We start from the raw sequence: 71079 nt of genomic DNA on the forward strand, positions 1-71079 counted from the left end.
GCAGAGGAAATAAAGTGATTCTCCCTCTCAGTGGACTTTGCCCTTGGTGGCTGAAGATATTTTTCCCAAAACATCCCCTGCAAAACCGGAGGGCTTTGTAAATTCATTATGTCACTGAGGAATCTGTTTAATCAGCTGCCTTTCCCTGGAGGCACTTTACACTTAATGAGAGACATGATGGAAGGAATCAAAACTGGTTTACAAGAGTTTAGCCTCAAACCCCTCAGATGATGTTACTGACTGTGCTGTAATTCAGAGGAGCAAATGAAGGCACTGAGTATCTCTCACCCTGTCTGAGAGGGATGGTGGCAGAGGCAAGGCATGAAAGCCTCGAGCTCTGTATTGCATCATTCCTCTCCTAGGTGTCATCACAATGAATAGCCAAGGTCTCCCTGTTGCCAGGAGCCTGATCTATGCTCCTGGTACTACTTGGCAAGCATGCTTATTCCCCAGTTCACTGTGCCAGTTACATGATAAGGCATATCCTAATTTAGCTTATTTATATATGAAGATACTAATTAAAAATGCAGCCAAATGAGAAACATTGCAAATATGTGAGAGGAGCTTTGTAAACTAGACTAACAGTGGGACCAACAGAGATGGAATATGGAAGAGTTTTTAACTTCAGGTTCAAAACTCATTTTGCATGTAATCTTAACACGAAAACAAAAGGCACTTATTCATTTTCTCTGTCTGCTTGCTTTCCCCAGATGCACGTGCTGTGTCTAGTCCTTTCAATTTACTTTTACCCTGCCTTCTTACTGTGATGGGACTTGATGATGGACCAGCATCTTTCCCATAACTATGAAGTTATGTGAACACATACAAGGTCCTCAGGAAATCCTGCTGTGAAGGACTCTCTCAGGACCTGTGTACTATGTTGTGCCCTTAGACACATGCCAAGTATTTTATTCCTGTAAAATAATTCCCATACTGGTATTTCATTAGCCTTTACTTTCTAGCTTTTTAGTTTTTTCTTCCGAGTAAATAAAGACTAAATTAGTTGGAACAGGATTTTCCTGCAGTGTAATTGTGCTGGCAGCAGCTGAGGATATTCCATAGATGAAGGGAGCAACACTCTCTGCCAGGAGGGAACGGTGATTTCGTACAATCATAGAATGGTTTGGGTTGCAGGGGACCTTTAAAGATCATCTAGTTCTAACCTCCTGCCATGGGCAGGGACACGTTTCACTAGACCAGGTTGCTCAGACCCCCATCCAGCCTGGGATGGGGCATCCACAATTTCTCTGGACAGCATGTTCCAGTACTTCACCACCCTCATAGTAAAGAATTTCTTCCTAATAGCTGATCTAAACCTACCCTAAGCCATTCTCTACTGTCCTGTCACTACATGCCCTTGTAAAAAGTCCCTCTCCAGCTGTTGTGTAGCTCCCTTTAGATACTGGAAAGCTGCTCTAAGGTCTTCCCAGAGCATTCTCTTTCTTCTCTAGGCTGAACAATCTCAGCTTTCTCACCTTGCTTTCACAGGAGACATGCCTGGCTCTCTGATGCCCTCCTCTTTGTGACCCTCCTCTGGACTTGCTCCAACAGGTCTCATGTCCTTCTTATGCTGAGGGCCCAGGTGATGCCTCACCAGAGCAGAGGGGCAGAATCCCCTCCCTCACCCTGCTGGCCATGCTGGTTTTGATGCAGCCCAGGTCAAGGTTGGCTTTCTGGGCTGCAAGTGCACATTGCTGGTCATGTTGAACATCTCCACCAAGTCCTTCTCCTCAGGGCTGCTCTCAATCCATTCTCTGCCCAGTCTGTATCTGTTGGGATTGCCCTGATCCAGGTGCTGACCTTCTACTTGGCCTTACTGAACTTCATGAGGCTCACACAGTCCCACCTCTGAAGCCTGCCCAGGTCCCTCTGGATGCCATCCCTTCCCTCTGTGTGTCAGCTGCACTGCACAGCTTTGTGTCATCGGCAAACTCGCTGGGGGTGCACTTGATGCCACTGTCTGTGTGACCCACAAGATGTTACATGGACATTTGCTGGGTTCTGTCAAGCAGGGGCTGCCAGAGCCAGTGCTGGCTGCAGGGATGGGCTCCTCGTGATTCCACCCTGGGAGCTGGGAAGGACCAGCACCCTTTGGCCCTCATGCACTTATTGAAAAGAGAGCCACAGGTGTGAACCTTTGAACTGTCTGATTGGTTTTTTACCTCTCTGGGTTCGAGTGGTCTTAATGTTGAGCTGCCCTAGATTATAAACATACCATACAAAATCACACCCCAGAGACTCATCTTCATTGAAAGAAGTGCAATTTAATGTGGATGAATCTATTAATTTACCTGCCAAAACACGATAAATAGAATTACACTGAGAAAAGGCCTAAAACCAATGGGTTTTATTAATTTATATATCGTTAATAATACACTTTTTTGTAATTGTGCATGTTTTAGATGTAGGTATTTAGATTTTGATACTGCTGATCAGTATCAGCAGTGTACAGTTTGTTTGTGATAACTTTATGAGGTATATAGCTTAGAAAAACATTATCATTTTCTCAAGATGAGATGTAATGCGTAGTAGATGCACAGTCATAACATTTATTTTACTTTCAGCTGTTATAATTGATGATCTATATAATGTACACATATGAGGTTTTTTAATATAAGTATGGGTTTGTGAGAGTGCCACTTACCATCAGTCTGTAACAAATTATTTAGAGATTGTCTATGGGCTGTTGGTACCTTTCCCATTTTTTAAAATTAGTTTAAAAGGATCAAAGAGGAAAACACAATTTAGCATGGAATTGATTTTTGCATCAGCTGGTTTTACATTAAATAATAACACAGTATTAAGAAATTGCATTGTCATCTCCTCCTGTGAAGTTGCATTATGTTCTGTAGCCTTGGCTCACTTATTAATCCTTCAGTAGCACCCGCTTAATTGTTCAGCAAATGACACGTGAAGAAATAATACCAACACTGTGATTTATATCTCTCCAGGCAAAACCACTGAGGACTGGATCATCTGCCTTTGCTTATTATACTGCAACACAGGAACAGCCTGATATGAAAACTGTGGCCAGGTAGGACAGACTGAAGACATGTACCCTGGAAACAAAAGGTATGTCTGCTAGATGAGTCAAGCACAAGTCTGAATTGCTCTTAAAACTAAACACATGCATGGTGGTCAGAACCTTTGAGGCTCTGGGCTGGTCTGTGCAGAGCAGAACAAGCACAGCAGGACCAAAGTCCAGCCCGGCTGCCAGACACTCACTGGAGGGAGCTGGGGATGCAACCAAAGAAATATGTCTGACTCCAGTGGGATGTAGATACATTGATCCTGCAGGACTTCTAGGGGGAGAGAGAAGGGAAAGGGGGCGAGAGAGAAGGCATTATTATAGCTGGTGGGGCTTCCCACTATGAGTCCACCTGGAGTAGCCAAGCCACTTTGCCAACACAGGCACCAACTCACCAGTTTCTAGACAGTGGCTAGAAATGGTGGAGAGCAGAGCCTGCTGGACACAGTTTTCAACAACTAGCTCTGCCACAGCAGAAAGATTGCCTCCACTCCAACCCCAAGCTTTGGCATGCCAGGTTTCAAGTCTTCCAAAAGCAGCATGTTTTAAAGATGAAGTAAAAAACCTGGCGTGTGTAGATTGTGTGACTCATTACGTTTACATCTCCTTGTGTCTTGCTTTGTACTTTGGAGGCTAAAGGGTGCAGATCCTCTGGTGCAACCAGCTATGAAGGGAAGAATCAGTTCAGCCCATTTGTTCTCCTTCAGCCTACAGAAATATCTGAAGAGCAAAAACCTGGTGTCCACCATATTCTGTAGACACACATTTCATTTTTTCCAATTGGAATTTATTTTTCCTCCAAATCCACTGCTCCCATTTCTCTTGCCTTTTCCCAATGTAATTAATTAAAAAAATACGTTTTTAGCAAAAGGAAGTGAGAAAATCAATGTATTGAAAATAAGACTGTTTTCTTTTCTTGTGAGTAAAGCAGGCTCCCATGTATGTCCTACACACGTCACAGGATCAAGGCTTCAGAGATGCTGCATATTGGCATTTTGCATTGTGCCACTCTGACTTGCCCTATCTTTTGCATTTATTTGGATTTTTCTATTCTGTCATTTTTTCCAATTCACTTCTATTTCTGATCTTTTTGTTTTGTCAGACAGAAGACAAACACACTCTACAGGCCAAAAAGAAGCATCACAGGTACTTCGTGGGTTGCGTGCAGTGCTATCCCTGGAGAGCAGTAACTGAGAAGAGTGAAGGCAATGGTAGCCCAGTTCAGCCATGCTGCTGAGGGGCAGAGTCCTCACACACAGGTGTCCGTAGGGGGGTCTGGAGCTGATTCCCGTTCAAACTTCCTGTGCCACCTGCCCAGCTCAGGGCACCGGCGCTGCACAGCTGCAGGCTGCGCCCTGCAGATCTCTGAAGGGACAAGCCCAGGCACACTTGCAGCTCAGCGTGTGTCCCAGATGATCTGGATCAGCCAGGCATGGTCAGAACACCAGGAGGGGCAGCAAGGCCTGCTCTTCATCTGTAGAGTGTGGATGGCCCAAAGCACCCAGAAGCTGCACAGTGGAGCTGGAAGATGGTGGCATAGAAGGAAGGTAGGAGGCATGCATCACAGAACATGCTCTGCCTTTCACCTCATGGTGCTTTTGGACTTAATAGCGCTTGAAACCCTTTCCAGGCTTCTTGCTTCAGTTTGGGAGAGCCTCTGAACCCCACTGAGAATCCCTTATACTGCTGATTTTGTTGTTTAATCTGCTCAGGTTCTAAATGTTTCTGTTTTAAGTTTTCAAGCTGTGTGGTTATGCAGAAGCAATAGAGTGAGGGTCTCTTGCTTATTGGGGCTCAGATCATAATTCCAATTCTATAGGAATTAAAAGTGGAGAATCCTTTGCTTAGAAAATAGTGGGAAAAAAGAAAATAAGAGCCATGAGGAAAGGTCTGTGAACTGCTGGCCATACAGCTCAGGAAGGAAAGCAAGCACAGGGTGTTATATGATTGCTGTGGGGGTCATCTGTTGTACAAGCTACAAACACTGTGAACCTTAAAGACATCTCTCTTGAATTCTAAAATCCCTTAACTACTCTGAATGATTTGTACAGCTGAACACACTCAAGGTCTCTGAAGTAAATTGGAAATACCTGTAATTCTGCAGAAAATTAAGAAAGGGTTATGTAGTCCCAAAGCAGAGGAAGAAATAAAAAGGAGTCATAAAACCTCTGGTCTCTGGGAAAGCTCTGGGTGAAGATGACTTTCTAATAGAATTTTCTAAATTCTCTCAGTCTCACTTGGCTTCTGACATATGGAAAAATTTTTGAAAGGCCAAAGCAAAAGGGTTCCATTTCAGCATTAATTGCAGAGCTGGGTTTTCTTAACTCTCTCTCCTAGGAAATAACTCACCAATGCACCATTCTCAATAATTAAATTACAGACCAATTCTTCTGACTAATGTGACTCAGAAGACACAGGTTGAAACAGCATCTAGAAAATGTCTGAGCAGAGTACCTTATGGACAAGAACTCAGCATACAGCTTGGGGTTGACATTAATCAGAAAGCTGCTAGAGAGTCTTATAGGCCTGTTATTATAATTTGCTATTTTTAAAATTCTCTGAAGTAATCAGAAAATCAACCAGCTCAACATCCCTAAAGAGAGCTGCTTCCCACCCACCAGCAGTGGCTGACTTCACTGTTGACATAAAAACCATGAAGATCTCAGTCTAGTATTCTGCCATGTAATTGTATCCTTAATTTTGGCCTTGTTGAAAGTCTGCTGGAAAACTGATCTTGTGTGTCCTCATTAGAAGCAATTCATATGTAAATCATTTAGGATTTTTTTTAACTTAAAGAAAGAAAACATTCCTGTGACTCAAACATTCTGCAGGCTCTTGCTCCTCTTGTGGCTCCTGTGTGGCTGTGACTCCTAGGAAATCTGTGCCTCCTGGCACATCAGAGTGGGAAGGTTGCTGGCTAGGCTCTCACCTTCTCTTGCCTTAGCTGCTGGAGAAAGCACCTGTCAAGAGACTTTATCTTTTCCCAGCCTTGGGTCAGTCATTGAAGGGATGTGAGGTGAAGATTTGTTCTCTTCTACACTCTTCTGCCTGGCATACACCCATGGAAGGTGTTTCACTTCCTTCAGCCAATACTAGCCATGTAATTACCAGCTTTTCTGCATATTGGAAGACTTAATTTTTGCTCTTTTATGTGCAAAAATAAGTTGAAGTGGTATCAGTGGGATGACATCCTGATGTCAAAATGGAATGACATTGAGAAAACATTAAATAAACACAGCAAATGACTTCTCTGGGCCTTTACTGATACAACTGATGAAGCAGCATATGAGGTAACAGCCAAGTTCTTGTCTAAAAGTACAACTTTGATAAAGTTTGGGCACCTATTTCTCCTGAGTATTTCTGGAGCTGGAAATGGAAGTCATCATGAAAGTGTTGACAGCAATATGAAGGTGTAAAGGAATACTGCATCTTTACCATGATTTCTATGTTTTTGAATTGGATGAGCTGAGCCCTTCACACTCTTAATGTTCCTAAAATACAATGTCTGAGGTATTTGTCTCTAAGAAAGCTGAGTTTTTGTTGGTTAAGAATAAATTTTGAACTATTGCTGAAGGGGTTTGGATCTTCTCTTTGGCACCTTGTTATTATAGGCACATAAAAACGTAGACGAGTGGGACTAGGTAGCAGATGATGAAATTTAAGTTGATTAAAATCTGTTTGTCAAAACCCTGTTTTTCCCTTGTAGAAGGAATTCTACGTGAAAAGGTAGGAAGAGAAAAATAAAGGTAGATCTTGAGGTAATTTGGGGTATCTTGCTCATGAATTGTCCAGTTCAATACAAAAGAAAATCTTACAGCTGCTAGGAATCTGACCTGGTGCCCAGAAATGTGTAAAAGCACAGCTGGCCCTGTCTGGGCTGCAAATCAGCTTTAACACTAATGGCAACGACTTTATTTCAAGAGAGTATTTAGCTTCAAAAAATGAATAGGGGCTGCATGCTCCAAATGTCATCTGTCAATTTAACAAATGGCAACTATATACACATCTTAATGCCAGATTGCTGTTTCATTAGGCTCCTTGTGAGTTATTCCTTCTTGGTAGCTGGCATTATTCTAGCTGCAGCAGCAGAAGGGCAGGAGGGAAGAAGCTCCTCTCCACTGCGATGCAGAGCAGCTCCTGGCTGCTTTTCAGGGGGCAGCAGGAGAGAGACGAGGGCGCAAAATGAAAATATGCCAGGGCAGAACAGGGGGGCGTGTTCCAGGGTACAGTCGAGGTAAGCTCGTCACAGGACCGGACACGGAGATACCCTGGAGTTCGGTGTGCGGCTGCAGCCCCGGCAGGTGCTGATGGCTGGGAGCAGCCCTGCCCGAGGGTGCTCTGAAAGCTGCCGGGAGCAGGCAGTGGCTCTAAACGGGAGCACTCTGTAGCGCTGTCGCAGGGTGTAAAGGCAGATCAAATGCTGGCAGGAACGAGCAGATAAACTCCCAGGACAATATGCCGAAGTGAGTGAGTGCTGAGGGAACAGCCATGGCACAGGGTGAAGGTAAAGATGGGCAGGAGCCTGAGCTGTCCCCCTTTGCCCAGCTCCAACCCACTGCAGTGCCATTTCCAAACTGTCCTCTGGGGCACCGCAGCACTGCACGGACTCTGCATCTGTAGGTCAATCCATAGGTCGTCTCTCCCTGAGCTGCAGTTGCCCACACCAAAGCCGTCAGATTTCCCATGCAGTGGAAATGCTTCTGAAGTGTCCTACCTTGTAATTTTGTGGCTGCCACGGCTGAGAGCCTTCAGCCCTCCCCCTTATCACAGGTAGTTGAAGCATCCTTATGGAGCACCCTGACAGGATAAACACACTGAAATATTTAAAAGTGCAATAAACAGGTATCGTTTTGAATGACTCATTCAGGCTGCTGCCAGTGCAAGCGCTGCACAGCATGACTGGGAAGAGGTGGCAGAGGGCAAGAAAGGACATATTCTGTGTCTCCAGGGCCAGGTAATAACAGGCTGGTGAATACAGAAACAGCAGGCTCCCTTGCCAAGCAGCTCTGACTGCACAGGTGAGGCAGAGCACAGAAGGGCAGCCAGGTAACTTCGTTCACAGGATAAACTGACTTTGTTTGCTTGTACCTCAGCATCCAGGGCAGTTCATGCTGGGATTCATAAACCAGGGGTAATGTGAACCACTCTCCCCCTGCCCCACAGCATTCCCTCTAGGAACCTGCTTGTCCTCAGAAGAGTCTTGCTTGCTCAAGGGTGAGGGGCTCAGTGAATGAACTGCTGCATTCAGCACCTTGCTGGGAAGCTTTGGAGAAGGGAAAATTGTGTTGGATCCTCACAGAGTGCTGGCACAAGTGCTGACACATCTGTGTAGGCAGTGGAGGGTTCTGCTGGAGAGTTAGAAAACTGACTGTGAGTCCACCCTCCAACCAAACCTCTCCTGCTCAAACTAGCTAATAATCAAATTGCCCTTTTTTTTTTTTTCAATAAAAGCAGGCTTTGCAGGGAGATGGAACACTTGTTACTTTTCTTCCTTTCACTTTAAATGTGTAGAAAAAGTTGGCAAGCTTTTGAACTCGGTGTTCCTATGGCTGGATGTTGAAAATCTTGCCTGTTTTTTTCTGACTATCATTTGGCTTAATAGAAGACGTTGCCCCTCCCTACGAACCTTGTTTCTCTTTCGCAATGTGACTGCACAGATAATGGCTGTTGTTTATATCCTCCCAAACTAATGTGGCTGTGATGGCTACCTATAAGCTTGAAAGGAGAGAGTAGGAATTGAGTCATGGGAAGCATTAATTTTTACTGCACTGCCTCTTTGCATGCAGAGAAAGCTCTCAGGGTTAAAGTGCCATGGCAAACCTTGCTCCACAGGTAAATGTGAAATGCTGGCACGAGAAAAATCAGTGCCCCTCCAAGAACACTACAATCTGAGTCATAATTTCAGAAGCTGTTCCTGCTTTATCCAGCAAGACAGCACACACAGGCACCACAGCAGCTGAGGACACTGCATCACTGCTCAGGCAGAAATCAGAGATGAGCCCAAGTTTCTGCCCCTGGCAGAGCCCTTCATTTTATTTCACCCCGCATCCCTCATCTACCCCCACACCCCCTATTTCTTTTTTTAAACCACTTAGATTTTTAAAAGACAAAAGGAAGGCACCATGTGAAAACATCACTATGGAAACATCACAGGCTCACTTGCACTTGCCTGCCAAGCAACTACCTAACTGAAGTTTTACATCCTATTGGATCACTGTTGGCCATCTGCTCTCCTTCAAACTTCTCTGAATTCCTTATTTTCCTGAAAAGTTCATTTTTAGAAAGGAGGGAGGAGGAGGCAAAGGGAGAATCCAGTATTCTTGGCTAGTGCAGAGCTATTGTGAAAAAGGAAGATAAACTCACTTTGGAGCAGCCTCTTAAAAAGACAAAGATCCATGTTTGGTGAAGTAATTTCATAGAAAATACCTTGTTTCTAGATGCACTTTAATGATAAGAGTACATATTGGCAGCCACAAGGTAAAACACACAAACAGCTGCTTCTAGTACTCTTGCACTAATTGTTGTCCTCTCCCTTTCTCTCATTTAGCCTCAAATGAATTTTCTTCTAAAATGTAACAGTTACTGCCTACACTGGAGTTGTTGGCTGCAGGCTCCACAGCTTTGCTCCAAATAAAACACAGAAACAGATTTCCTGCCAAGCACTGAGGAAGTTTGAAGACTTTAGTTTTTAAAAATATAATCTTTTTATCAGTGCCCTAAGCTTGCCAAAGGTAATTATGGGCCATGGCGCATTTACATTAATGCATAGGACCTACAGACATTTCAAAAGCCTAATGGAGAAACTCCATAAATGTACCTATCGAAAAACAAATTAATTAAATTAAACTGTCATGTAAAGATATCACTTAATTTTGCAGAGCGGAAGGCACTCTTAATGGGAATGGAATGGATCAGTGAGCATTTCAAAACCCAAAGCTATAATTTAAATTCAGGCTCTCCTCTAGTGTGCAAGTCACAAGACATATTTATTATAGCCTTGGATTGTCAATTGTAATCGGTTTAGCAGAGACAAAGCTGTATTGTTTTGCTTCCTGCCCTCCTAGCTGGTTCAATATATTTTGATGTCAGACTATTGACAAGCAAACCAAAGGCTGAAATAAAATCATGTTTACCTGTAATGAACTGGCAAAAATGCAGTCCAAGGTAAATGTAACCCTGAAGCACAAACGCTTATTTATCAAGCAGCAAGGGGAAAATGGTGAAGCATTTAAACTTCTTTAAATAAACCAGATGAATATATTTACTGCTGCTCTTGAATCCTGCTATGTAGCAACCTAGAAACAAATAGATAAAAATAAATAAAAGCACTGTGAAAATGAATAGCACCATTTATATGCTGCTGTTCTTGAGTTTTCCAGGTGTCAGTAACAATTAAAGTTGTTGCTCTCAACACTCCTCTAAAGCTAGAGCCAAAGCCTGACACCAGGCTCCCAGCAAACAGACAGCAATACTTCTTCCAGGATGTGCAACCCATTCTGCTGCAGGATTTCACCTGGTAGCAGCAGTTCCAAATCCAGCCTATGCTTCTGCAGCCATGAGCAAGCATCTTCTCATTGAATAAGCCTCCAAGAATGGTTTGATTCTTTTCCTAGCATTCTTTCTGTGTTCTCTAATTCTCTTGTTAAGTTCACTTTCTGATGTAGAGTACTGAAACCAGTCAGCTCACCAGGTTATAATTGTCATGTCTTCCTCTTGCCTTTCTTCCAGCCCCTGCATTGAGTTTAGTCACGGAGAGGTTTCTCTGAGCCTGAACTTAGAAACTTCTGCCCAGGATCTCTGTAATTTCTTGTGGATCTCTCAAGTTTGCAAATCTGACTGTAAAACATGCTGACAAGCTCAAAAGTTAGGAAGAGCTGTGGCACAGCAGGCTGGGACACCTGCTTGAGGCACTCTGAGGGCAGTGGCACAGGACCAGCCTCCTGGGCTCCTGCAGTGCGGTGGCAGAGCCATTTGCAGGGAGGGAGGAGAGCACTGCCTGGGGGAGCAAGGAGGAGCCAGCTGCACGGCTCTGAGGAGGGGCCAGTGTTCACACAGGAGCTGATATGTTTATTTTATAAAAATACCTACCTATCTGCATTTGTTCTTACTTGGCTAAGTAGCAGGATTTTCAGGTGAATAGGTTCCATCTTTGCTTTCAGTGTAATCTTTCAGCAGTTTGTTCCCCAAGCTAATTTTTATGCTTAAAAAACTCAACCCAATCAACCAACAAAAAGAGCGAAAACAAATCTCTCCCCCCATCCAAATTTACCTCAATACTAGACCATTTTTCTTTTGATTACATTACATTAAACTGAAGTATCTTTTATAACCTTTCTGAAAAATGACAGCTTTTATTGTGCTACACTATTTTTCTTCCATGTATCTGTTCCAAGATGCACATTATTAGCCTTGATTGCTCTCAAAAGAAATTTTTATTTTTCTCATCCTCTTCAACCTCTTTTGGCTTTGCACAAGACTTGAACTGTTTATTAAGTGACAGGTTACTACTGACAAAAAAATTCTGTTCCAACTTAAGGGCTGAAAAATTGGACAAAGCTTTTAAAACGTATTTTGTCCTACTACCAGTAATCTTTCTACTTATTTACATGGCTCCTACTGTTCCACATGTTCCAATAACAACATCCTTCTTTGAAAGAAGGCAATGGGAAAGGAAAGTGTTCATAGCCCCTCTGAAAAAGAAACTATGTTGAGAGATTTAGGTCGCGGTTCAAAACAGTATGAAGGCTCTGATTCCTACTGTCACTGATGTCAGCAGCGAGCCAGATGTCTGATGTCTTTAATTTGGACTTTCGTGATTTCTTCAAGGTATAAGAAAATTATGGTCCAGCTGAGATGTGAATATATCTAGAGTGATAAACTGCCATCTTCTATCACCAGCCAAATACCATAAACACAGGCATGCCTGTTTCTTTCCAATAAAGCCATCCCAGTCATTAAAAATGGTCTTTTCCTAAATAGCTTTTCCAGCTTAGCTGTCTGGTTCACAAGCCCTTTGAGCTCTGAGGCAGATTAAATCTACAAACACAGTCATAACTTTTGTTTATGGAATGGGAAAGACTCAAAGAGAGCTCTAAGTAATGGTCAGGAGAAAAGGATAGGCTACTGACATCAGTTAAAGGGCTTAAGGCAAAGAAATATTATTTCTAAACTCTGAAAATAGCTATTATGGTAAAAATGTTTCTTTCCCATGTCATTTTGTAAACATTAAGTAAAAACATAAAATACAAGTTATTAAGAACAGTGGTGACAAAGTAATGCTTTTAATATTCTTCTTAAAAACACTTTTGAAAGCATTTCTTTGAAATATTGAAAAAATTTAACTGTATTCAGTTTTTATAGTTATAAAATTTTGAACACTCTTCTGCATAAAATAAAAAAAGCTACAGCATTTCTCAAATTTCTGAGTAACAACCAAATAAAAATTTCATTCTTCATGTAGGTATCCACTAAGAGGCATACAATCAAGATTGAACCGTACTCATATTCTTAATTCATTAGTGGAACTTGAAGGCCCTCTTCTGGATTAAAAATTACTGCATGGCCAAGCAAAGTACACAGAAATGACAAAGCCAACCAACATTATGAAAAGATAAGTATCTTAAATATATTTTATTCATGTTATTACCAACTTCGTTTCCAGGATGTCACTTGTACTTGCTCATTTTGGTTACTATAATTTAGTATATAATTATTATACATGTATGTAATATATGTATTTTATAATTTTTATAATTTAGGAGCTGAGAACAACCTCTTAGTGGATTCTTAAAAATGAAGTATTTCCTATACTGATATTCACAACAGGAGTGGACAGTCTAAAGAGAGTTGTGGACAGTTTCTCCACAACTCTGTATGAAGGTGTTGTGCAGCCAAGTGATATTTGCTTATCCTTATTAAGCAACAGCAGACACAAACAGACATGTGATTGTGTGTACGTCCCTGTCTACAGAGGTATGTGACTTTCAGAAATTACCTCTGAAATTCTGGCTTGTGCTAGGGTAGAAAAAAATGAGGAAAAATTTGAAATGGTCCTAAGTCTTCAAGGACTGTACAATTCCTTTATATGCCTTTTGAATAAATATACACACACAGAGGACTTACAAATGTAACCTTCTAAGAGAGTTGCTTGCTTAAGCAAACATTTGCTATTGAAAAGCAAGATGCTTCTCCACACACAGAAGGAAAAAATATTCTAGAATGTGCTGTACAGAAGCACCATTTTAATGGATCTGTCTGTAAACAAGTGGACTTGAACCACCAATTTTCCTCTTTCTAAAAACAGCCATTTACTCTTTTGTTTTGTCATGATAACAAGAAATCATAAATATAAAAATGCAGGAACAGGTACTAAGTATCCTATTAGTAAAAACTCTGTAGAGAAAATTAAACATAGTTTGATTGAACTGCACATTTTCAAAAAGCAGCATGCTGAAGAAACCTTCACATATCATTTTTTGGTAAGTTTCTGTGTCCCACCAGTGTAGGGCTACTGACGACGATCCTTTTTCCGTACTTTGGATTTTGGTGCTGCCAAGAAACAGGAAAGGAGAAGAATTATCAGAAGTGAATTACAGTAATTCCAGTGCCAACATTCTTTTAAATTAGGTTGGGATCAAAATGGATGCATTAATGTAAAACCTACCATTGGGATTTTCTTGTCTGTAAAAAGCTTTTAACAATTCCACTGCTTCTTCAGCACGATAGCCAGAAGAGCACTGCTCAAATTAGAATGATGTTAGTGAGCACATCTGAGAATAACGTATTCCATGCTTCACAATAATGCCTTGAGTACAGAATAATTTTAAACAACTGTACTATCAACTTAGGGGTCAAAAAAAATCTCCTTTTCAAGTTTAATACCTAATACATTTTAAAAACACTGTGTTGAGGTTTAATAGAATAAGTAATTTCCCTAATAACTTAATATTAGGTAAAAAAACCTTTTTTTGTAAATTATGTAAAATTTTTAGGCAATCTACAATTTCTTTCTTATTAATGTGTTTCCAGCCTCCCATAATCCTCAAGCACTTGGAAACATAAGAACCTAGGAATTTGCAGATAACATTCCTGACAGAAAACACTCATCCACATAACCATTCTTTATTCCTAACAGTGACCTTTCAGATCTTTTTGATCCTTCTAAAATACTTTTCTATGCCATGAACTCTAATGACAAAACATTTAAATGTCACTCATACTAAATAGATCTCCACCCATGCTAAAAAATAAGTATTTACTCCTATACATTCCACTGCAGTTGGCTACAGAAACAAAGGATTCATAGCATCAAGAACCTTCTCCTTTCTGTCTTCTGAATGTATAAAAAACTGAAATACCACATGCCAATGTTAGCAAATGAACACTCTTCCAGTACCAACTACACCAATTAATTCAGATGTTAGTCTCACGGACACACTGACAGAAAGATGCCTAATATGTTTACACTGGAGTGCCAAACAGTATTGTTTTCCTGACTGAAATTCTTTGACACTTGAGCCTTTAGTGCTTATTCACAAAGCTGAAATACACTACTTCTTTTTTACATTCATTAAATCATTAATGTGAAACGTGGAAAAGAACTCCAGGAATCAGTATCACTGTATAAGGCAAGATCATGTACAACTGTGAATAATGTAATAACTAAAATGCTATAAATAGTCTCTACATCTATGTATGGGTACATAGGTACTATCATGCTGTAAAGCACTTAGATTTATTTATACTCTACCTCCACTGAACGCTTGTCCAGCCTTTCTCACATGACAAAGATGCCTAAATTGTCCCAGACACTGTTCAGTCTTTCAGTATCCCTTACTATTCAGAAAGTTTCTTGATAGCTAAACTGAATTTCCTCAGCCACTGTTGCAGTTCAGATTTATTTTGGGATTTGAACTACATGAAGTAAGTCTAAGCTAATACATTTTACCTCATAAACACACAGACTGAAAACCAAAAATACAATAATTTCCAGTGGCTCAGCTAAAACCCAGTAATTTTATAAGTTGCTGTTACTTGATATTTATTGATTAATGTTTGTACATTCTGCAGCTTAAAATAATTTTCCGCCATCTCTTCCTGTAGCATATACTTACTGTTCTAAGTATTACACGTATTTTAGATATATTTAATTCTTACCTTGTCCCACAAGCATAATTCTTTTCCTTACCCTTTGACACATCCTTTTAAATAATTTAAGACTGTCATCAGGGTTTCTTCAGCTTTCTTTTAGGACCTAATTTTTTTTAACATTATTTTCTGATTAGGCCAAGTTTACTTGACTTTGATCATCTTCCATTTGTGTCCTCTTAAAGTGATGCATAAGATTCTAAAAACCTGGTAGCAAAGCCAGGCACAGTGCCCTAGCTGGAAAACAAAGGGAAACATTCTACAGCCTACTTCAAATGGGTCTCCTGAGTCCACCATATCATCAGATGAGATGCTCAAAACGGAGCCACAGCCTCCAAATCGCTCATTTCGACAGCCATACACGACCCGTGGAATTTATGGGAGTGAGTCAAGGTATTAAGCAAAAAACAAGCAGGAAGTACAGAAGCCTGATCTAGGCAGTCATCACATTTCCTAAAATGTGCTAGTACTCTTCCAACTAAATTAGCTTGAGCTACAATTCCTCCCTCATAAAATCAGAACTTACTTTTGAATGATGTAAGATGTACTGCTGAAGATGCACATCCAGCCTTTCTCAGGGAAGCATGAGTCCCCAAAGGAGGGGCATACAAAGACGTGGTTTACTGATTGATACAACATTCAAAGCTGAACACTGAACTGCATTGGACTCATTTTACATCCTAACAAACATCTCTAAAATGTATTTTTAATCTCTAACAATTGTTTGCCATAACTGCACCATCTCTCTTTCAGCCTCGCTGTTCATCATGGAGGTGGGTGCAGACCCTCAAGCCACCCCTCGTGGCTTTCCCTGACACTGTCCAGCCTTTCTTTGTGGGCTCACTGTGGAAGGAGTAATGGTTTGAGACAGTTCCCCAGTGTGAGTCAGCAGGAAAGGATACTCATCAAGCGCAGAGCAGCTGCACACATGATACAGGGCTCCACAGTTACGTACAGCACCAGCTGCGGGAACACCTCCCGATAGTCTCTCTTGTGCTGCTTGCACCACTCAAGGACCTGGTCAATTGCCACCATTTCTGCATGTCGAGTAGCCTAGAAGATAAAAATAAGTATTTTCTTTAAAGTTTGCATTTATTCACTTTTGTTACAGAAGTAATGTAATGCTCTTTGCTGGTTCAAGTTGCAAAAGACATTTTATACCACCCAGACTGCAGAAGAAATAATCCAAGAAAGAAAATACTCAACCCCAACCTCTTGTGTGTAGCACACAAAATCTACAAGTGACAGTTTTTTCTTCTACTTTTTCCAAGGCAGAGGAGCATGCTCAGAAGTTCTCCTCTCTCAGCCATGCCAGCACAGTGAGGCAAGACATGAAAGCTCTGCTTGAGGCTTAAGGGACATACAAAGCTCACTGGCACAACTGACATAGCCCATAGCCTGCCCTACTTCCAAAAGCAAGAATACAGGCTGGATTACTTTCTCTGGAAATATTAACAAAGTGCTCCTCGCTGGTACCTTTTCCTCCCTCTGACAATATCCCTGTGCTCACAAGGAATGAATACACTACGAACATGCAACAATTTCAGCATATTTCTACAACTGCCTGGTGTGCTCTGTACACATAAACCTGCCTCAGGTTTAATGCTGCCTGGTGATACATGTACAGTAAGTCCCTCAAGTAATAGGCAGGGATTTCAGCATATGACTGATTACAAAAAGACAAAGGAATATTAATTTCTCTTTTTTTTATCCAAGATAACTGAATGATTAGTATCTCAGTATCTATGGCACAAAAACTTGAACAGAAGTGTTGAGTTTATTAGCAGAGAGACCAAAACAATCAGTAATGTCCCAGTAGCACTCTGAAATGTCTGCAGCACTCTGTTACACCAATGAAATGTGACAAAACAAAAGCAAAAATTTCAGGAAGTACTGATTTTGAAAGGACTCTTCAGTTAGAGCTTGATGGTTATTTGAATTTCCTTTTATATCTATTCTGAAAAAATGGATGTTTTTGACACAAGCATTAGAGTAAGACTTAATCAATCCAGATTGTATCTGTACCTCTGTTTCATACGTCCTTATATGACCCTCGATAGCTTCCTCTCAAAATATGAACTTGGGTTAATGTTTTAGCACTGTGAAAATCTGTGGTGATAACACTGGGATGCTCTGCAATACATGGCCAAGGACTCATAACTTACTGCTATGTTTAATACTGTTCAAATACATTTAAAAACTCCTAGAAAGGCCATGCAGCTGCTGCAGGTCCTACCAGCTTCTGCAGTAATAGAAGACAGCTACACAAATGAGATTACACTAATATAGCACACTACTACACACCAGTGTACCCATATCTTAAGTAAAACACACTGTTTTAGTCATGTCATGTCTTAAAGACACAGGAACATCAGGGCAAATTCACCTCAGGGTGAGAAAGGATTATCCAAGTTACAGAACAGTCTCCATTTAGAGACTAATTAGACTGTGGCCCTTAACAGATACAGTCAATAGTTTTCCAAGTTAAGAGGACTACAGTAGAGGTTTCTAAAATAATCAAGAAAAATGTGGAAAAATCACAGTTATAACTGTGATTTATTATTTCTCATAACAAGTGAGCACCCAATGAAATTATCAGACAGCAGATATAAAACAAACAAAAGGAAGTACTCTTTCACAAATTACATAATTATATTGTGAAACTCATTGCCACAGGATGCTATGGGAACCAAAAACATAAATGAGTTCAAAAAAGGTTTAGACAAATTCATGGAGGATATGTGCATGGAGGATAGCTATCAGAAACAATGATCCAGATATAGTCTTGGACTCTGGAAGTCCCCAAGCTATTCACTTTCAGAAGTGGAAAGGATGTGCAAGGGGAAGGTTTACACTTGCTTCTTAAGCTCCCTCCTTACACAACCTGTTAAAGGTCCATCTTAAAGACAAGACATAAGGGAAAGCTGACCTTCCAGGTCTGTCGTAAGATTTTATTTTATTATTTTCTATTAAGCTATGACTAGATAGCCTTTTTTTCACTTGCTGTGTATAAAGTAACATACAAGAGGGATTATTTTAATTTTGAATCACTGACTCAACGCATAAGCTTAACTTGCCAAATATTACACGCTATTTTAAAGCCAAGAAAGCAAAAGCAGGTTAAGAGTAACAAGGGAAAATGAGAATTGTTACAGAGTCGCAAATGGTGTACCAAGGGAAAAAAGCTGACTCAGTGGGGTAAAAGCCTTGACAGTGCCCCAAACTGTGGCAAACGTTTCACAGACAATAAAGGTGTCACCACTGCCCTAAGAAGCTTACTTTCTAAATTTTAGACCGTAATTAACAAGTGAAAGTAAAGGGGTCCAAAGCTCAAATTGCTGTGTTATTTTGTGGCTTCATTACACAAACAATACTTCATTTTCAATTATCCCCTACTGTGCCTGCAAGACACTTGCTAAAATGACCCAAGAGAACAGAACAAAGAGGAGATGTCTGTGTGTATCAACAAAGGACCTAGGACAGAGAGCATTTTACTGCAAAGTGAATGATTTGATCATATGTTGGAATAAAGATGCCAAAAAAAAGCCATTTCTAGATGGGCAGGGTCACATATGCTGTAAGGGAGAAAATTCTCATGTTGGTCTGAGGCAAGATTGTGAACAAGCAAGTGTGGGAGCTGCCAGAGGGAACACAGCACTGGCACAAGCTTGTGAATGAATCGCCAGGCTGTCTAAACCCAATGTCTTAGACATTTGCTGCACTGTTGCCCAAGGAAGACAAGTAGTGTCATGTCTATTTTGAAATGCTGATGCCACAGCCATGCTCCTAAAAAATAAAATAAACCAAACACAGCTGTATCCAAACTTCCTCCTCCCAAAAGCAACTTCTCCCAGAAGAATGTAATGATCAGAAAGTTTGCAAATAACTTCCACAGAGTAAGCAGCAGTATTTCTGACATGAATGTGTTCTGCTGTGAACATGGCAGGCAAAAGAAAAAAAATAGGATGCAGGGTGACAAGAGATAGCCTGAAAACACTGAAGTCTTTGGAAACTAATTTTTTTGCCAAAATGAGCAGTTCAGGAACATAATGAAAGAGGGCATAAAGAAGACACTACCTGCTCCTACCTTCAGCCCATTACATCAGAGGATGTAGGGACCTGCTTAAGGAGAAGACAGAATTTATCTGATAGAAGGCTCAGAGGCAAGCTGAGTCCTGACCAAAGGCAGAATTGCAGGGAAGGACTGAAGATCTAATTGGGTAAGTGACCACTTCTTCAAAGCAGGAACAAAGTTTTCATGGAGTTAAAAAAAGTCAGAATGCTATAAAGCTGCATTTTGGAGGCCAGAAAGCTGCCAGTCTCATAGCAATGCTTTAATGCATCAAGACAGTATTACATGAGTGAAACCTTCAGAGCAGAGTCACTGTAATAAAAACCAGGAAGGATAAGTGTCAGAATTGTATGACACCTATCCAGGAGGGTCTCAATAGTAAAGCAGGCAAGATAACAAACCTTTAAAAGTAGTGTTATAAGGGCTAGTCCTTATAAAAGGTAAATTAAACAAAAAGCCATTAAGATAGCTGAGACTAAATTAACTTAGTAACTTTCTTTGACAAATGTTTTTTCTAGGCAAGAGAAACATCAGTCTCTCTGGACATCTCCAGTGCATCTGGCACAGCACAACCTGTGAAATTACTGTGAGTGAGGAAAACAGCCTAATGCAAGGAATGTAAGATGAGCAAGAAGAGACATTGCATTGACAGGGAAAACATTTGTCCAGAGGGATCTCATTACCATAGACATTCAAAGATCATTTGGCTTAAATGTTTTCAGTTGTGTCACTGGCATTAACTGGAAAAACCCCTACAGAAAACAGCTGATGATGTGATGTCTTTTGTATGATGAAAGACATAATGAAAAGTGACAGGGTGAGAGTGTCATTCAGGAGGTGGATGGCCTTCAAGACAGGAGTAAAAAAATTACAAAAAAATAAAATAAAAAAATAACAAATGAAGAATAGCAAAACAGCATAAAATACCAAGGAAGCTCCAGAAACCATGGGTGGACTTTCTTCCAGGGAGAATGTGAAGCACTATTGTTACCAAACGAAGCAAAGTCCATCTGGAATAAAATTCCAGTTAAGTGTTCTTAAGAGTTCTGGTTAAGTGAATTCAAGAAAAAATGAATCAAAGCTGGAATAGCTATGTAAAAGTATTATTCTAATGAACACAGAAAGCCAGCCTGTCTTCTGAGAGGAAATTAAACAGCTGGCTTGAGGAAAACAAAAGCTGAAAAGGAATAAGACTTTAAATACATCCAAGCTATGTAAAATAATGGATGGTGCTGGCACAAGAACAGGGAGATATAAACAGAACATAAAAAGTTTGAAACTGGAAATTAGACATTTTTTAGCCATCTGAGGAATGATGTTCTGGAGGAATCCTTCAGTATAAGGTGGGACAATAAATTAGTTTTAAAACAGACCTTGACATTTATGATGTCTGCTGGAACTGCCTCAATGGTTCAAGAGGATTGTTTTTTTTTTCTCCGGGATGGTCCCTAAATAATGCCAGAAATCGTTAGGAGAAAACTGAAAACAATTTCCTACGTTCACATTTCATAACAACTACTGCTTTCAAGCTTAGATTTTTTTCAGACTACATGGAGCAATTACGTATCTGATAAAAAATTTAGAAGCACTAAGTACCCAGCATTTCCAATCACTATAATATAAACATTCATGAAAATTGAGCCACAAAAGGACTGAAACTTGAGCTGAGCAGCAATTCAAAAAAAGCTTGGCTTTCAGAGATATTAACAAATTACTGTCTCCAAAATCCAGCTGATTGCTTTTAAATCAGGGTCCTTACATTTTAGTATGTACCTTCAGACAGCCCTGACACCAGCTTCCCTGATGTTTTTAAGTTGATTTTGTTATCAGTCTTGTCAGTTATGTTCTGTCTCTTTATTAACATGTGATTTCTACACAATATTACTATCTCTGGCATGATTTTCCCAGGAAGTGTCTGCTTCCCCACAGTACTTACAAGTACTTTTCCCCACAGTAAGTACTTTTGTACTTAGGTAAGTACAAAAGTACTTACCTAACTTCTCTCTTACCCGGCTTTCTTAAAGTTGTATTAGAATCCTCTTAATACATTACAGATTTTCCTGCAGGACAAATTACTATAATGATTCATCTTTACAGTTACATTTTTCAGCTTAGAAGATCCATTTTAACTTTTTATTATGTTTTCAGATTTGAGACATCTAATATAAATTACAGCCAGATCCTGCAGTCAGATTAATTTATACACAACTTCCAGTTGTACAAAATCCCTGTTGGCACTAATGGGTGTCTCAGCACCAGATCTTATAGCTGACTTGATGGTTAAGGTTGCAACAGGTCTAATATGTACAGGAAATAGCTCTTTGTTCTGGCCTGTGGACAGGACTTCATCAGGAGAGGCTGCACAGTCATTTCTCACTCTAAACCCCCAGGTGACTCTAGGAGAGCACGTCTGAGACCCAGCCCCGGGACAAGCGCAGGGCAGGGGCGGCAAAGCCACCGTGTCCCCGGGCCGTGGCACTCACGTTCTTCGTCTCGTTGACCTCGTTCCTGCCCCTGCCTATGACCTCGCCGTTGTAGACCAGCAGGCAGCCCACGGGAACCTCCCCTTTCTCCAGCGCCTCCTTAGCCTGCGGGACGGACAGACAGACAGACAGACTGGCGAGAGGCACAGGACGGCGTTACAGCAGCGGGAGGAGCTTCCGCCGGCCCCATCTCCCGCCCCCTCCCCGCTGCCCTGAGGGGCCCGGGGCTCCCCGAGGTTTCCCCGCGGCACAGCGGGAGCCCTGGCCCGCACTGACCACGTCGAGCGCCTGGTCCATCCAGGCCAGCACAGCCGCCTCCCCCGCCTCCGCCATCCCTGGCCCGGGCGCTGCTTCCGGGGCACCGCGGGCGGTGCCGCCGCCGCCTCCGCCCCTTCCGCCGCCGCGGGGACCCGAGGGGCGGCCGGGCCGGGGCGGGCCAGGCTCGCAGGATGCTCCGGTCGCTCTGGAGTTTCCTTAAGCGGCACAAGAAGAAATGCCTGGTCCTTGGCACCTTCCTTGGCGGTGAGTGCCCGGTCGGGGGGCGGGGGCGATGATCCGGGGGAAAGGCGGTGCCGGCCCTGGGGCCTCCCCGCGGGGCTCCCGCCGGAGCTGCCCCTCGGAGCTGGCGCTGGGCCCCGCGAGACCCGCGGCCAGGCGGGCCCCACACCCGCTGGAGGGGCTCTGTGCCCGCCTGGGGACACCGAAGTGCTCCCGTCCGCCGCCCGCAGAGCCCGGGTGCCCGCAGGACTTTCCTCCGAGGCTGGGAGGAAACCTGCACTCCGTCCCTTAAGCCCTAAAAGACAGGAGGGAACTCGGGTTGCCCAGGTGCTCCTACGGCGGGTGATGGCGTTACTTTGAAGCAACATTGAAGTGCGCAAAGCGTGGGTGATACTGGTGTTGTTTTTGGGATGGCGGCTGAAAACCTCCACTTTTTATATGTGACTTGTGTGTTGAGGTGAATTGTCAAATATCACAGAATGAATTAGGTTGGAAAAAAGACCAAGGAATCCAACCTTTGACTGAACACCACCTTGTCAGTTAGACCATGGCACTCAGTGCCACATCCAGTCTTCCCTTAAACACCTCCAGGGGTGGTGACTCCATCACCTCCCTGGGCAGCCCATTCCAATGTCTAATCCCTAATGGCATACCTGAACCTCCCCTGGCACACTGTGTGCTCTTGTTCTGTCACTTGTTACTTGGGAGAAGAGACTGACCCCACCTGGCTACAATTTCCTTTCAGGTATTTGTAGAGAGTGATGAGGTTCCCTCCTACTTTTCTCCAGGCTAAACACCCCCAACCAGCCGCACTTTACAGGACACGTGCTCCAGACCCTTCACCAGCTTTGTTGCCCTTCTCTGGACAAATATAGATCAGTTGCAGACACAAAACTTTCACAGAGAGGATTTGCATTAATTATTCAAGCAGTTTCTCCCTTAAGGCTCTTGTTGAACCTGTAGGGTGGTTATGGTCTAGTAAGCTCCACCTTCCGTTGAAGTTATTTTTGGTTTGTTTTTAGTTGGAAGTAGATTTAAAAGAGCACATTGGATCTATCTCTCTGTTTAAAGTGAAGTGCATAGCTGTGCAGCTGGAGATTAGATGTTCCTCAAAAGGCACAGCCATGTCTTTGTGCACTCAGTGTTCAGATGTTCTTGTATCCAGTGTAAACGACACAGAACTGGAACTTGCCTGAACAGTTGAATGCTGTGAGGGCTGCAGGGCTTTTGTAGTATATTTTGTCATATATTCAGGTGAAGTCCCCTGTGAAGGTGAATTGTATTTGCTTCTGGCTTGCCGTGGTTCTTGTGTCATCTGCATTCTTTCACCCTTCTGGGGTTTTCCAAAGAGTGCCAATTAATCCATGATGACAGGCTGGGTGATGGTTACTGCTGTACTGGTCAGACTGCTCCTCCAGTTCGCCCTCTCACCTGCAGGTTTTGTGGCTCTGTGAGTGTAGAGTTGTCATGTTTACCCCCACACTTGCAGCCCACCACGCTCAGTAAACAGATTTGCATTCACACACCAGGCTGTCACCTGGAAGATGTTCTCCCTCCCCTTCAACTGTCTGTGTGAGAGTTAGTAGGAGGAGTAGTAAAAAGTGAGTAAATAGTGAGGAATAGTAAAAAGTCAATTCTCCCAGTTTCAACGAGTAAACATGAATTAGTTCCCAAGTGGTAAAGCAGGTATCTGGGAACTTGGGGCTCTCATAGCCTGAAATCTTAAATTACTCATGCATGAACAGCCTTCTGCCAGCCTGCAAACCAACCTAGCATAACTGAGTTTGCAGTTTTTTCCTTATCATTGGTGTTGTTTATATACAGATCAGTGTCCCTTTCACTAAAATGCTACTGACTAGATGAAGTGCACTTAAAGTAATAATTATAGACTAAAATAATGTCATTTAAAGAATTACCAAACAAAACAAAGAAACAAACAAAAAACCAAAAAACCAAAAACCAAACAAAAAAAACCAAACAAAAAACCCCAAACCAAAAAAACCCCAAACAAACAAAAAAGGCAACTCAAGATGGTCTTCCTCTAATAAGCATGTCAACTTCTGACTGAAAATATTAAGCTATGCTATCATCTTCTGCAGCATGGATCAATTATTTCTTCAAGCCATGTAGTATTTGAGAACTGTAGAGAATTGCTTTTTATGCATTTGAGATTGAGGTAAATCTGGGCTTCCACAAGCAGGTGAACACCATTAGCTGCCACCAGCAGCAGCTTTGCACCGTGGTATTCTAAGGGAGGCAGGGAGATGGAATGAATTACTGCAGAGTGCTGCTTTATAGCTGTTCAGCAACTGAATCTTGAGTGCTTTGGTCATCTTCACAGGTATGGATCAGATCTTAAAAAAGCCCCACGAGCTACAATAATGCCACCACCAGTGAATCAGAACTCTGAGATCCGTGGTGGACTCTCAAAAAAATACTGCCGAATCTTGAAAGATGGAATGCAACCTCACACACTGCTTTTAAATGAAGACAGAACATTTGGAAGTGGCTGAATGATGTAAGGAAATCTAAATCTGCTGACTTAATAGCAGAGCCTGGAATCTACATTTCTGTGGTGTTTTTTAAGAGCCACAGGTGCATATTCCAGGAAGGAGGGTATAACAAGGAAAATGGGATGTCACAAAATTTAGTGATTTTAAGTCCTTAACTGGCACATGGTCAGAGATTAATGTGAATATTTAATGATTCATTAGACAGTACAGAAGAGTTTCTACATTATTACTGATACAGTATTGTATCAGTGTTGTGTTACTGAATTACTGCACCAAAATCAGAGTTGGTTGGTAGCTTTTCCTCTCTACTGAAGTGGATTCCATGTGTGTTATCATTGGCTGTAATTCTTCACGCAATTTCTTTCAATCCCAACACTACAACAGGTTTTACTGCTTATGAAGATACAAATCTCATAAGAGCTCAAATTGTGGGAAAAAGCAACTGAAAAATGTGTAACTCCCCCTTAACCACAGAGTGTGGTTGAGAAGGCCTCACCTTACCAAAGACCCTATACAAACCATTTCTTTAGAATTTTTTTCTTTGACAATATATAAAATACATTGCATACTGAAAAGACTTAGATTTCTTCTAGCAAGCAAAATGTAGTGGTCTGGGATCTAACCCACTAGAAATATGGAAAGTAGAGAGAGAGAGAGCATGATGGAGCTGCAAGGACACATTAGGTTGAGGTGCTTATTGGATAGTTTGATTTAAGTAGTTTTTATCTCGGTGCTCAGCATTCAAGGTAGATTTCAGTAGATATTGCGAAATGATTCACCATTGCTACAGTGGAAGAACAAGCTCAGGGTGTGTCTGGAATGTATGGTTCTGATTTCAGTGGTTCATTAATTATTGCTGAATTTAATCTGTTGCAACCATTGGCCTGCAGAAAAAGCATTTCAGTTCAAAAATCTCTGCTTAGCAGGGAAAGTTGGCTTGATTTGTGAGTAAGCACAGGGACATTAAATATGTTCTGGTGAGACTCAGTGTTACCAAGAGAATAAGGCTTTAGTGCCTGCATGTTTTAAAGATGGCTTTCAACCATAACAGGACAATTGTGTGTCCCTTGATGCATAGCTTGCTTGAACATAAGGACAAACCACAACTTATGGGGCTGTTTGTGTCCTGGAAAGATGCAGGCTTCTGTGTGTCAGCACAATTTCTGCATGATAAAATCCTTAAAACTGAGATTTTCCCTTTTTTTTCTTTTCCTGAGGTAAGTATGGCAATAAGGGCAAAATTAGGGTTGTAAAAGAGGTTTCCTGAAAACTTGATGCCTCCTAATTACCTATCCCATTCTTCTGCTCAGCCCTCCATTCCACCTGTGAAGAAGGGAAAGGGCTGAGGGAGAGGGAAGCCATAACTTCTGTGATGTGAGAAATCCCCTACCTCTTGGAGGCCACTAGAGTGAGCATGTAAGAGCCTGCAGAGTTTGTAAACTTCTTGCATTGCTTACATTTAGGTGGGAAGAGACTATGCAGTGCTACAGCCAAAGAGGGATATGGAGACAAATGAGACAAATAAAAGTGTTGCTTCCAGAGGATATAGGTGCTGTAGACCCCAGGGTGCTTCCCAGCTGGCAGCTAAAGCACCACAGAGCCACTCACACACACACAAACACGCACCCCTTCTCCAGCAGAATGAAAAGAGAATCAGGCCTGACCAGTGCTCAGCTGTCCCTGAAATGCTCCCCCCTCCCCCTGTATTCCCCCTAATTTTACTGCTCAGATGACATCCTATGATGTGACATGTCCCGTTGACCTTCTGGGATCAGCTGTTCTGGCTGTGTCTGCCCCCAACTCCTTCTGACCCCCAGCCTCCTTGCTGGTGGGGTGGTGTGATAGGCAGCAAAGGCCTTGGCTTTGTGTAAGCCCTGTTCAGCAACTACAAGATATCTACTACCAACACTGTTCTCAGCTGTTGTGAAGAAAATTAACTCCCTCCCAGCCAAATCTAGCACAGACAGCCAGTGCACATGTAAATATGTTTCACTTTTTAGATCAGTTGTGAAACAGTATCAATTGTAGTTTGAGATCTTTACTGAGATTCCTGTTCTTGAAGGATCTGACATCAGGTGATGGGTTTTTTAAATCACTCATCTGTTTCTGAACATTCCAAATCAGATGTGTTGGGACTATAGTATTTTCTGTAGTTCATATTTTGATGAAGACAGAAAAAAGTTTCCATAGGAATTATCTCCTGCACAGCCTCACTATTTCTGAATTTTCTTAATTCCTGGTTTTGTGTGAAACATGGGAAGATTCAGCATGAAGTTCCATCTATACAACAGTTTAGCTCATTAGACATGAGTAAATCTTGCTGCTGCAGCTTTTTGCAGACCTCCTATCCTATACTGAGCAGTAAAACTAAGTTATATTAGTTATTATAAAAAGCTTATATTGGCTTTGCATGTTTATAACAAGAGACTTTCAGAATGTCAGCTTAGTTTTTACAGGTTTGTTAGCTGACTTCATGGCAGTTTTTGGGTATGGCTTTCTGTGGCCCTGCTTCCAACTCCACATGATGATTTTATGTGATGCATTCATTCTCGACTTAGAGTCTGTATTATTGTCAAGTCCTCTGGGTTAATGCAACATATTAATATAGATATACATGGTTGTGCTGAAGAAAAATGCAAATGCCCCTGTCTGGCAGCTCCTTGGAATGTCTCGTAAGCCAGAGACTTGCAGAGGCTCCACTGCTGTTCTCAGGAATGAGTGCAGTTGGCAGAAGTTCACTGTCACAGCTGAGACTTGAGTTTCTTAAGCAGCTGTTGTGTCCTCCAGGCCACTTGGAGGTGCTTACAAGCCCTGCAGCTGTAACAGAGAGAGTCTGCTGCTGGCAGCCACACCTCAAGCTTACTCCTGTTTGCTGGGTTTGCTTAAGGTGGGCAGGTGGGTGGTGCCCAGCAGCTTTTCCTTTGGTTAACTTCTAATGCATCTCTTTCCAAAGAGGATAATCCTGGATCAAGCAATATCTGTTAATAGTGGGTCAAAGTTAATACTTTAGTACAGGGAAGGGAGAGAGAAACGATGTTGTATTGTATTGTTGTGTTGCATTGTGTAAAGGATGTGTTGCATTGTTTTGGACAAGTGTTTTTATCTGGAGACTCCTTGTTAAACCTGGGTGACAGCTGCTGCAGCTTTGTACCCTCCCAGGCCACAGAGGCTCTGAGTAAGAGCGGGCACACAGCCCTGACAAGCCGGTGTTAAGCAATTTGCTGCTGTCTCAATCTCAAAGCTGCTGCTCCTGTGCATCCCTCCAGGGCACACACATGATTCTTCTTGAACTGATTGCATGTCTGCTATGACAGTCATGTCTGTCTACATTCAGGAAATCTTGTGTTTGTGTGTGTGTGAGTGGCTCTGTGGTGCTTTAGTTGCCATCTGGGAAGAACCCTGGGGTCTATAGCACCTATATCCTCTGGAAGCAACACTTGGATTTGAAATAAATATGCTCTACTTATGACTTTTCTGCTACAAAACCTGAAGTTAAAAGGATTTCTTTTGGGGTGTAGGGAAAGTAAACAAAAGTAGTAATTTGGACCAATGACTATATGTTAATGTAATGTGAAAAATGTAGTGGGGTAAAGTGATTGGGAAAATCTTGTGTTCAAGAATTGATCAGTAATACTAAAAAAATTGTTTCTATTTCAGTATGTTAGCTGAAAAAAAATCAGTAACCTAGCAGTTGTATTAAAAATAGATATCCTTGGCAGGAATTGGTAACATTTTAGATGAAAATAATCTTGATTGTGAAGTCTCATTTTTGATTAACAATTAATTGGTGAAATTGCATTTTTTGTATATGGACTCATAATATTAAAGTTTGCATCTAGTGAAGTGAATATTTCATATGGCATATGGGCAGTCTGCCTAAAGGCTGAAGTGAGGGAGAGACTTACCCATTTCTATTTTATGAGGCTTTTGGGAAATGGAAGTGACTGTGCTTGTTCCAGACTGGTCTGGCTTGTAGTTGCCTGTGAGCAAACATAATGCCAGTGTAAATAGCTAGATTTTCTTACAGCTATGGAGCACAAAGTTGACAAGGCTTTTCAAACACTGATTATAGTTTTTGGGAATATTTTGGAATATTTTGGAAGGTTTTAATAACGTACAAAATGTAGCTGAATTCAAAACCTCGGGAAGTTTGGGTTTGTGTATGGGATTTGTGTGTTTGGTTTTGGTTGGGTTTTTTTGTGGGGGAAGAGGGTTTTTTTTTTTTTTTTTTCATTTTTGTAGATTTGGTTTATAAAGTTAGTTTTGAAACTTTCAGCTTTCAGCAACTGTTAGATGCCTCATTTGTTCCAAAATTGACTTCTAAATTGCACTTTGAAGAAAACTGTTTGTTTTTACAACTTTAGAAAGTACTTTGAGGGAAAAAAATTAAAATACTTGATTTGTTACTTGCATTTCTTCTGTGTGCTCTTACTGACCTGGCAGATTTGGAGCTGGGTCTCTGTAAAGGAGCTTCATTAATTAAAGTATTAGTCCACACAGACAGCAGATGATTAACTTGCACTGTAGTCTTCTTTTGCATGGGTTTGTTCCTCCCTTATCTCTGTCCCCCCTCCAAATCTTTCATGAGAGAACACGGGAAGTGCTGGTTACACACGTGAGTAGGCACCTGCTGCTGCCAGTGCATACAGGAGGCAGCAGATGAGCCTGACACATGGTAGGTGCTGTAAGAAGGCCTGAGCAATTAATGGAAAGCAGCTTACAGTGGGCAAAGGTGCTGAGGACAAGCTTAGAAGGTGTAGTGGCATCTTGAGGAATGGTTTAGGAAAGGGGGCAGAGATGAGGAAAATGGAAAGAGGGCTTTGGGCAGCCTGGATAGGTATCTGAACCCCTGGTGGTGTGGGACAAGCAGTTGAAGAAAACTTCAGAGGGATGGATGTTGGAAGAGATGAAAATGCAAAACAAAGATTTTTGATGTATCTTAATGGAAATGAAGATTCATAGTGAGAATGATGAGGGATGGTCAGACCCTCAAGAGAGGAGTGTGGCTGGAATGTAGGAACCAGGTGTGAACAGGCACAGTCAAGCCCCATTGAAACGAAGGTTCTTCCTACAGAAGTCTCAGGACCAGATGAAGTGTTGATCTGTAACATTTTTCTCATATGTGATCTTTAATACTTGAATTTTATTTCTAACTTCTACTAATTTTAGAAATATATATTTTTAAAAATTTTAATTTTGGTCCATCTCTAGACTTACACCTTTCTGTTTGTTTTCTCTTTTTTTTTTTTCTTACCCTTCATTGCTTCTCTTTTTTGTTTCAGTCTCTTCAGTACTAGTTGTTCACATTGCAGTAGTACCAAAAATGTCATCAATGAATGTCAAGATACCTCTTCTCAGGAAAGTTTATTCTCCTGATTCAAGTCATAGTCCTTGACATTTTAATTAATTTTGAAAACATTCTTTCTGAGTATTGCTTTGCCAATAATTATTAAAACACTCAAGACCCCCATATCAAAAAAAAACCCAAACCACTATGCACCCTTATGCTTTAAAAACAAATACTCTCACTTTTTAAAAGCATCTTCTAATATGGCTATTTCTCTGTAGGAGTCTATTTACTGGGAAAATATGGGCAGAAGAAAATCAGAGAAATCCAGGAACGAGAGGCAGCTGAGTACATTGCCCAGGCACGAAGGCAGTACCATTTTGAGAGTAATCAGAGGACGTGCAATATGACAGGTAAGAGAAAAGGAAATAGCTACTGGTTTAGATAAGGGGGAGGTATTTGGGGATTTATGCTACATATTGTCAGGATGCAAGAGGAATAAAAAATGTAGGTAAATTCAAAATCTTAATTAAATACTGGTACATAAATAGAGTTATTTTGCAAATAAAGAGAATCTGAAGACTAGATGACTAAAGGGAATTTAGGGGGCATCTGAACCCTTACCATCAATAAATCTACAAGTATACATGCAGGACCCTTTTGCCTTAAACTGCATGTAGTACTGAGGTGTGAAACAGCAGGGTTCAAACAATACTGAATTTACAGCGGGATTATTTTATTCATTATATCACGTTGTTAGTAAGCTGCATGGAGAACTTGGTGGGCATTTTTTAATAAGAAGCACATCAGCCATCACAGTGTGAAGGTTCCTGACTAGCTGGAGAGCAAAAAGAAAAAGTACTTTTTCTTACTGCGCCAGTCTTAGGATTTTTGGAAAAGCAATGACAGAGAAGAATTTTAACAAATTCCTCATCACTGTAAATACAGGCCATTCAAAACTATTTTTATTAAACAAATTAGGAAGTATTTTCTTATTCTGTCTAAATTTGTAATGACTTCTTGGGTGGCTGTAAGTCCAACCTGTTTACCCTGACCAATTGGTATTGTATTTTCATCTTTTCCATTTTGTACTGCTGAGAGTGATCTTACTGCAAGGATTATGTTTTTCTTTGCCCTTCTTTGTGCAAAATATCTTATGTTTGGCAGCATGCATTCCTGACAAGATTTTTCATACTTTGTTCTTAGTATTTATCATGTTTTCCATCTCCTGTTCCTGTCAAGTAACAGCAGATCAGACATTGTTCTGAAAGTAAAGGATTTTTTCCCACTAGCTTTCTCTCATTTATAACATACCTTTCTCCAGTTCTCTTGCTAGACAAAACAAACCTCAGATCTTTTTCTTCTCATTGGGAGAAATGCAGCAGTGTAGGCTTTTGCCAGATTTTCTTCTGGGGAGTTGGAGGCATGTATGTGCAGGATGTGAATACACATCTGCAGTTGGAGCCAGTAAAACCACGTGGTCATGCAAGGGCAGCATTGTGCCCCAGCTCCTGAGAGGCACACAGGTTATTGCCCTTCTGAGTTCTTCCTGAGTTTCCTATTTTGCATGTCCTCCCAGCTTTCCCTGTTGAGCAATGGGATGTACATCATGAGTGTGAGCTGAGGATGGGTTTATAATGTTTTGGGTTTTTTTGTAGATGTTAACAGGTTTTGTTGTTCGGTTTTTTCCTTTTAATAATAGTACTGTCAATGCTTCCAACATTGAGGGATGCCTTAATGCATCAGTTAAACTCTGAGAGTCTCACATCTCTTCTTAAAAATAGGTAAGACTGTCTTAAATGATGTTTTGATGACAAGTTTTTTCAAATTATATAATGTAGAGAGTATGCAGAATTTTGGTTTAGTGTCCCATTGAATCATTAGTCTTAAGGTATTTTGAAATCACTATGTAAATATTTTATCATGTTACATGTATTTTGATAGGTATGGCATTTTCCAAAAATTACAGGAAATAATGCTTCATTTAAGGTGCTGCAGTGAGAGCCATGTTTTTTGTTGAAATGGTTTTAAAATAGGTAGATAAAAGTACTTGGAGGATCTAGTTCTCTCTTAAACAGAACAGAATATTATGATTGAGTATGACTGAGTTGTTGATGTTGTGTTTGTAAAAATGTTTATGTAATCTTACCAAGTTCAGACACGAGCAGTAGTGGAAAGTATCCAAGATGAGATTGCAAATGCATGTAAGTGATGAGAAGTAATTTTTTTAAATTTTATTTTTGAAGTTGAACAAATAGGGACATGTCATACATTAAGAGAAATGCTTACCTGTCAGAAAACACCTTGGAATTCCTTACAACTTCAGGGACAAATAGCCTAAAAAAAGCGCATAATAGCATATCTTAAACCTAAATTACTTGGCATATGGCACAGAGTAAGAGTGTTATGTAGGCAATTAACCACAGGATTTCTGACTCACTCTAGACTGTCTTTCTAGTTTACCTCCAGCTAGTTTATTTATACAGCTATAACTTCAGCTGTCCAGCATTTAATAGGTTACCTATTCAGTCACTGCTTTTTTCAGTCCAAAAACTTCCACAACAGAGCAGCCTGATTTAAAGGGGGAATTGCAGCCTGAATGATGTTTTTATAGTAAACTCTGGGTATTTGCAACTGTTTTTGAATATTATTTACCCCAAACAACAAGAAATTGGGAAAAGTTAATTTTAATGGAATAAATGTATTTATCATAATAGAAATCTTATTCAATGAAAAAATTAAACTGAGTGAACAAAAGAGCTTGTGGATATGTCATCTGAACTGTGCAGAAAATATTCTGCAACAGCTTGTTCAGTGGTGAAGACAAATAATACCTTAGTTTGTTCTCTGTAGCAAGCATTCTTTTATCAAGATACACCAGCTGTCTCTAAATTGTTTGACCAGTTGAAACAGTGTAGGGGTACATTGATGCACCTCAGTGTTCCAACAATCCTAGTGAAAATAGAGGTAGGCTTTTTTGTTGTTTGTGGTATGCACTTATGAAAACAAATTTTTTTAATGCTTGCTACATGCAACATTCTATAAGCATGGATGGCCTTTTAGAGTGGAATTTGTGTCTTAATACTTCTTATTTTACTAACACTGAGGAAGTTTTAACTGGATGCTTGAAAGTTTTGAACTGAAATGTAGGGTAGGGGTTGTGAAGGCACAGATGATGGAATCAGCCATCAAAGCTCACTCCACTTTAAAGTGATTCTTTGAAGAAGCTCTGCTATGCATGAAGGTATCGATTTCTTTGCTTTCCACTTGCATTTGAGAAGATCAACCAAACAGCTCCAGACCCTTGAGTGCTGTTGTTGACTATACGAAAGAGCAGATGTGGAGATTTACCTTTCTTTCATGTCCCTGAAGATGTATTAGTTTTCTCACATAATCTGTGTTGTGGCTTGACACGCTATGGATCTATGTTATATGTTACACATCATATCATGCCTTAGGTAAACTCCTTTAACTTAAAATCCACTCACTTCCTTAAGTTTGAGGTGGCCTGTGGTACACTGGGGGTGTAAGGAGGCTGAAGCCTTCAGACCTCTAGAGAAATTTTTGAAGAGGGAACAGCACCCAAGACCACAGATGTTCTTGCTTGATCTGTCCTCCTCTTTTTAAAGCCTAGTGATTGGATGAGATAAGGCTGCTTCTGCAGCCTTGCAGATGTTGCACGTCTCCAACCTCTTCAACACTTAGTTTTATTCCAAACCGCTGGTTTGTGTTTGCATTGGCCTTTGCTTCCATAGCAAGAACGGCCTTGCAAATAAATAATTATGAAGTAAAAGTTGAGTTTTGAGTAGCAGCTGAGTCTTAGTAAATTTCAGGAGATGAATTGCAGGAGATGAAAAATTAGTTTCCACTGTTAGGCTTAATACTTGCAGACTTTAACTGTTATCTAGCTGCTGCCTTATGCTGTAAGGAGAAGCTCTGTAAGCTCTAGAAAATGTTTTAATGTAGTATGTGCAAGTGTAATTGGCTGATGATGTATTGGCTTCTCTGCATCTGTTCATTCTGCATGAAGAACTTAGCCCTGATAAGTAGCTTTGAGTCCCATTATATGTTTTATGTATAGAAATATTACAGTATTTTTTACAAAGTCCTTCCTTTGTTTTGTTTTAGCAAAGCTTTAAGAACTTGCATAGAGTAGCTTGCAAAAAGTACGTGAATTGGTTGTTTGCCATGGATCCATGTATCTCTTTCAACTACTGTTTATTTAATGTCTCTTTAGTTTTCCGAGTCATAGTCTTAACACTTTATTGTATCAGTTTATTTGCATTATTTGATAGTGGTGAACATAAAAATTCTTATTTATGTAAGTGATGGAATGTTCAGACTAATGCCAAAGTGCACATGTTGTGCCTGTAAAGAGAAATTATTTCTGGTGAGAAGTGCTGGGATTTGGGTGGTTTTTTGTAAATAAACTGGGTTACTGTAAAATATAGGTTAATTTGAACTCTTGGCTCTAAATATTTAAGTGTTAATTCTGATCCTAAGAAATTACCAAATGTTTCTCTAAGTGACTTTTACAATATCTGTCTTCCACAATAGACATACAGTAGCCATTCTTTAATTCTCAGTGCTTAACAGGTGAGAATGGCTGGTGAAAACTTTGGATGGTTAGCTTGCTCTTATTCCTGCTACTGCTGCTGTATTGCTAAGATTACCTCTGAATAGTAGTTATAAATATGCAGTGTACTTCAGGCAGTTCAGGTGTACCTATGCAATCTACAGTCTTGCTTTGTTGATGGCAGAATATAAACTTCTAGGAACTGGTCAGGTCAAAAAAGTGAACATGCCTTAACGAAAGAAAAGAGATCAACATGTGTTGGTGTGGATGGTGAAAGACTTCTTTTCCATGGATGGTTGTGATCTCTTTGGTTTTGATGATCAAATATGAACTTTAAACACATCAGGCAATGGTAAATCTTGCAAGAGAGTAGGACAATGAAATTCTGATCCTGCATTTATTACCCACAGAAAGTTCTGCTGAACTGAGTCAGCACTAAATATAGAGAGTCAAGGCCCCAGAAAAGACCACTCATTTTGTACCATCAGTGGCTTTTTCTGACTGCATACTGTAGTAACTCAAAACTGATTATGTAAGCATGTAATTGACATCACTAAATGCTACATTTATACATTAATGTTTGATTATCTTTTCTATGCCTTTATAGTGTGTTGTTTATATACTGCTTTCTTGAACAAGGCCTTTCTTGAATGAGATATAGACCTGGGTATGATTTGAGTAATCATGGCAGCTAAATAAGTTTGCCTTAGAGCACTACTATGTCATTTTACATACTTGTTAATTTCCAAGTAAAATACAATTCTTAATATTTCCATTTATTTTTCCCACAGGCCAGCCAACAAGTTAGAAATCTGGGAGGATTTAAAAATAATAAGTAAGTGGAAATGAAAGATTACATCTGCATAATTATTTAGTGTAGATTTATAATGTCTTTCACACCATTTAAAACAAACTTTACACTGGGTTGTTTCAGTAGATATGAAGACAGTGTAACACACACAGCAAACCTCCTCCCTGTCCCTGCACCCCCAAAGGCTTTTCATGAAGGAACTTTTCTTAGCTCTATGGGAAGTCAGAAGTTCAGAGACCAAGATGAAGAATTCTATTGGCCTTCCTGCTATTCTACGCAGTAAAATTTTGTGAGACCTTTCTGTGTCATTGCAATAAAATGAAACTAGTTTCAAAAATTGTATGCTGGATGTAATGGAAATTCAATCAGAAATGTAGGTTAGCCTTTACATGGCCAGCAGTTCCCTTTTTTTGAGCCTGTTGGAGAGCACCACTATAGCAGTGGTCATGAAGCCTTATTTATTGGCTGATGGAAGCAGTGGAAGGGAAAAAAAAGTAAACTCAGATAATTATGCAGTGAAATTCTATCATTACTTCTTTGCTTCCTTTTGTTTTCTTCTCCTTTTCGTAACACCTTTACAGATCCTACTTTTGATCTGACTCCTTTCTTCCCTTCTGTGTCTATTAACGATGCTTTTTCTATACACCCTCATTGCCTACTGGCTGGTAGCTGATGCTCATTTTAATTTCCCTTCTTCAGATCTTAGCTCCTCCTGTCTTAGGTACCTCTTTTGACAAGCTGCAGTTGCAGTCTGAATTGCATGATGAGGGCTAATATATAAACTGTGTATTTCCTGGCCTAATGAAGAAAGATGATTTGATACTAAACATTTTGCTTCTGGAACAACTTGTATGATTTTCATTTTCTCAGAAATAACTTTGTTAATGTTTTGTGTAACTTTGTGTAATGGGTAAAGTGATATTAATATAGGACTTTAAATGGGACACTTTAGCTGTAGATCCAGCACATTAGACTCATGACCATCTTGGGTATGTGTTGCGAAAACATTTTATGACAGCGAGTGAGAGAAATGTGACTGCGTATTTAAAAGTAATCAGCACTTCTGAGTCTTGGAGAGCACTCTGCCCTTGGCTCACCCTTATTTCCCAGCCCTGGCAGTCCCTCTGTTGTGTGTTCCCAAGGTTTCACCCGCAGCATCGTGGCTGTGTACAGCACCTGCATGCTGGTGGTTCTCCTGCGAGTGCAGCTGAACATCATCGGCGGTTACATCTACCTGGATAACGCCACACTTGGCAAGAACGGCACCGTAAGTGTCTTGCTTGGTTTCACAGGTAGGACTTGCAAAGGATTATTTGGTGAGATGAGCAGGGCATAGCTTAGGACTACTGGAATGAAACCAAGGGTCCTCACAAGAGTGAGGTATGTGGGAGCATTACTGGCAGTGCAATATATTGATGTCCTTTAACAGCATCTAAATTTGGATGATGTGGTGATACTGTTGCTTACCTGAATACCAGCAATATTGGAGAATGCCTTTTGTCTGCATTTGTCTTGCCTAAAGAAGGCTGCTTTCTATCTAAACGCCAATATGAAATTATCTTTGCTTTTTTTTTGGTGAAATGGTAATACTATGTGAATGATTCAAGATACATAAGCAAATGTATATATAATATTAGGTCTTCGTAGTAACATACATTAATTTCTCCACTTAAATTTTTCTGAGATTAAAGAAGAAAAATGTTGTCTTTGAAATTTTCACTGTTTGGTTTCACTCCAAAAGATCATCTACCTAAATGTCTATTGGTGGGGTCAAGCAAGGTAGAAGAGCTGGTTTTTGTTGATATAGTGTATCACTGCTCAGTAAACATAGATCACTCCCACATATTGTAGAGAGTGGGACCTGCAAATTGCTGGGTGGCTCATCTAAAAATAATGGATACAAGCTGATTAGTTCTCATCTGCCCCCCTGTGATAGCTCCTGCTGAGAGTCAAGGAACAGCATGTCAATGCAGGATGGAGAAGAGCTTTCAATAGGAAGGCCAGAGTTGACTGAGGTAGTGCTTCATTTTGTAAAACCTGAAAAAGCTGTTTTAGAAGGGCAGAATGAGTTTGAGCTAGAAACGTTTCCTCTCTGTTAGTTTCTCATAGAGAAGTGGGTTGACAGGACCAACTCTGAGGCATTCCATTGGGACTGACTGGAATCCTGTCTTGGTTTCTGAAAGCTTCTTTTTGTCAGATAAGCTTTTAATAGATTTCAGCATAAATAACTTACTCCACCAGATTTAATTTCTGGGGTGGTGGAGAGTCTAGTTTCGCCTGCAATGCAGGTTTTTAAGAGAGTTTCCTTTAGGTGAATGAAAAGTGAAAGATTTTTCTGTGCCACTGAAGATGGAAGAGAAATCTGTATAGGTTTGAAGAAAAGAATGCCAGAAGACTTATGACACGTACAGGGGTTGATGGGCAGGAAGAGTCAGTACAAAGTTGAAGAGAGTGGGGCAATCTGTTTGCTGAAGAGTATTACAAATATTAAGGAAATTATTTTTGAAATTATTTTTGCATTGTTCTCTACTGTTGGCATGTTACAGAACTGTTGGATTTTTTTCCCCCACAGACACCACTAGCACCCCCTGAAGTCCAGCAGCAATATTTATCAAGCATTCAGCACCTTTTAGGAGATGGTATGCTGCTTATTAAGAGCTAACTACACTTACAAAGTTCTGCTTTTTTTTGGGACTTGAACAAATCATAAGATTAATTTTTACTTTCTTCCTTTTAGGACTGACTGAGTTAATAACTATTGTTAAACAAGCTGTGCATAAAGTTTTTGGAAGGTAAGAGCCTGTATTACTTTGTGGTTAGCTTTTAAGTTTTATTGTGATGACTGTTCCCAAAATAAAGAGTTTTATAAGAATTAGGGGGAAACAAAAGCAGGCATATTGACTTCTTCAAAACAATGTTTTTATTATAGTAGGCTCTGTCTGCCAGTGCAAACCCACGTAGCTGATTGGAAATTTGTTACTTGTAAACATGTTATTGGTAGAAAGAGAAAGCAGCATTACTCATTTTTCAATCAAAACTGTAGTCTTTTTCCTTTCCAGTATTTCCCTTAAGCAGACCCTGTCTCTTCTGGAACTGGAACAGAAACTTAAAGATATCAGGGAAGTAGTGGAACATAAAGATTCGGATCAGATTGCATCTTATTCTCCCTTATGTCATTATTTGATGCCAGATGAAGAAAACCCTTTGGCTAGCCAGGTACTTGATTCAGTTCCTTTCACCTTTTTTCTGGGGTTTTTTTTGGGTTTTTTGGAGAAGGAGGGGTGCATAACAGTCCTCTAGCATACCATGGCATCTGTGTCTTTAATAAATGGCGAAGCCTCTTCTGTCATAAATCAAATGTCCTTATCTCTTTAATCCAGGCACAGTATTTTCTTCGGATTTGATAGAAAACAAGTGTCACTCTCAGAATGTCAGCTTTGTGCTCAGAAATGTAGTAGCCCAGTTACTGCCTTTAGCCTGAAAGGAGCTGTGACACAGCACAGCTTAACTCAGCCCTAAGATAAATTGTGTCATATACACTTGTGTACTGGCAATATTCATGGAGTGTTGGAGCATCTTGGCTGGTGCACAAGAGAATGGTGTGCTGGAATCCTTTGGGCTGAAAAATGAACAGGAGTCAAGAGAAAAGTGTATCTAATCTCAGTTGCAACATTATTTTCTTGAATTTTGTGAAGGTGTTTGTCTTCATCCACACCACAGGCTGGAGAAAACTCAGTCTGCACTTGGTGTTACAGTGGTGTAATGAGGAAACCTGGGCTTCAGCATGTGGCTACATGCACTTATTGCTTTAACTTTATCTGATACTCTGGGATGATTTCAGTACTGAAGGTCAGAATTGGAAAAATTACTTCCTCAAACAGTCTGGTATTTCTTGCTAGTATTGTTTTTAGTTAAAAATCCTACAGTGACCATATAAAACACAAATTATAAAGAATCTCATTTACAACAATATTTTCGTTTATATTTGACTTGTACATCTTGACTTAATTCCATGATACTCAACTTTCCTATTTCTGCTCTTTCGGTTGCTGATGGCACTTGCTAATGGTGTCTGTCTTTGGTTTTTCTAGGCCTGTGGACTCACAGAAAGAGACGTTGCTACAATTAAATTACTGAATGAAACTAGAGATATGCTAGAAAGGTATAGAGAAATATGCTGTATTCACATTAAACTCCTCCTCAAAACTATTGTTTATGTAAGACAATTACTTCCATACAAAAAGCTGACAACTTTTCATTTGAGAAATGTGACCATTCTGCATTAAATTTTTCTATTTATCAGTTGTAGGCTGGGATTATTAAAATTTGTGAGCTCTGAAACTTTTAAAGAAATAATGTTGCCTTAATGAGATACCCAGGATGTCCTTGGCAATCAGACCTATTATCTCTTCCTTACCCGCTCTGTAATAATGTAGGAACAGGGCAGTACTTCTCTTCTGCTAAAGCAGGGTAAATTGAGAGTAATTTTATTGGATTTGTTGCTTTGATAAAGTGAACACCAGTTCTGGCTTATTGGAATTTATTTTTAATGCATGGTTTTGAGGGTGGTTGTATGTGTCCTTTTACCAGAGAGCTGGTAAAAGTGAGGTTCCTATAATAAACATAGGATATGAGGGAATTGAGGCAAATGTCAAGCTATTCTTACAGTTTGACTGCTAGGGATGTGGGGCACTTCAAGGTTAAGTCCCTTCTATGTTATTACTTAGTAAAAAATAGAAGTGAGGAATGCTTCAGGTTTATCTGGGTTTTAGTAATCTTAGGGCAGAGTTCAGGTTGTTGAGGGAGCTGGTGTTTCATGAGGTGGCAATGCTAGTGGCATTTGTCTGGCTCACACATCACCTGTGAGGGGAGGCACACCTGTAACACTGAACACTTGCAGGGCTTTTTAGTTTGAAAAAAATTAAACCCAGGAATAATACCTTTTTTTCTATTATTCTTTCTTTTCAGTCCAGACTTCAGTACAGTTTTGAGCACATGTTTAAATAGAGGATTCAGTCGACTGCTGGACAATATGGCAGAATTTTTTAGACCTTCCGAAAAGGACCTTTCTCAAAATAGCTCTGTAAATAGGTAAATATTTTCTTTTGTTGTGGCTCTCATGTCAGTAATGCTTTGGGTTCATTGTGAATTCCAAAAAGGCTCTTGATTTTCCTGCCTTCTTGGAGTTCTTGTGCTGGAAATATCATTCTGCTTCTTGCTCTTCAAGGATCACTGGGATCACAAGTAGGCAGGTAGGAGGATTCATGTTTCCTCCTGCCCATGAAATCACTAGAATTAGGTGACATTCTTTCCCACCATTACTTGCAGACCTAAAAGTAGAGATCAGATGACCTGTAGCCACTTCTTGCCTGAACACAGTACAGGCAGGCTGCCTTTGGGCTGGGGAGGGTTCACCTTGTGCTGGTGATGCCTGACCGATGCGCCCAGTGAGGCTGGGAGAAGGAGAGCCCTCCCTCCCTCCCCTGCAGCCCATGAGCTCCAAGCACCCCAACCTCCTTCAGTTCCTGTGGCTCCCAAGGAAGGGGGGTGGGCATTGCTCTGATCCTCCAGTGACAGGGAGCCAAAGCTGCCATGGAGCTTTAGGTTTCACTGGTGTGCAGATAAAATGCAGTAACGTGTAGGATTTTCTACATCCTCCTAGAAGAATGTTTAAAAATAGCTTTTAATCTGAAGCTAACTTGGGTTTTAAGCAGTGTGGTGAGAGCATTACAAATCCAAAAGCTGAGTTCAAATCCTTGAAATAATCTTTCTCAAATATTAAAATTAAAACCTGGAATGATAACTGGGTTTATGTATGTTTATTGTAGTAACTTGGCTTTCAGAGAGTTATGTTTTAATTTATACTATTTACATCACTTAAAATACCCCAAAGTCTGTAGTTTGGCTATCTGCCTAAGTCTGGTTTAGTTTGAAATAGCATGAAATTGTAGACAGGCACTTCTATGACCTGTCTACTTACGTACACATGCAAAGACTCTGACTAAACCATAATACTCTTGCATGAGAAGCAAGTGTGAAACTGTAATAGGAACGTGGACCAGAATTGAATTGGTACTTCTCTATATTAAAGGAAAACCTTGTTATGGAGAAAAATCCTTTCATTTTAGTTTGCAGTCTTTCAATTCTTACTTTTTAAGTGGTAATTACTTAGAATTATGTAATCACAGTTTAGTGGCTTCATTTGTGTCTGAGCAGGTCAGTATTTTTTGTTCTTTCCTAGTCTTTCCAGTGTCAGTCTTCCTTTAGCCAAGATAATTCCAATAATAAATGGACAGATCCATTCAGTATGCAGTGAAACACCCAGTCACTTTGTTCAGGTAAGAATCTAACTTCTTTACAATATTCCAGGTAAAATCTTGAAAGTAATGTTGTATATTTCTTTTGAATATTTGTTTAATTTCAGTGGCTTTAAAAAATAAATTGAAAACAGTTGCCATAACAAACTGTTTGTCAGTTGGTATCTTCCAAAAATACACTGTTTTTCTAAAACTTTCTTCTGCTGAACCATGCAGAAGCACAAACTTCTGGCCTTGGTTCTACTTGCAGGTCTGCTCCTAAACCTTTCTAAAGCAAGAAGTTTGAGTTGTGCCTGTGGGAGTGCCCGGTGCTTTTCTTAGAAATTCTGTACTGCAGTACAGGCAGAATAGTGGGGAATGTGTTTGATTAAGGAAGTTTATTTTATACATTTCTTCCAGGACCTGTTGATGATGGAACAAGTGAAAGATTTTGCTGCTAATGTTTATGAAGCTTTTAGTACCCCTCAGCAACTAGAGAAATGATCTGCACATTTTTACAAATGGATGGTGTATTTATAACAAATCCCTGGTGACTACTGATGAGACTTGGGTTAATTTTATAATGGTGTAGGAGTGGCAGACCAGCAGAAAGAGCACTCTGAGGAAAATGGGAGTGAGCCCACATTTTCTTCTAACTGAATTATACTTCACCCATTAAAAATATTCTTGTTGAAAGAAACATGGTAAATGAAGACTTTTCTATTTAAAAAGTGGTTAAACTCTTCTGTAATTCATTGGATTATTTTTTATTGCATCTAAAAGGCATCTGGTGGCAGTATTACAGCAAGTTACTAAAAAACCCATTTTTTTGCCTGGGGTGTGTAAGTTTGGGGAAGAACTAATGAAAGTGATCTAAGAATAGCACAGAGCAGCAGAATGAAGTAATGCTTTTTTCTTCTTCTTCTTCTCTCAGATTTTTCTTTCTATAAAGAAAATCTTTTTCCCCTTAACTTTACAAATCTTGTTCCAAAGTCTCTCATTCTTCAGAAAGCCTTTGCCAATGGATGCATGTTCCCTTTGAACAAGCTGGGGGTCTGCTCTCTCTGTTACCTAATACTAAAGGAATGTGGTTTTTTTAGACATACTCTTGTTTATGCTGTTCAAACAGCTACACTGTACACATTACCTTGTAAATATTTTATCTTAATTTGTATTAATTTTGAGCCCAGTTGTCTGTATTGTAATAAAATATTTTAATGTACAATTTGTGTGTGTATTAACATTACTAGGGAAGAGAATAACCTGACTGGACAATTAACTCAAAATCCTGGCAGTTGAAAGAATAAATTTAATTTATACAGTACTTAATTTGCACTCACAAACATTACTCAGGGAAAATAAATCTTCAGTCTCTACATTGAAACAGAAATAATTCATGGTTTTTGTTGTCCTTTATCTCCTCTTCTTTGCAAGTTTCACCTTTTATGTCTATCCCTACAAATCGTGACACATGATGAGTTTGGAAATTCTTCAAGTTGGATGCAGTCTACTCTCTGCTTAAAATGTTGTCTCTTTGCTAGAGTTGAAGATCCCTAGCGACTCCTGATTATTTCTCTTTTTCAAGAGTTGGTCACTGAAGTATATATTTTGTTTAATAGTCCACAGAAGGCACCCTGGTAACTGTGTATAAACAAAGGGTGTAAACAAGAGACAAGTTTTACCCATGTAAAATCATACAGAATATCAAAAACCCAACCCTCTCCCAGTTCACCTGTGTCCCAGTAATGGATGGAGTTACTCAAGAATAGGAACATGTAAAATTAATTACTTCGGTACTGAGAAATGATGATGTATATATGCATTGCCTGTATGCATTTATTATTAATTTCTAACCCTTACAGGCCCGTTCCTGCAGACATTACCCGATTCAGCTGAAACTGCCAGCTACCACTAGCTAAACACACCTAGAAAAAGAATATTTTTTCTCTAAAACTGTCAGATTTTACTGTGCACTTTTGTGGAAGGCAAATTTCTTGCATTAAAGAGGGTGTACAACTGACTTATATGCATTTGAACACTGGCTTGAACTTTATTCCTTTATTCCTTCTTTTGTCTCTGAAAGTCTAGTGCCTGTTTCCCCCCACCTCATTCTTCATGTAACTTGGCCAGAAACTGACTAAACCAACTGTAGAGGTCATGGTAGCTGCTCAATATTTCACACAAGTTCAGAGAAGCAAACTGTATGCACAGGATTAATTATCTAGTGCTAGACTTTGTGAGGTTTGTTCCATTCCATCCTTTGATAACAGCCCGAAAAAGTGCATTTATGGATCTTTCTCAGTCAAGCAAGTTTAAAACCAGTGATAAGAAAGAGCAAAGCATCAGCACTCCCTGCTAGCCAGGGCTCCAGCAATATGTCTCAGTCTACATCAGTCAGTTGTAAGGTCCAGCCCCACTGACATGGCATTTGCTGAGGAGTCAATTGAGGTAGAGCAATAACCATTCCCTTTTCTCCCAGGGCAACCCATTTCAGCAGTTCCCTGTATCCTGCCAGCTTCACCTAAAATAGAAACACACACTATTGTTAGAACAACCCCTTTTCAAAGTACATATAAGTGCAATATTGACAAAGTAATTATTGATCCATAGCTACCTTACTCACCAAGTATCCTAAAAATGCCACTTACTAACCAAATGAGTGATAATTATTAAAGCTAATGGGAAAACATTTGCAAGTAGATTTGCAAGTAAAAAAGCTACTCATGTTGGGTCTTGAGAAGGACTTAGGGCTGTAGAAAGTGAATAAACACCTTTTGGAAGCATTTGAAGTAGAGTTTAGGTCTAAGCAGAGATCTAGCAGCCACAGTACAGAGCTTTGCATCCCCTGTTTACAAACTGCCTGCTTCCCATGGTGAAACTTGTAGTCTTGAAAGAGCATGACTGTTTCTTACAGAGGGCAGTCAGATATCTCAGAGAAAGCTGATCTGAAGAACTAAAAACCACAAATAGGTTGATGCTGTCACCTGCACCAGCTGGTGACCTGCTGGAGTGACTGCAGCCCAGTCTCTTCTGCTGAGGAAATACTTCCTAGTGCACATAGAGTCTAGCTGCCCCCCTAAAATTCCAGACGCATCTCCATCACTTCTGAAATTACTCTTTCTCCCCTATCACAGAGCTGTCTTGGCACCAGTCAGACTACTTTCATATAGAACTAGACCAGAGGGGGCAGTCCAGAAACACTCCTAATGCATTTCAGCAGCTAATGCCCATGCAGTGCATGAGACCAGAGCAGAGCTAAACCAAAGTGAATCTCTCCTTAAATGCACAGAGTTGATACCAACTTCTGCTTCTATTGGGTTAATTGCTACTTGCCAGTGTAGGTGTGGCATCACTGTCCTCATCCTCTGACCTCCACTTGGTATAAGATGCAAATCTAGGGTAACACTGATTGCTCTTCAGCCTGCCTGGGCAACAAAAACCTCTGTGTACATTCTCTTCCTGCAAGGCTTTGACTTCAAACAGCTGCACGACTACAGCAATTCCGGTATCACCAAGTCATGAGGACAGCTGCTTCAAAAGAAAAGTCATGCTGAGTTAGGAGTCTACACAGGAAACAGGAGGGGAGGCACAGTTTTTTCCCCTGTTCCTTGGCCTCTTTGTGATTCTTAGTTTGCAAGCTAAAACATATCCCAGCAACATCTCAGTCTAACTTTTGTTGGATAAGAAACATCCCACTGAGAGAACTATGACAAGGAGGTCCCAGAAAGAAAACAAACATTTTGCTGGGTCTCTTCCAAAGTACTCTGTCCTAAGAGCTATGCATTCCCAAAGATGCCAGAAACTTTAATAAACAAGATGGAACATGACACATCCTAGAAGGAGGGGAGGGGTGTGTGCACTCTCTTTTACCTGTGTTTCTCCAGGCTTAGCCCGTGGCTCACCAAGTTCCAGAATCCTAGAGACTGGCCAGTTAAGGAAGATAGCGTTGACTTTCCCTTCTTTAGGGGTGAAAGTGTACCTGGTTGGAAATGGGGACCAAAAAGGCATGTCAGCTTTTCCTTGTAAATCTTTAGAAATTATACACAAGAGTATTTTCAAGACTGGAAAAATGGATTAGAAAGGTCAGGATTTTCACAAACATTTTCACACACATAACCACCTGGCCCTTTAATAAGGTGCTGTTCCTTGACAATTTGTTTCAACAAACTAGAGGTAATGAAAACTATTAAAGAACTGAATTCAGAGGCGAACCTCTGTTGTAACTTTAGCATACTGTATCAACTCAGCCATATAGGAAGGAGATGCTTGCAGGATGGGGAATCATTAACAGATAACTGTAGGTTATATTCAGAAAGACATGGTAACTCCCATCTATACACTAAGATGCAGACTAAGAGAATTTAAAAATAGTATGGGCAACAGAGTTTCCACTTTGCATAGCTAGTTTTTAAAAATACTATTTTCATCACTATGCAATTGGAAATCTTGTGGCATACCCCTGAAACATTCCTCCCTCCTTCCTATTTAGTTACAGTTTTTTATTGCTCTTGAAAGGGATTTTACTTAACAGTCAACAGTTCAGCATCTGCAGGCTAAAGCCAGATGGCCAAATCTTGCTGGGAATGTGAGTAAAAACATCCACTGAGACAAGAGGGCCAAGACCAAAACCCTGATGGATCATGAAGGTGTTAGAGAAGCTTCAAGTAACAAGGGCAGAGGGGAGGCCAGAGACTGACTGTATTTAGTGACCAAATAATTGCTGTTATCTTCCCGCTTTCTTTCTAAACACCAAGTGACACTGAGTATTCCTTTGTTCAGATAAACACTTCATAGCAATCTTGTATTTCCAGATTTTTTTCATTTCTGTTGCCCACTAGAAGCAAACAGAATTACCTAATAGATTAGCTGACACCAAGAAGCAAAAGATGACCATAGAAATGCTTGCAGCTTTCCTTTCAGCCTCAGCATCATCCCAAAACTAGTCCCTACCTACAGCTTTATACACATTTTAGATGAAGTTACTTACACTAACAAAGGCATTAATTCCTTTACCACATACAAACTAAGATGGTGATTTCTGTAGCATCAGGTCCTTAGGGATTTCAAAACTTCACATAACATTGGTGCTGCTTTCCAGAGCCTGCATTTTGGCTCAGTAGACTTACCAGACTCCAGGAGTGACAGTGTCGTTCTGTGCTCTCCATGGTTTTGTTCCATAGATGGCCTCTCCATTGACCTCCAGCCAAGAGCCCACCTGCCTCAGGCGCTCCTCAAACACAACAGCGATGCGACCATCGTGGGTGGGTCCAATATTCATCAGGAGGTTTCCTCCACAGGACACTGTTTCTACAAGTTGCTGAAGTGTTTTTAAACACACAGAGCACATGGTTGTGAGTAATGAAATCACATATTTGCAGTACTTTCTAAAGTCTGCTGTACTGCTTCAGAATGATAAACCACAAGAGTTATGCTACTGCTGCATGCTGAGACTTTGGGGTTCATCCCAACAGTTAATACAAAATTTAAGCTCTCATAAAACAAAGCTCTACTGTCAATTTTTACATCCAAAACCAGCCCCAAATACCTTCTTGCACCAATATGTCTGCCTGAATCTACATAAGAATCAGATCCTGCAACTCTTTATCATTTCAACTTCTGCAAGAATGTATTGAGGGTTTTACCAATACGACAGATGACTTCTCTGCACCAGAGTAGAATAAGGTGAATAGCTGCTACTCTATTGAATCTTAGAAAAGCAACTTCCTCCTTCCTCCTGTTTGATGCTTTTCCTATTTTATAGAAACATCTATAAAACACAAGGAAGCCTCCTACAAAGCCTACAAAATTTGTGTTCACATCCACACTGCCCTCCAGAGATCATGGACTGAGATGCATAAGTCTGAGAAACAGACAACTGCAGACATGCTGCTGAATTGATTCAAACCTTCTGCCTCTGAAAAGAGGTTACTTCAATTTCAAATTGTCTTTTCGTGAGGACCACGCTAGAAACAGCAACAATATTTAGCAACAGTAACAATCTTTCCCTTAATAGCTGAATTTGCAACTGAATGCATTATTCTGGAAAACTGATCAGTCTTCCTTTCATTCAGGTTTCCTAAGCTTCAGATCTTTTATAATACCTCAGCCTAGTAAGAGAATCAATGTTCTAACAACACCAGCTGTCTGCTTCTCGTAGTGTTTATCTGTATGTTCTGTAAGGAAAGTTTTTCGCTACAAAGTAAAACTACTGCTGAGTCATAAACTGTTTCTATCTGTAAAGGGGAAAAGATGTAGCCTTCCAGCAGGACTTCCTAAACAGGAGCTGTGAAACTGCAAAGATGCAAAAGATAAAAGATGTAGCCTTCCAGTAGGAGTTCCTAAACAGGAGCTGTGAAACTGCAACTGTTTGCTTCCCATCAACTTGCCTACGCAGTTACCGGAGAAAGTTAGACGAGAAAGTAATGATGAGACTGTCCAGCTCAGTCCTTGGCCAGTTACTCACAGGGAAAACAGCTTCTAGGAAACTGACTGAATTTTTACTAGAAATTCATTCTATAGAAACGACTAAGAGAAAGGTTAAGAGTTACATGGATTTTCCATCCTGCCAGCGTTACAGCTGGAAATTAACAAAATTATTTATTATTTCACTATTGAATTAAAGTCATCTTATTCATAAAAATAGATGCATGATCAATATGTTAAACAGCACAATACAATAACCAGGAGAGAGAACGGGGAGTGGCAGCAGCTGCTGTGGCCCTGTACCTTCACCAAGTCCTCGATGGGGAGGTAGTCCCGGAGCCGCGCATCCCGGCGGTAGCCCCAGGAGCCGCGGTCGATGGTCATGCAGTTCTCCCACTTGTGGGGCAGGAGGCGCCCGGGGTTGTAGCGATCGCTGCACGTGTAGAAGCCGCCGTGGGCACAGATGCTGCCCGCTCCCCAGCGGTCATTGGTCACCACCGTGTCCCGGACCGGGCTGGGAACACAGGAGTTTTATTATTGTTGTCCTATAGAACGCGGTCACAGCCAGCGTAATCCTTTCCCACACGCATCCCTCCCAGGAACCAACATTTTGGATGACTCCTGTACTATTAATTTATTACAATAAGATTAAGTGCAATGTCAGGAATTCTATTCTCATGTTTTGCTAATAAAAGGTCCAGATCAGAATTTCTTAGGGAAATAAGTTCCAGACTTTAACAGGCGCTCTGCCAGAAATCACTCTGCACTTCATATCCACTGCCAGATGTTCAGTCTGTGATGACAACAATGTACCCATATTCTCAAATTGTCCTGCTATCCTGTGTTTCTGTGCAACAGCAAATGCTCAGACTGTGATTAAGCAGAATAGCCAATACCATCTTAAATTATCAATTTGCAAATGTGTTTAAAAAGTACAAAACATTCTTTTTCCAAAACTAGCTTTGATAGTTCTAGAAAATATCTGGATTCTGTATTTCAGGAGAATTAATATTTTGTAAAGTCCTCTTAAGCAGAATTAGCAGGTTCCAAAAAAACAAACAGAAAAATGAAATAAAACTAGACACAGCAGAATTTCAGACAAGGAGCTAAACCAGCATCATTATGTACCTGTCATTATACAGCCAAGCCAAGAAACCAGTGCTGTTCCAGTAAGTATCTGGAGCATTTCCATCCCCATCAGACCAAATTATTTCTGGCTGGTACTTGGTCACAATTTCATAGAGTTCTGGTAATGATTTACTGGTGGGAAACTTGCTTGTGTTAAAGGCATTGGTGGCATCCTCAAGGAAGAGAGGATTGAACCATTCAAACAGGGAATGGTATAACCCAAAATGCAAGTCAGTTCTGTTTCTAACAGATGTTGCTAGTTCAGCAACAAGATCTCGCTTTGGTCCCACATCAACAGCGTTCCAGTTCCAAGAATATTTGGACCCCCACAAAGTAAAGCCTAAAAAGAGAAAAATCAGAGGATAAGAAAGAAAAGAAGAAGAGAGGACATTACAGTTCTTTCTGGAAAGTGGTTGGAAGTGTTGCAAAAAATTAAATAATAAAAATTATATATGTAATAATATTGTTGTCATGGTATAAGGTGTGCCTATAACCTGTTTACGCACAATGGTAGTAGTTTTAATATCAGAACACCATGTATTTTTATATGTATGCATACACATTTATATTTTCCAGTTCTGAACTGCTTGGATAATTATTCAGTCTATTCATATGTCCCAATTAAATTAACTAGATGACTTTTAAGGCCCCTTCCAACCTAATGCATTTTCTAACTCTATGACTCTGAAATTAACCAAAAATATGGCAGCTTTTGAGGCATCTACATCAAATGTGAACTGTAAATACACAATCAGCAAGTGAAAGATCAAATTGTTTCTCAGCTGCAGAAAGCCCAACCTATCATTTGCATTCAAAGACTGTTCTCCTCTTTTCTGTTTCCATCTTATGCAAATGTTCACTTTTTGTTTGCCTTGATATTTATAACAGCTCAATCAACTACTCTGTACGTGCATGAGGAGAGAGCAAAAACTCCTGAAACAGCTGTTAAAACATCAAGATTAAATATCAGAAGGGATTTGACCTTTCAGACATCCATCAGCCCAACACAACCACTTACAAATACTACGGCACTGCAGACTCAGACCACTGCCAGAGGAGCTCCACTCTCACCTTGTAACCCCTTTATACTCACTGTCTAAGCAATCTTGTGCTATTTCTGTGAACTGGATACATGCAATTGTATGGACTAAACAACCTAAAAATTCATGCACAAGGCTATTGGACAGACTAAATGAATCCTGGTTCTTTTGAAGTCACTGGGAATTGCACCACAAGTGAAATTCAAGATCAAGAATTATGTGTGTCAGAGCTGAGATTAAAATTGACACTTCACAAGTTGCCAGTCTTAAACCCACATCTCACAAAGACCAACAACATTCATTAGATGTATTGTAGAATATGTTACTATTTTATACTTTCTTTGCTAGTGTAGTTCCTTCCAGAAGCTTTCTTTTTCTTTACTTTTGTCTGCAAAGTACTTTACAATTACAGTGCTAAAAACAATTGTGCCTGTAAAGCTACAGATCTGGTTCAAAGTTTTGGCTTCTGTGCCCTATATCAGGAAGACCTATACCTTCCTAAATCTAAAGTTAACTCCTGGAACATGTACCTAAATTCCTTGGAGAAACCAAGGGAGTTTGCTCACTGCCTGCTCAAAGCAGCTCTCCAAATGTTAAACAGTGCAGAATTCACTTTTGTGGTTCCTTCAGCACTAAATTGCACAGAAATAAAAAATAAACTGCGGCCACTGCAGGAAGCTCAGCTGCCACCACCACTTCAGGCTGTCTTACTTACAGCAAGAGAACAGTGGCACAATCTACTGCTCCTCCTATGCAAATTCCATGGCCACAGCTTTTGTGTAAAGGTCAGGAAAACACCTGCACGTCTCTTGGGTGGTTTTTGTTTCCTCTTTGGCTGTGGTGGGGCAGGTAAGCCTGCCTGGCTTTCTCTATGTCTCTTAGAAGATAGAAAAGTCACACGTTTTTTACATCTGTTGATAGAAATGCAGCAATTACTACATTCACAAAGCTTCCACTTACCCTCATGATGTTTTGAAGTTAAGACAACATATTTTGCACCTGAAGCCTTCAGAATGTCTGCCCACTGGTTGGGATCAAAGAATTCTGCTGTAAACAGAGGACCAAAATCTTCATAGCTGAAGCCAGGTGGATAATTTGCATCCATAAATTTCACATAGGGCTCTCTCTTTTCCTTCTGCCAGTACCACCTACATAATACAGAGCAAAGCATGTCTGCTGATGTATTTTTTGACGAAGAAAAGAGAATTGAAATTATCAGCTCCTATTTAACACTGAGAAGTAGAGGCATTGGAGGTACATGACACTGGCAATAAGACAAAATTGCCCCAGAAGAGTATTGATTAGCAAAGATTTCATTTTTTCTATCTTATTTGTCCATGTTCTACATCTTTGTACTCCCCTTTGGAAAGGTCTCAGGATTTCATTTGAAGCAATGAAAAAATCAGCTACACTTTGAGAATGGAAAAATGACAGTGTAGGTCAATACCCAAATCTCAAAACTGTACTAGAGACCACAGACAGCCTGTGTAAGCAGCTCAGGTGGCACAAGAAATGCATTTTTCCTGGACTTGCATGTCTCACCTCCTCAAATCTCACACCTCAGCCATCAGGCATCTCTGCTCTGCCCCCAACATTGCAATCCCTGCCACCCACAAACATGGGGATCGTCAGCTCTACCTCTCTGACAGTCCCAAGCCCTCTACACAACCACAGCTGAGTGACCCAATGTCCACAGCCCCAGGGCCAGAGAGAGCTGTGACCAGGTCACTGCAGACTCTGCACACCTGAGGCCCTGCAAGCAAAGGCACCCTGCTAGAAGAAGGCACGTCCTCCATCCAAAACCTGCCTCTGCAAGAACACCACACACTTACAAATGCACCTCTGTCACCTTTCTATCAATGAAACCAAGCAGCAAAAATCCTCTTGTCAAATTTAGACTTATATGAAAATAGATTGTAAAGTGAAGGAATAAAACAGGCCAGAATTTGAATGTTTGAAATTAATTTCTCTCTCCTGTCCTGAGCTGGACTCTGACCTCAGTTCTCTGAGACCACAGTGTGAATATTGTTGTAACCTTCCTGAAAACACTTTAGCATAAACCAACACAATCTCTGGCAGCCAACAGGGAAAAAAAATACAAAACTTAGAAGAAAGAGGCTGAGACAGCTTTCTTCATTGAAAGAGCCAGGGGCAGAGGAAATAACAACAATAAAGCAAAACAAACAAAATTTTAAAAATAAAAACAAAAAACCCCTCTGATTTCAAAGTATATAATTTCTTAAATCAAAAAGTAACAACCTTGCTTCTCTCCCATAGTCACATGGTTTGCTAACATGAACACTTCCATGCTGACAGGATTAGATTCTAGAAACATCCTTACCCAGGCTGTGGAGCTCTGAGGGAAGGCACACAGGATGGCTGATAACAGTTTGTGACCTTCCATTTGACACTGCTACTGCAGGACCTCAATCATCTGACTGCACAAGCTGTCAGAAGGCCCTGAAGCAGCTCTAGACCCACACCTGCTATGGGATAGGAGAATACAGGAATATAAAAAACAATTAGAGTTTTGGGGTCAAAAACCAAATGCTCCATCCTGAGCCTGCACACCACTATCAGAGTACAGCACTCTGACTGAGGCTTGAAACCAAACCTAGCTCTGTCCCGCCTCTCTAAAAGTAATTTATTAGTGTATGTAGTCTGCATTAAAAGCCTGCTGAAACACTTGACTCTAATTCTGAAAAGAACAGGTGTCAGAAAACATTGGTTTGATTAGATACGGGTTGGCTTGTTTTGCAAATATAGTAATTAAGGTTTGCCATAGCTCTGCCACAAAGCTACCCTCATCTTCATATTGTAAATAATAATGTGTCTTACTTGAACTCTCACAGGAAGTACTTGGTAGGGCATGGAAAGGTGACAGCAAAAACATGCTTACAGACAAAGGGGCTTGAACCAGTGAACACTCACAGAACAAAGACTTCATTGAACCTCTGAACTAAAATTATCTGAAGAGTTTTAGTTTGTCTTAAGTGCAAAGCACTCTTAAATAATAGCAATAACTGTAAAAAAAGAGGAGAAAACCATCAGCAGCACAAAATGTGCACAAGAAAACAGCAAGGCTGCTTGCCAGGTAAGGGTAGCGATGGGCTCTGCGCTCCCCACAGAGCTCCAGCAGGTGCACAAGGCTGCTCCAGAGGCTGGCAGATCCCAAACGCCTGTCGCCACAAGGGAGTCCCCCTTCACCCTTCCCTTCATGGTGGTCCTGGAGAGGGCCCTTTCGGCCGCTCCACCAAGCACCTCTCACCAGCACGGTTGTGCTGCAAGGCCCTTCTCTCAGCTCTACCAGCTCTCTGCTTGATTTAGTCACTTTAGCCGAGCTATTCGGGAGTTTCGGGGCTGGGCAGACAGGTGCTCAGACACACCAGAAGCACCTCAAACTCCACCTCCTCTGCAAACTGCGCCATGGAGTCCGTGACTCGGGTGGACACAGAGCTCTTCCCAGACACCTGAGCTCCACGGTCAGCCTGCAGAGGGGCTCCAACCCAAACCTCCGCTGTCCGGGGGGACACCACACCATCCCCGCCTGCCCCGAGCGCTGCTTCCCAAGCAGAGCCCTGAGCCCGCCGGCACGGCCCGTCCGCCGCGGCGGTTCCGGTGCGACCAGAGCGCTCTGGCTGCAGCTCACCAGAACCACTCGCTGCCGAAGCTGGGCACCGAGAACACGCCCCAGTGGATGAAGACGCCGAACTTCGCCTCGTCAAACCAGGCGGGCAGCGGCCGGGCGTCCAGCGAGCCCCAGGTGGGCTCGTAGCGGGGCCGGGCCTGCGGCAGCCCGGGCAGCCCCAGCAGCAGCAACGCCAGCGCGGCGCGCCCGCCCGGGCCCGACATGGCGGGGGCCGGGGTTCGCGGCGCTGCTCGGCGGGGCCGGGCCGGGCCGGGCTGGGCTGGGGAAGGGAAGGGGAAAGAAGCGGGACACAGGCAGGGCCGGCCCCTCGGCCCCTTCGCTCCTCCCCCGACCCGCCTGCCGCCCGGGGGCTGTTCCCCACCGGAGCCGCTCCATCTGGCTGCTCGACCACAAACTGTCCCCTGGATTTTAAGGATTTTAAGAAATGGAAGTAACTGGCTGATGCCTCGGCCAACATCCCGCCGTGTTTTCCCCCGCCCCGCCGACTCCTCCCCGCAAGAGCGGCCTGACGGTGTCCGCTGGATCTGCGGCCGGAGCCGGGCCCGAGCCTTGGATCTGCGGCTGCTCCGCTCCCGGGCAGCCTGCTGGGTTTGCCCTTCCCGCCTGCTTCCGACCGCAGGCTCAGCTTCCCCCGTCCTCCCAAGAAGGACAGGGTGTAACATCGCTCTGCAGCTCCTTCCAGCCGACTTGTACGTGGAGGCTTCCCGGGCAGAGAGGCCCGAAGCCTGTCAAGGAAACATTTCTCGTTTCCATCATTAGCATGGCCTGTGCGGAAGCTGCCTCAGTTCAGTAGATGACACTTGGCGTTTGTGCTGCGGATCACGGGTGGCAGGCACCTACTTTAAAAGATACATCTTCTAGCAATTTGTTGCCCACACGGGTTCTTCTCCGGTCTTTCCGGATGCCCGAATTTTGTGTTTTTACTTCAGCACCCAGCTGCCATGGGACAGACTTTATGAAATAATTTGGTTTAATCAGCAAATACTAACTTTTCATAATCAGCGCCACAAATAGAAATTTCTTTGGCAATCTCATCAGAACAGTCAAAAATGAATGAAATTAATTCAGGCAACTGAATTAATCTCTCTCCAACTGGGAAGGACATATACTTTACTGCTGTTCTATGGAAATAGAGCTTCAGTTTCCAGAGCCATTAACCACAGCTGTTACATCTAATTCAAAAAATATTTAAAGGGCTGTGGAAACAAGATGTACATGATTTTGTAATTTTTTCATTTCTCTACCTTGATTAATATAATAAGTTACAGGCAGATTAAAAACACTGTGATTTCCAGCACATTATTTTTTTCTGACTGTTCACATTACTCTGATTTACTAAAGCACTTTGATATTACAACAGGAGCCTCTTCATGTCTCTTCTACATTCACCATTGACCTACTTTATGTCTTCTTTTTGCTTCACCCCTTTAGGTGTCACTTTGCTTCTCAAAAGGAATCTTTAGATGCCTTTGACCTCTTGTATGGTATCCTTTCTAGTTTATCTTTCGATTTCTTCATGTTCTCCTTTTTGATTGCACCAAAGGATTGCAGACAATGAGGAGCTCCTTAATGTGGGAATTTTGAAGCATACATTCTGTACAGCATGACAAAGTTACAATTGCTCTGTAGCACAAAATGTTTGGAAGAAAAAATGCTGTTAAAAAAAGTCAAAGTTTGACCCAAAGCTCGCTGACCTGCCATAAACTTTGGTGAGGTTTGGAGCAGGGACTGTGTATTTCAATATTGAACTTGAACACACCTCTTAAAAAAAAAAAAAAAGGCGTCGGGGTAAGAAAAGTGGCAAACATTTCAGTAAACAGCAGTGATGAGTACACTACTGATTAAGGCATAAAAAGGTCCAGAAAATGTCACCAGCCCACACACACCCAGGTACAGAAATCCCTGTTGGGTGAAAAGGTCTTTGGTGTACAATCACATTTGTAATGATGCAAGCTGCAAAGGGTAAATAATAAAAATAGCAGATTGTCAGAATTTGTAAATAACACGGGGCTGGTGTGTGCAGCTGCAAAAAGCCCTCTAAGCATGGGTACAACGTTCCTGCCTGTGTGACCATGGAGCCTCTGCGCCCGTGAGAGGGGCTGTAAGCGTGGAGCTCACTGCCGTGCCCTGCGGGAAGCCCGTGCCTCTCCCTCTCCCAGCACAGTCCCGCTGGGAAAGCTCTGTGGCTGGGGAAGGAGCAGGCGGGTCTGTCAGCAGAGGGAAGAAGGAGAGGAAATAATGAAGGCAATCCCCTGAGGGAAACTGAGCAGAGAAGACCTTTCGACCTGACTAATGGCTGACATACGAGACTCCTGTGCCGGATCAATTGCTTCGACAAATGCGGAGGGTGACGGCTGGAAGATCACAAAACCCCTGCGCCTGGGGAGCTGCACGGGATCGGCATTGAGATGAAGGCACTCGCTTGCCTGGGTGGAAGCAGAAACCAGAAACTGAATTTCACGTGGACAAATTTCACACTTGATAGGTTTTGATTCAGACCTGGAGAGTCGTAGTTGTTAAAATGCAGCCTGAATGCAACTTTCACATTGGATAACTAGATAATGCAATTCTGGATGAATTAAAAATACAGGGTGCAGTCTTTTCTGTGTTTGTCATTGTGGCTGCACAGCAGCGAGGATTTTATTCAAGGTAAATGTAATATGACTGTAATATGACTTGCCTGTAAGAAGCAGAGTGAGCATAAAATTTTCTTTTAAAGGTGCATCTTATTGTAAAAGGGTTTCTGTAAAACACCAGGAAACGAAACCATGAAGCTTGATTTTGCTTCTGCCTAGGTCTGTGTGGCTGATCTGAGAGGCAGTACCTTCCTGCCGAAGTTAGTTAAGTCTCTGACATGCAACCCAATCCTTAAGAAAGATGGGGAGGGAGGTGATGGGTTGGGGAGGACATTTGACTCTTCTCTCTCGCGGCTCTTTTGCAGGGATGCGGTGCCTTGTGCAACTTTCCGGCTTTGCGGGGGAGAGGGCACCCTGTTACACAAAACAGAAGTGGTGGTGTGGGTTACTCGGCTCTTTTTAACTGATTCTCTTTTCCCTTTTTTCCGTTTTTTTTTTTTTTTTTCCCCGAGAGATGGCAATGGCGGGAGCATGAAGACACCCTGGGGGATGGGTGCATCCGCGCACCCAACCCCCCACTTTGCTTTGCTCCTGTGCAAACACAAAATTTATGTTCCCAGAGACCCAAAATCGCCGCCGGCGTCCCGGCGGGGCGGTCGGAGGAGAGGGGCGGCTCTTCCTCTGCAAACTTTCCCTGTCCCCTCCCTCGCCGCCTCTCTCCGTCCTCTCCTCTCCTCCCTGCCCTTCTCGGCTGCCCGTCTACGATGGCTGAGAGGCCAGGGAGCAGTGGGACAGCCCCGCTGCCAGTCTGGTCCTTGCCCGGTCCCCGCGGCCGCTCCCAAAGCGACATCTCCTCCTTCTCCTCCTCCCGGAGGACCTGCCTGCTGCGGTCCAATGTGGGCGGCTCAGGTAAGGGGGAGGGAGGGAAGGGTCCTTGTGTCCGAGACCTCGGAGCCGAGCTGAATTTGGGGATTTGGGGAAAGACATCCTCGCCGATACCCTGTCCCGCTCTCCAGACGCAGGATTTTTCTTCTCTCGGTGGCCGGTGGTGTGGATTTCTGGGGTACGTGGTGCTTGATCTTCTCCTTGATAAGATGTTTGGAGAGTTCCAGGTTTTTATACCCATGTTCACTCAAATGAATGAATGAATCCTGGTAGCATCGTGGCTGCACATCCATTTGCCAAAGCATGTCTGACTGAAAGGGCAGAAAAGTCCCAGGAAAGATTTAGGGTGTATTGCCAGGACATCAAAGCCCCTCATCTTGCTGCTTCACACATTGCACTTCAACTGCATGTCAGAATTCTACCTCGCGCCCCTGTATCTGCTTTGGGATTTTAATAGGTGAGAATAGCCACTGTGTAAGTCAGAATCCCACCATCTTCCTTCAGGAGTCAATCCCTGCTAGTGCACACAGGATGACTGGGGGTGGAAGCTGGCCCTTTGGGACAGAGTAGGCTTCCTGCAGGATTTGGAGAAGCTTTGCTGTATAAAATGAGAGGAAGTGAGGGTCCTAGTTTACAGTGCAGAGACTTGAAAGTTGCCAAAGTGGCTGGGCTGTGCTTTACTCTGTCTGTTTCCTGAGGTAGGGCACTAAGGAAAATGAAATTCTGGTCTCCATAGGGCCAAGCACATTTTGAAAATGTGTGCTTGCCCAGTTGCACATCAGCCCTGCTCTGTTAACTAGAAGAAGTCTGTAGGCACACACACCCTGGCAATGTTGGTACTTTGGATGCACTCACACACTGCTGCACAGAGGTACCCATGAGACACCATCAGGGAAGCTCCAGAGTGCACGAGGGACCTCCTCTGCTGCAGCACAGGGCAGTGCAGTGCGTGGTTGGGCCTGAAATGGACCACAATGTTCTCTTATGTTTGTTCCTCAGGGAATCTTAAGATGAAGCACAACATTTGCTTGGAGAAGATCAAGTATACAGCTATGTCTGCCTAATGAGGAGAGAGGGAATGAAAACTTGCTTAGTCACACAGGAGCAAGTAGATTCAGCTTATGGGGCCAGAGGCTGCTAGCAAAAACAACTCTGTGCCATTTTCTATATAACTTTCTGTTTTATCTTTTTCTGTGCCTGCTTAAAATTTATGGTGAAGGACATTTGGGACAGGGAGGAGGGAGGAGGTTCTAGTGCTTCAGGAAGGACTACTTTCAGGTGTAAGGTGTATTTCAGCACCACCTGGAGAGTGCTGCATGAACAATGCCCTGTGACTGGATATGTACACCCCTGGATCCAGAGAGATCCCCACAGAGGGATCACCACAGAGGCTGACAAGATTGAGACTATATCAATGTAGATTCTGTTGGTTGGTGGCTTAAGTACTAAGGCACCTGACCATGAGCTGAGTTCATTATGAGAGACAGGCAAATCTAGTGGAGGTAAAATGACAGTGTTTTCAAAGGTGTGTTTTTATTTGTAGCTTTTTACACATGACATTTTAGCATCCTTGTTGCCTGACTTGATTTTTTATTTTGATTTTGAAGATGTGCTTCCTTCCAGTTGGGAACAAGTGTTGCTTTCTTTGTTTTTAAATTTTTTTGGGTCATATTTTCTTTTATTGTATATTTTTTCCCTTGCTGCTTCCTGAATATTTTTTTGCAGTTGTTCATTGGGCACAACAAACCCACTTACATATGGCCATACAATTGTTGATTCTGTCTTCAAAAAGGAAAGTATGCATTAAAGATGCAAAGCTATTTAATGTTTAATATAGTGGTTAGAGAATTGGTTTTATACTGAGGTGCCATTAAAATAACCTGCTTTTTCATTCCCCTACTAACCCAGAGAACAACTGTAATGGGGGCAGAAATGTGAAGAAACAATATGAGTCATTGTTTTTGCTTCTACCTTTTTCTCTAGCCGTATCATTTGATTAAAGTAGGTGACTCATTTACATCAGATGTTACCTGTGCTCCAACAGCTGCATGTATAGAAGAACAATTTGCATTTTAAATAACATGCAAAATGTTTACTTTATGCCAGTTCTGAGACTGAGTCACTTGCAACTGTTGGCAGATTCTGTTGCATGCTTGTTTCCATTTTCTAGAACCTGACATGAGTTGTGCTGAGAAGATGTTGTCTCCTCACACTCTTACAGTGATGGGTTGGTACCCCTGTAGATGTTCACACTGTCATTTATTTTACCACTTCCTGATCCACCATTCTCAATGCAGGATCTATTAAAAGGCAGTATTTTTAGAGACTCTTCCAGCTAGAGGAAATATAATGGCTTTTTATAAAGCAGCTTTGGCTGTGGTTCATGAAATGCATCTGTTTGTTATTCTAGGTCAGTACTGTATGTATCTTGATAGTGCAGTGAGGCTGGTCGAGTGGTCCCCATGTTTATGCTCTCTGTGCTTTCTAAGCCCCACTCCTCCTTCTGCTGCTCTTACACACTGACAGAAGCAAATTCCTGGTACCACTTCACAGCATCTCACTTCATTAGCTGCTATCCAGTATGTGAGGACAATATATTTTCATGATTTTCTTCTTAAAACTGACATTCCTTTTAGTGCTAGTGGTAGAAGATGATTTTATTTCTCTTTCTGGGCTATCACCTCTATCCACTGTTTTGTCAGGCCTTTTTATTTGTGGTAAGCTCCTGGGAGGATTAAAGTGATACTCATGATGAGTATGGGTGGCATGACGTAGAATTTTGATCCTGAAAAAGTGTAATGTTAGCAAAGTTCAAAACCTCTGTGGCAGGCATAGCTTGTGCATCACTTCAACATTGTGGTATGCCCCAGCTGACAGCTGGCTGGTTCATCAGAGCATCTGAAGGAGATGAGTGAAGCAAAATATACTCTTCTAAAATTTCAGGCCAACACCAGAGCCACTTGCAAAAAGCTGCTTGAATTACATACCTTTAAGCAGTCTTCCATATTTAGTGACTAGATTTAAACCCGCCTTAAAGGTGGATCAATTTAGTCAAGTTTCTTAAGTGTGTCCAGCACAGATGGGGAATGAACTGCAATTGGAAGAAAAAGACCCTGTTCAAGTGCTTTCCCAGAACTCATCCAAACCCTAGATTTGGTGGTTGTAAGGCTGAAGGTAGCTCTCAGCACGAGCTGTGTGTCCTGGGTTGCAGGGTGGAAGAGGTGCTGTTTCACATCACATTTGATGGCAAAGCAGTGGCAGTGGTTCTCTTTGTGACAGCCCTCAGGCACCTGACAGACCTCACGCTGCCACGATGCCTGCTCTTTATCTGCACTGATCTGCATGTCCGTGCAGTTTCTAGTTCGCTCTCCTTTTAGTGTTGTGGGTTTTGTTGTACAGTCTTGCACTTTGTTCCGAAGGTGGTGAGGTCTGTGGTGAGGTACGTCTTGGTGAAAAGGGAACCTTGCTGCTCAGATCAGAAGTCGGAAAACCACCCATCGCTCTGCTCTGGGATTGATGCTCTCAAAATGTTGCAGTTACTCTTGAGGTCTCGCTCTTTGGCAGCAAGAAGCTTCAGATAATTTGTTCCATTAGTGAGAAATGCACCTTTCAGGTGGAGGGGTGAGGTCCTCACGCATCTTTCCATTTCTTTCATGGGGTTCTTTGAGCCCTTTTGATGACAGACAAAAAAAAACCTACCTAAGAATTCAGACAACAATTCATCAGTACCTCAGGCTTTAGCCCAGATGTTGGGTTGAAGAAGAAAATGAAAGCCTGAATGCAAATGGCAGTCCTGTCTCAAAACTTGTACATCCCAGGATGATTTTGGCTATTTTTGTGGGTTAATTTATTCAAAATGATAATGAGTGACATATATAATGCCATCTGCAGCTGACTCCAAAGTAGGGTGGGTGAAAAGATTGCTTAAAATCTCCCAGTCAAGTGAAGAACTGGGGAAGCTTTCTTGTAGTGATCAGATCATCAAAGAGGCTGATGCTATATGAGAAGAAAATTTATGATTTTTGGACTTACTTAAGCTTTTCATGACTAGAGTAACCCACTTTGCAAACTTAACAAATGTCACATTCTCTTTTTATTGAAAAAATTCTCTGGTTGATGCAGAGGACACATTTTTGACAGCTGAAGGTATTTGAGAATCTAGAAAGGGTGAAACCCAGAATACACTCTAGACATTGACCTGATTATCTGGGAGGGTGGAATCTAGGGGAAAAGGGAAATTTTGGGTGGGTAGATAGATAGGTGCTAATGTGTGCCTGTATTTCCTTCTGCACTTGTATTTCCCCAAAAAACTACAGATTCCAGTCACAAAGAGCCCTACCAGGCTGTCTGGGAGCTAGGAAAATGTTGTTTTTCTGTCCTAAGATGGGGTTGATGAGGGAGAATATTCATGCTGTGGGAGAGCACGATAAATAAAGCAGCTGATTTTGATACATTTTATGCAAATATGGGAGTTATGGGAAAACATGATTCTCCATCACATTAAGCAAGACTTGTTTACAACATAAATTTAAGCACAGAATTTTGCAAGAAGCCCAAGGCAGACAATTTTTGCCAGAAATCAATAGTACAAGTTAAGACAAATAATAATTTGGGGGCATTTAGAAACTCAACTCAGCATGACTAGGTCATTACCAAAAGTTAGTGTATCCTGTCCTAAGTTCACATTAATATTTTTGCATCAATTTTAAAATTCAAACTATCAGGAAGAGGCAACAAGCATAACCAAATGAAATTTGCCTCATGCTTATAGAACTGAAGCAGCTACTTTGTAATAATCTATTTAGGCCATCATGTGATAATGTTAAATCCCATCCTGGTCAACCTTACATGTAACTTGTAATTTCAGACTGATGCTGAAGAAAAATTTAGGAATCATTTGTATTGCATACACTGACAAAGTTCAAGTCTGCCTGAGAAACAGTTCAGTTTATAAAATAGATGGGCATATAGAGAAGCAGCATGTGTCAGAATATAGTCAGCCATTTCTAATGTGAGTTTATACCAAAATATACACAAAATAAGAACCTGCTAGTTTTATACTGGACTAAAAGACATTATTCTCCACCAACTCTTACAGAATAACTGGAGTATGTCCTTGTTACTAGCCCAGCCTGATTAAGTGTGAAAAGGGAAACCCTGGGAATACCATGGTTTACAAATACAAACCATGTGTTCTACATGTCTTTTACACATGGCATAGTTTCTGAGACAAAAGCTTTATAATAATATATTCAGACTTGTGTTCAGGCTTAAAAAAGAAAAAAGAAATTTAATGTGATGATAATCTTCATGGTTGGCTAAGCAGAAATTTAACTCCAAACAACTGCAGTAGAGTATTTAATGCATGTTTTGCAGCAGCTAGACCAGTAGCTGATGGTGAGATCTGCTTAGTGGTTTGCTGCTGAGTATTTTAGTTTCTCAAGGCCCTTTGGCATTTAGCACTTCCTGCTGCTCTGTGGCTCCTAGCAAGTAACCACTTAATATCAGACCGCATGTCAAGTATGAAGGCTGAAGAAGTGATTCAAAGAGTAGCTGAAGAAAAATTGTTCTTCTTCTCTTACTGAATGTGAGCAACTTGTTCTAAAGAAGCTTTTGTTTTGGTTTTAAAACCTAAATGTTTAATTAGCCAAATCCATCATTAGCATAAATAGTTTATATTTCTTTCCCACCCCACTCCTGCGTGTCCTTCTCTTTTTGCCATTGTTTCCAGAAAAAGCATGCACAACTTAGGGCCAAAAACTGGGGAGAATTAGCAGGTTTTTTAAAGGTTCCTGAAGAATTTACGTTTTTTAAATTTATTTAGGCTTTTTGGACTAGGAATCTTTCCAGTGCCAGAAATCCTCTAAGATTTCAGCTTTTAATAACACCAATACTAGTTATGTTTCTGAATTTTTACTAACTCTCATTGAATATGCTTTATCATAAAGCAAACATATTGTTAGTGATAATCTTTTATTTTTCTTCCTTTTCCCCTAGTATTTTACCTAGCATGTTGCTACTTTTAACAAATGTAGAAATTGTTTTTTCTCACGTACAAACTGAGTGGCACAAAAGGAAAAATATCCAGAAGAAAATTGAAAATTCTGACTTCAGTGTTCTGAGTTCATTCACTTCTCATTTTATCTTTGAAATTGTCAGTCTTAAACCCCACCACAACCAGGGGTACCCTTGCTCTCCACTCATGTGGAAAGCACTGTGATCTTCCTGAAATGCAGGCAGAGTTTGTAAGTACTTCCCTTGGTGGTGAACTGAGAAAACTTGTTCCCCATCATGAGGTTTTGATGCAGCACTGGACTTCTAAGATGGTGTGTTGTACAAATTCTGTTTGTGCCTTAGATGTTGTCACAATTTTTGAGTTTTGAAACAGTGAAATATTAGTAAATTTTATCAGTATCAAGGGTTTAGTATAATGGGCTCAGAATTCAGCCTGAAGCTGCAACGTGCTTCACAAGTTGGCCGCCCTCTCAGGTGGAGGGAGCGCTCCACAGAGGGGCTACAGAGCAGCTTAAAGCACTGCATCCTTTCCTGATGAGACACTTTTCTACCCTCTCCCATTTCTCTCACATTTCATACATGTTTCTGACACATCCTGCATTGCCCTTCACATTTCTCAGGCCTGGCTCTATTCAGAGAAATACAGGACCTAACAGAGTGGAGCTTGGAGGGAAATGTGGAAGAGGAAGCATTCAACCACAGATGGCAGCATGGTGACACTTCACACGAGATAAAATATTTTTTAAAATATTTTCAAAATAATTATAATATTTTTATGATATTTTTCAGACAACATAGCATTTAACAGTTATTTTGAATTAAATGTGTGCTTTGTAGCTTGGCCCACATTTTCTAACATTTGCACAATTTACATTATCCAGAAGAAAATTTGTTTATAGAGAGTGGGCTCCCATTAAAAGCAGTTGCTTTTGTTTCCCTTTAACTTCAGGCATGACTTCAGTCTCATACACAAATTGTGGTGGCTCCACTTGGGGAATTTGCCCAGTTGCACAGCACCACACAGTATTTCCCCTAGATGGGTTCATCAGTCAGCAGCTCTGTTTTGGCACCTTTACCAGGTTGTTCCTATCCAAACTATACTAGAAGAGTCTTTCTTCCTTTCTTTCTTTCATCTTTCTTCCTTTCAACTCTTTCTTGCTTTCATCTTCTGCCCTGTCTTTCAGTCCCCTCTTTCCTACTAATTTCTTTTCTGCCTTCTCCATAGCTTACAGTTAATGTAATTTATATTGTGTTGATAGCCTAAACATCACTTTGGGTGATCCTCTGTCAAGGTCTGGTTAGGTACATGTGAGGTTGTTGTATCCTGCCCATCTGAGTCTAATGCACTGAGATGTGAAGGGACTAGGAACCTCCAATTAATGACATTAAGTTTATAAAATAATAATGTGATCACCTGCAATTAATAACATCAAGTAAATAAACAGTAAGTTTATTTTCTGTCTGTCACAGAGAGACAGAGGCCTTGTGCCAGGCCAAGCAAAGATTCCTTCAGTGTTAAGAATTCATTGGGAAAGAATATCCTAAAAATTCTAAAAGAAAGGGTTGCTGAATATTAGGAATGAAGGAGAAGTGCTTCAGAGCCTTTCCAAGATAAAGCTTGGCACAATGGCAAGGATCAGGAAACATGAACTCTGGCATCATACTTACTTTATTTTAAGTTATTAAGTTAACTTAAGTTTCTTTGAATACATTTTTTCCTGATACATTAAGAGTTTTGTCAAAATCAACTTTTCATTTTTTCTGTAGATCTTGATTTCAGGCATATTTCTTAATTTTCAGGAGAAACGTCTGACAAAAAATTTTGAAAATGGTAAATTGTCACTTCAAAAAATTAACTGAGGTTTCTATAGCTTTTCATCATACAGATTTTTGGTGTAGGGGTTTTTTCTTCTAGTTTGGGGATCAGGAAGAGGAATCGAAGCAGCAGAGAAGTACCGGAATTTCCCCGCCACAGAAATGTGATTATCCTGAGGGATCCTGTCCATCAAGTGCACACCCTTCCAAGGCAAGGGCAACCACTGCCAGATTCATTTACAAATTATTGGATATCAAAAGGTGCAAATGCCTTCTTGACAGAATAAGGATGTTGAATATATCAGAGAACCAGACTGTAAAGAGCATGTTGAGCAAAGCTCTCCCTCCAGAGCATATGTGTTTGCTTTTCTTGTTTTTGGGGGTAAAATCACAGTTTTTAACATATATCTGTGACTAATACACACATTACTGAAGAAAATTACAGCCACTAAGTAGAATTGGTATTGAGGTATTGTTTTGCATCCTCTACAAGCACAGTAAAGAGGGGTTGTGGTGCATTTGCAATTGAATGTGCCCTAATTGCAGGCCTTCTTTGTGTTCAAACACAGGCAGCTATATTTAAACTTTATGAGTGAAAGGATAATTAGCAGTCATCTGCTTGCCACTTTTTAATTTAAGTCCTCTCTTGCCCAGTGTCAGGGCTGCCAGTAAATGTTAGTGGCTTAAACCACCAATGAAACTGTGACTTTTTATCTGAAAAAAGATTAGTGATACCAAGGCGCAGCACAAAAAGACAGAGTCTGCAAGACATAATTCTGATTTTTATTCTGATTTAAAGCAGTTTTGGCAAGATCAGAAAGGTTGGATTTGAAATATGTTATTTTGCTTACACAGCCATGAGCCAGAGTAATTGATCTGGGACTAGTGGACATCCCAAACCAGGATAAGAACTGCTCCAGTTCTGAGGATGAAGCACGGCAAAGCTCCCTTTGTTACTTAGGTACCTCTGCCTGAGTTTCTGAGTAGACTCTCGACTCTATATCCCTAGGAGTGAGCCAAGAGAGAGAATTACACCTTCCCAGGGGCATGGCATCTTTCTTCCAGCTGTCTGACTTTTGAGCCCTTAACATTTTTTTAAAAATCATGGTGCCTTCCTGTTATGTCTTCCTGCAAACAAAACTGAGTGGCAAATTTCACATCATGTTTATTTTAGTGAAGAGCAAATAAAAAGCAAAATCTGCCACCCAGCTATTTAAGTATTTGGAGACAAATCTGCTATGAATTTTGCCTTTCTTTAGAAGTTGAGATAAACAATGGCTTTTGATCTAAAAATAGCAAAAATCATTTTGGGGAAAGATTTCCAAAAAACTGGTGCAGTAATTTTCAGAGCGTTCTCATATTTAGCTGGTCATCTTGGGATGTGTCTAATGGGATCTTCCTGAAGCAAACTGGTGAATGTGTGTGCAATTTTGTAGGCGATTTCAGCTCTCAAGCCACAAGCCTCTCTGTGGTGCAGATGTTTATCACTGCCCACATGGTAAATGAGGGCATTGTACACACTCCTGCATTTAGTGGTCTACCTGAAAGAAGCTGTGAAAGCTACACCCTTGCAGTGCAGCCCTTGGCAGGCCTGGAGGGAATGAGCAGAGTGAATGACTTCCTTTCAGCTACAGGGGTGAAGACTTCAGGACTTCAGATGTGCTGCCTGCCCCGTTTTTGGCTCTCTATCAAATAGCTGTCCTGACCACCCCCAGACCCTGGAAGAGTTTCCCCCGTTGAAATTTCCATAGGGATTTTTTTTTCAGTGCCTGCCGTGGAGGCAGTGCCAGGCAGCTCCACAGGTTTCCCTACACTTGAGTGAGGGAAGATGGCACACCATCTCAAATAGCAAGGTAATTGCCTAACAGCAGCTAAGGCATTACTTTGAAATCACTTTTAATTCAAGCTGGGTTAAGTAAAATGCAACCAAAGCACTTCTTTTTATAATTTCTAAAGTAACTTAGTTGCTGGTCCTTTAAAAAGAGAAAGGAAACATCACAGACAGCATAAGTGCTGGCAAGATATCTGTAACCAGTCTGCTGAATGCAGGGGGAGAGCAACCCATCAGACTTTACCTTGGTGTTAGCAGTTTAAAGATTTTCCATGTTTCTTTTCCTACGTCTTCTGTGAGGTTTGGAATAATATTGTCTGTTTTGGATGGCTTTGCATTTCAGTAGAAATTTGTAATTTATTGAAATTTTAAATTATGTCTTGCTGGGAACACAGAAGTTGTTATCCCATAAATTTCTGGTGAGTGGAAGTAACTCAGTGGAGTGCACAGCTTTTGCAACTTTATTGCGTTATTATATAAACTCTGTGGGGAAAAATATATTTGTTCCGCTCATGATAGGCCAAGATTGGAAAAGTGCTGTAAGCACAGGAGGGGATGTGTGAAATTTCTTGGGAGTGAGATTTATTGGGCTGGGAAATGGCCTCCCAGGAGGAACAATGAAAGTTGCTCTCCCTTAAGTTTTGGAAGCACTTGAAACCAGAGCTGGAAACATACTGAAAAGTATGTGAAAATAAACTTTTTGCAGCAACAATGAGCAGAGTCTTTTGCAGTCGTGAATGTTTTGTTTGGGTTTTTTGGTTTGGTTTTTTTATTGCTGTGTTTAGGCCAAGTCAGGAATGACAGCAGAGGGACAGAGGACTGAGTATACAAGCCATCCATCTGCCAGACTCACGGGGCAAAGGAAATAAAGATGGATCTTGCTTTGTTAGTGGATGGAAGAGCCACATTCATGACCCACCCTCAGTGGCAGGGTCCTCTCTGCCTCCTTTAAAAGCAGACAGAAGCGAAAGAGATGGAAAGGAATTCTCCCAAGCAGCAAATAAATAACCGACAATTAGATAAGCAAAATGAAATGACAAAGCCAAATCCACACTTAGTACCTGGATGAAGAGTTCTGTTACACACAGTTTTATCCTGAGCTTAAGATAAATATATATTTAGATGATTTTGGGTGAATATTTAGAATATTTAGATGAATTCTAGATGAGGGGGTTTTGACAGTGAGAAGTATTTTAAATAAACAAACTTAGTCTGCTTTCTAAGACAATAATCTTCTTTAAAGATATCAAAGAGATTTTAATTCAGGCACTAATTAATGAAGTGAATTCTAATATTTATTAGAACTCCATAATTGTCCTTCAATTAACTTATCTCAGTTATATATGCCCCACAGAGAAAATAAATCCAGAAAACTAAACTTCATGCATATAATGTATGAAGCGATATTTGATACAAAATGTTTTCTTACAAATATTGATTATCATAATAAAATGAGAGAGGGGAAAAAATCCAGAAAGAGCTCTGCAAATGGCAATATGCATCTCTCTCAGACTCAGAATTAGATCCTTCAAACTACGCACATTTATAAGAAGGACTGGATTTTTAAAAAAACATTCAAATGTTTTCTGACTCTAATCATTTTACATGTCAATAACAGCTATCAAAATATGTGCACTTGGCAGTAGTCCTAAACTCCATTTGTTAATATGAGCCTAATCTATAGAAGCAGAGTTGCAAGAGTGACTTTTTTGTGGCAATTTGGGATTCCTGTAATTTGGCCAGTCTAATAATTATACCAGGGAAAAATCAGAAGCCAAGTTCAATGGCATTTGGTAGATGCCAGATATCTGTGGCATTCACTCTGATGTTGAAGACTCCTGTAGGAAAAAGGCTGGTACAGTTCAAGGAACCAAAATTCCTTGTTTGTCTTTTAATGAAATACTTCCCCTCTGTGCCAGTCTGAGGGATGTAACATCCCTAAGTGGATTTCTATGAGCCCTGGAATTTCTATGATAGCACTGAACATTGGCTGAGTCATGTGGATAGCAGGCACTGTAAAAAATGCTGCCACAGAACTGCAGGACAGTTTTTATTAGCCGTACATATTATTTTTTTCCTGTAAAATTGCAGTAGATTCTCCTGCTGGGAATTCACAGCACACGAGGAAGAAGAGCATGTCAAGGGTGCCCTGTACATAGGCAATGAGGTGCTCTTGGGTATGATAACGTGTGTATGTATGAAAAAATAGCTACCCAGCCTCAGTTCAGTGCAGTCCATTTAAGTGACATTTTTCTAAACCACTGAAATATAAACATCAGACTGGTGGGGCCTTACTTTCTCTGCTAGAAAATACAGGTACACAGCCACAGGGAAGGAAGGAACTGCTCAGTAGCTATTGAGTATCTCCAAGAGAATTGCTGAAGACTGGCCACAGGGACCCTTGCTCTGAACAGGGCAACAGGCTTCAGTCACTGCACTTTGAGACTGCCATGGAAGGATAAGGAGCTGGGCACCCCTTTCCTTTCCCTCTCGAATCTATGCTGTCATCTTTCCCTCTCATTTCTATGCTTTGAGGTAGTGTGAGTAGATAATACAGACTTTTTGATCTCTCTGCAAATGCACTGGCTTTGAGAGCAGGAGGAGATGCAGCAGTTCCAGTAGACCAAGCATCCTTCAGTGAGGATGCCACCCAGGGTAAGCCAGGGGGGTCCAGCCAAGCCATCACTGTGACTGCATCCCACCCAAGCTTCCCTGTCAGGTGCTGTGCAGCGCCTTTGAAAGGCAGGAGTGCACTGCCAGTGAAGGCCACTGCCATGGGTCTGGCCTTGTGACTTCGTTGTGACTTTCCAGTACTTAACATTGTTTTGGTTTGGCTCTTACAGCCACATTCTCAGTTGTGGGGGTTTTCCCCTCCAGTGGCTGCTGGACTTCCTTGGTGTTGAAAACTTCTAAAAACACAATTCTCCCATGCTTGGGCATTCAGAGATTTGGAGAAAGAGACAGAAAAATTACTGGTTGTTTTTGTTTTTGTTTTTGTTTTTGTTTTTGTTTTTTTATTCCAGGAGAAGTTATAATATGCTTTCTACTGCATCGCCATGTTCCTGGAGGCTTGATTAATGATGTTGGTGCACTTGTGGTTGGCAGTGCAGCTATTGACTTCAAAGGGTCAAAGCAAAGGTTTGGGCTGGAATAGATTGCTGCAGCTTTTATCCCAGGAAGGATTCTTTACAACACTTTACAAAGATGAGGTGACCTGAAGTTAAATATCACAGTCCTGTAGAAGGCAAAAGCCCCTTTGGGAGCAAACTGGCATTTTTCAGTTCCAGCCTCTTAAGAAAATCCTGATGCAAGCAGGGATGAGGTGCATTAACAGGAATGAGATGCATTAACAGGTTTTGTGATTGGCCAGGGTCAATAAGGATCAAAATAAATGTGAGATTGTTTTCCAAAGTAAATTAGACAAGGAGCAAGTACAAAGCATCTACAGCAATTCCACAGTAGGTAAAAATACACATCAGCTTCTACCTTTATCCTGTGAAAGCCCTATGAAGGTCCACTTGGTGATGTGGGAGTCTGCAGGCAGCCAGCCTTCAGAGAAGAGGATCTCCTCATGGGAGGAGAGCCCTGCTTTGGCTCCTTGTTACTCAGGTAAGGACAGAAAGAGGATGGGATTGTCCATGGTTATCTGTGACTCACTTCCTCTGCTGCATGTGAATGGGAGAGAGGAGTGTGCTAGCTCTTCTTCTCTGGTGTGAGCAGTATTATCTCCCTCCACACAGCTACACCTTTTATTATAGTACCAAGAGGAGTAGGAAGGGCCAGGAGAAATCAAGATGAAAAAGTACTGACTCATATAGCAAAGAAAATTTGAAATGGTTTAAAATGTAAAAGATCCCCATCAGAAACAGAAGAAATTACTTCACTGAAAATTTGGATACCTTTTTTTATGTTAGTCTGCCCTTATGTCCACAAACAGAGCAAATGATTTCTTTATCTAGAAGAATCCATTGATTCTGCTCCGCTTCTTTCACTTTATCTCCACAAA

General features: G+C 41.2%; 3 protein-coding genes across 3 annotated transcripts; 1 reads left to right on the forward strand and 2 right to left on the reverse strand.

The window, feature by feature from the left end:
• Positions 1-11440: 11440 nt before the first annotated feature.
• ADAT2 (adenosine deaminase tRNA specific 2) lies at positions 11441-22097 on the reverse strand. Its single transcript, XM_030945018.1, has 6 exons — positions 22007-22097; positions 21731-21835; positions 16078-16228; positions 15446-15552; positions 13692-13764; positions 11441-13576 (listed from the first exon to the last, which is right to left on the reverse strand). Exons 1-6 carry the CDS (start codon positions 22061-22063, stop codon positions 13536-13538), a joined length of 534 nt encoding a protein of 177 aa, XP_030800878.1. The 5' UTR covers positions 22064-22097; the 3' UTR covers positions 11441-13535.
• Positions 22098-22121: 24 nt separating this feature from the next.
• On the forward strand, positions 22122-42933 carry PEX3 (peroxisomal biogenesis factor 3). Its single transcript, XM_030945020.1, has 12 exons — positions 22122-22252; positions 30310-30441; positions 31731-31812; positions 35396-35439; positions 36558-36682; positions 37988-38054; positions 38153-38207; positions 38475-38631; positions 39507-39577; positions 40384-40506; positions 41657-41753; positions 42132-42933. Exons 1-12 carry the CDS (start codon positions 22180-22182, stop codon positions 42213-42215), a joined length of 1110 nt encoding a protein of 369 aa, XP_030800880.1. The 5' UTR covers positions 22122-22179; the 3' UTR covers positions 42216-42933.
• Positions 42934-44075: 1142 nt separating this feature from the next.
• On the reverse strand, positions 44076-54169 carry FUCA2 (alpha-L-fucosidase 2). Its single transcript, XM_030945021.1, has 7 exons — positions 53952-54169; positions 51263-51450; positions 49263-49602; positions 48438-48648; positions 46838-47028; positions 45582-45690; positions 44076-44232 (listed from the first exon to the last, which is right to left on the reverse strand). The coding sequence occupies exons 1-7, from the start codon at positions 54152-54154 to the stop codon at positions 44092-44094; spliced, it is 1383 nt and encodes a 460-aa protein (XP_030800881.1). The 5' UTR covers positions 54155-54169; the 3' UTR covers positions 44076-44091.
• Positions 54170-71079: the final 16910 nt, after the last annotated feature.

The sequence above is a fragment of the Camarhynchus parvulus genome, chromosome 3 (genome assembly GCF_901933205.1).
Source record: "Camarhynchus parvulus chromosome 3, STF_HiC, whole genome shotgun sequence".
Taxonomy (NCBI): Eukaryota; Metazoa; Chordata; class Aves; order Passeriformes; family Thraupidae; genus Camarhynchus; species Camarhynchus parvulus.

Excerpts from the sequence above, each read along its gene's own strand:
- ADAT2 (XM_030945018.1), bottom strand. The coding sequence starts at position 22,063 with ATGGCGGAGGCGGGGGAGGCGGCTGTGCTGGCCTGGATGGACCAGGCG. Across the intron at positions 15,553-16,077 it reads AGCTGCTCTGCGCTTGATGA|AAATTCCACGGGTCGTGTAT; the intron begins GTATCCTTTCCT and ends ACTCACTCCCAT. Across the intron at positions 13,765-15,445 it reads ACTCAGGAGACCCATTTGAA|TGCTCTTCTGGCTATCGTGC; the intron begins GTAGGCTGTAGA and ends TAATTTGAGCAG.
- PEX3 (XM_030945020.1), top strand. The coding sequence starts at position 22,180 with ATGCTCCGGTCGCTCTGGAGTTTCCTTAAGCGGCACAAGAAGAAATGC. Across the intron at positions 38,055-38,152 it reads TCAGCACCTTTTAGGAGATG|GACTGACTGAGTTAATAACT; the intron begins GTATGCTGCTTA and ends TCTTCCTTTTAG. Across the intron at positions 38,632-39,506 it reads AAAACCCTTTGGCTAGCCAG|GCCTGTGGACTCACAGAAAG; the intron begins GTACTTGATTCA and ends TGGTTTTTCTAG.
- FUCA2 (XM_030945021.1), bottom strand. The coding sequence starts at position 54,154 with ATGTCGGGCCCGGGCGGGCGCGCCGCGCTGGCGTTGCTGCTGCTGGGG. Across the intron at positions 49,603-51,262 it reads AACTTCAAAACATCATGAGG|GCTTTACTTTGTGGGGGTCC; the intron begins GTAAGTGGAAGC and ends TTCTCTTTTTAG. Across the intron at positions 48,649-49,262 it reads GCTTGGCTGTATAATGACAG|CCCGGTCCGGGACACGGTGG; the intron begins GTACATAATGAT and ends CTGTGTTCCCAG.